Source organism: Cynocephalus volans, chromosome 9 (genome assembly GCF_027409185.1).
Source record: "Cynocephalus volans isolate mCynVol1 chromosome 9, mCynVol1.pri, whole genome shotgun sequence".
In the NCBI taxonomy this organism is placed as follows: Eukaryota; Metazoa; Chordata; class Mammalia; order Dermoptera; family Cynocephalidae; genus Cynocephalus; species Cynocephalus volans.
This window is the reverse complement of record NC_084468.1, coordinates 45487643-45559731: the sequence shown is the minus strand read 5'-3', so window position 1 is coordinate 45559731 and position 72089 is coordinate 45487643. Positions and strand designations below refer to the sequence as shown.

The window sequence follows — 72089 nt, the reverse complement described above, 5'->3', positions numbered from 1 at the left end:
CCTGCAATTTTCAAAAGCAGCAGAATCATAAAAGTCTAACAAAAGACTGAGGAAATGTTTCATAATGGAGTAGATTAAGTGGCATGACAACTAAATGCAATGCTTGATTCTGAATTGAATCCTTTTTACATAAGTGGCAAAACTTGAATGAGGTTCGAAGATGAGATAGTAGCATTATCAATTTTAACGTTGTGATGATGGTATTGTGGTTGTATAGGAAAATATTCTAGTTTATAGATAAATATAAACTGAAGTATTTGAGGCTGCTGGGGCATCAGGTCATCAACCACTTACTCTTAAATGTTTTAAGTAAAACATGTTTTGTAATTACAGTTTTTCCCACAACTTCCTGATTGTTTCAAAATACTAAAAATTAATTGCAGATCTCTTTCCTTTTCCATTCCCTTTGTCTCCCCCTACCCCTACCTCCCCGAGATAGCAACTACCTCTAACTTCGTATTTTTGTTCACGTGTATGTTTTTATCCTCTTATAATCTGGGTTTATATTTATAAACAATTCATAGTATTATTTTGCAGGTCTTAAAACTTTAAACCATAGTATGGTGTTTGCTTTTGTTTCCAGCCTTGTTTTTTTTTTTTTTTTTTTTTCTTATAATTGTGTTTTTGAAATTTATTCATTTTGATACAGGCAGCTAAAAATCATCCATTTTAACTGCTGAATGGTATTCTATAACCTGGACATATCATAATATATTTATTTATCTAATTTCCTACTGGTGGTTACTTAAATTGTTCTCATTTCTTCATGATCACAAACTATACACACTAAGCACTGCAACAAACATTGCTTGTCCCCTTGAGAATACATGTAAGAATTTTGCTGGGGTGTATACCAAGAAATAGAATTATTGAGTGGTAGGGTAGGAATATTTTTAGCTTTAATATAAATTGTCAAATTTCTCTCAAAAGTAGTTATTTGGTTATATTCTCCCCAGCCTTTTGCAAGTTGTCCTACTAGTTCACAAGTTGGCTAACACATGATACTGCCATTTATGTAATTTTTGCTAATCTTCTATGCATTAAATGATATGACTGTGTAATTTGCATTTCCTTCATTTTAGATGATGCTGAATATCTCTTCCTGTTTATTGAATATTTGGTTTTTTGTTTGTGGGTTTTGTGTGTGTGTGTGTGGCTGCTGGATGGTTTGGGGATCTGAACCCTCGACAGATTTCTTTTTCTATAATGATTGCTTATTTTTCTATTGGATTGTCCATCTTTTTCTTACTGATTAAGGAATGTTTATATATTTTCCAGATACTAACCCTTCTTGCATATGTTTGTTGCAAATATCTTCTCCCAGTCTATGGTCTGTGTTTTCATTTTGTTGGTGTTACACCAGACTATAAGGTGCTTGGGATCAAGGATGGTATCTATTTTATCTTGTTTGTTCCCAATTCCTGGATCATTGCCTGGCATTTAATAATCAACAATTTTTGTTTAATTAATTAATTAATGGTTTGTGCATTTGTGTCTTGTTTTTTTATAGTTTTTTTTAAATTGAAAATATAGTAATAGAAAGCAAACAGGAAGTGATTTTAAGTTAGATAAAATTCATGAGGTGACTTTTGGTTTCTTTTGTCACCACCACACAGCAAATGTCAGAGGCAACATTAAAATGTTATTGAGGGGCTGCCAGTTACCTCAATTGGTGAGAGTGTGGTGTTATAACACCAAGGTCAAGGGTTTGGATCCCCATACTCGCCAGAGTTTCTGAGGCTGGGAAGCTCAAAGTCCAGGGAACACATCTGGTAAGAGCCTTGGTGGTGGCGACAGTGACAGCAGAGTATCACACTGAGAAAATAGTGGAGCAGAGAGAGCCGAGCTGCATTTTGTGTGTCAATAAATCCTTCCCAACCTTGGACCCATATATTTTCTTCTAAACATGTTAGAGTTTTGCTTTTGTCTTTAATTTACCCAGAACTGATATTTGAATGTGATGTGATATAGGAATCTACTCTCTACCCTCCACTGTTTGGATAACCAATTGTCCCAGTATTAATTATTTAGAAGTTCTTAACTGTAAGGAAAGTAAAACCAGTGTAAAACAAAGAACAGCTTAGTCAGGCTCATTGGCCCCCCATCTGTTACAAATCGGCGAGATTCAGCATGTTTGTTGTAGTTATGTTATGCATTTGGCTTGTGGCCATCATTGTGTATAGAGAATATAAAAGTAACTGCTCTGAACTGCTGGTCAGCAGAGCATAGAAGGCAGCAGAGCATGGAGGGTCAGTGGAGTAGAGTAGAGCTCATGTCTGAGAATAAAGCATGTCTGTGAGGCTCACATCTGGAGAATAAAGTATGTCTACCCTTCATAAAGCTGCCAGAATCTTCTTCCAATTACCTAACTCACAACCTGCACAGGAAGGGGCAGAAGAATCTGAGATTCCTGTTCAACATTGACCCTAATTTTCCAATGTGTATGCTTTACATACTGGGTATGGAAAGGAGAATTAAGCTGCCTTCTCCTTTGGACTCCATTGCCATCTTATTGTCCCCAGTGCTGGAATTTCAAAGAAAATGAGATCTGAGTGCTCTATCCTAGTGGAGCACAACTCCAGCAATATGGCACAAAATTTCCACATTTTCATCAAGCCAATGATATGTTATTTAGTCAAACAACCCCCTGCTCCACAACTAAAGTCATAAATTGTGAAGCAGCTCTGCCTGGCATAGAGAAGGTGTCTATTACACGATGATTTATTTTTCAGTTCTTGATATTAGGAGAAGTCTGTGGGGTGCCAGCTTGCACTAGATGTTAGGGCTATTCACACATGTTCCAGTTCTTCTAAGCACCAGGTAAGATTGCACTTTCCTCCCATCCTTGAAGTTAGGAGTGGCTATGTGACTTTGTCCAATAAAATGTGAGCAAAGGTGACATGTTACACTTCCAAACAGATGAATTTAAGACCATAGTTCCTTTCCTACCTCTGAGCTGTTGAAGCATGTGTCAAGATGCTTCAGCCTGAGATGACAAACACACACTGGACATTTTGTTTAAGTGCAAAGTAGTTGTGCTTGGTTACATTAAGCCCCTGGGGCTGCTTGTTACCATAGCATAACATAGCCTGCCCTGACTGATAGCCCCGCTAAAACCAACTAGACCTTGCCAAAAACAAATAATGTCTTACTACCAAAAAAGAACAGACTTTAGAGACTAAAAGCAAATGGTTCAATACAAATTTAGTACATTCTCCTTATTTTTCATCCAGCTTGAGATCCTAAGTAATTTAGAAAAACATCCACACCTGTGCTGTTCAATACAGTAGCCACTAGCCACACGTGGCTATTGAGGCACTTGAAACATGGCCAATGTAAATTGAGATGTGGTGTAAATACATGAGCATTATAGAATTAGTTTGAAAAAAGGAATGTAAAATAACTCAGTACTTTTTTATGTTCATTAAATACAGAAATAATAGTATTTTTGATATACTGGGTTAAATAAAATTTATTTTTAAAATTAACTTAGACAATTTTTTACATTTTTAGCGTAGCGACCAGAAATTTTTAAGTTAAATATGTGGCTCCCATTTGTGGCTTACATTACATATTTCTGTTGGGCAATGCTGATCTAGACCAGGGATCAGCTAATTATGGCTGTGGACCAAATCCAGCCTGCCAGTTGTTTTTGTAAATAAAGTTTTATTGGAACACAGCCATGCTTATTCATTTATGTATTGTCTATGGCTGTTTTCGTGCTATAATGGCAGAGTTGAGCAGTTGCAACAGAGACTGTATGAACCACAAGGCTCAAATATTTACTACCTGACCCTTCACAGCAAAAGTTTGTTGACATTTGTTCTAGACTATGCAGCATGGAAATGTATTCTAAGAGTAACACTGTAGTCTCAACATTCCTCTCAGGGTATCTCTATGAAGTCTTTCCTCCCCAATTTAATCAACTATACACATACTAAGGGTTTTATGTGGCACTGTCATAATACTTATGGATTTTAGTATCTACAATATTCTTCCCAGTATCCTGGCCTGTCATTTTCTTAATCTCCTCACCTCTAATGATTTTGTCCCTACCCTTCCTCAGCCTACTCCCATGGCCGTCTCTAGATTTGTCATGTCTCCCTTCCATAGTCTCAGTCAAGCATCTCAGTCTCTAGCCACCATTTATGTCTATCCAGCTCGTTCCTTCAGACCGCCATTCTTCTCATTGCTCAGGCCAAAGATCTTGGACTCAGCCTTGACTCCATTCCTTGTGGGAGAGGAGGAGAGGAAGTTGTAAAAGAGGGCAAGGCCCTAGAACCAAGAGGTAAGATAACACGAATACACAGAAAAGTGACCATGGGATTTGGTAGTGTGGATTCATAGGTGACCTTGAGAAGAGCAATGTTTTTGGAAGGTGGGGACAAAATTCTTAATTACAGTATGTTAAGGAAACAGTGGCAGTATTTCTCAGAGGCTTTGCATGAATCTTAATAATCAAAAATTATTAATTAAGCAATCAAATGATACAGGCTAATCAGTTTTTGAAGCCATTTTGGAAAGGCTTGAAACTTTAGCCTTGAAAGTCGGACTAATGAGTTTGTACCTTATTTGATTCTGAAGGTCTTTTAGAATTTCGCATTAGGAAATTAATCAGACAAGAGGAGGCACAAAAGATCTGATGGGTTGAGGATTCGGTTGACAGGAGACTGAAATAGTCCAGGTATGAACTTATGAGATACTAAGATGGGAGGTAGGGGACCCAGCAGAGACACTAGGAATCAAAAGGAGAGGAGGGACACTTGAGAAATGTGCTACTTCTGGTAGAATTAATCACATTTGGAACTGATTAGATGTGGACGGGGAGAGAGGAAGAGAAGTCAATGCCAGCCAGGAGTGATGGAACCTGGGTCCCCGGGAATCCTGGTAACAGAAAGAGACACTGTTTCTTAAACTTGGTTTGAAGGGAAGATAATGGCTTTGGTCTTCAATATTTTTAACTGATAGAACTGGAAGACAGCCTGATAAACGTAGCAATAGGAAATATCGTCACGAAATTATAAAGAGTGCTTGAAGCTGCAGTTTATTCAATGCATAGAAATGAAAGTTGAAACTCTAAAAGATGATGAAGAAATAACAATAACTTCCTTTTATTGGGGGTTTACTTTCCGCCAACAACTACCTTAAGTGTTCTAAATATTTCTTTCCAAATTTATATGGTACACTGTAAGTAGGTGTTGTTAACTCTGTATTACAGACCAGAAAGCTAAGATTCAGGGGGATTAAATAACTTGTCATCTTAGCTCACTTGTTGTGAGAGTGCACTGTTATAACACCAAGGTCAAGGGTTCAGATCCTGGTCCAGGCCAGCCACCCCCCCCGCAAAATTGTCATGTTCACAGAGCTCACAAATAAAGGACTAAAACCTGAACCCAGATTTTCCTGACCTCATGTGGTCTGACATCACAATTTGGTAGCAGAAGGAACCAGTGAAGAATACGGAGAAGGAACTGTTAGGAAAAAGATCATAAACTTGTGGGGCTACTGAAGGTAAAGAAGAAAAAAAAAGGCAGATTCCTAAGGTTAAATCTGAACAGAAATGCACAGTGAGGAGAGGAGGAGGAGGATGCTATGGTCACTAACTGTCCTGGTGTGCCTAGAACTGTCCTTGTTTTAACATTGAAAGTCCCACCTCCCAGGAAACCCTTCTGTCCAGTGTAAACCAAGGTAATTGTTCACCAGTGGCAGCTGGTGTAGACCATTCTTAAGAGGTTGAGCAATGAAGAGCCAAAAAATAAGGTGGTTTCCTCAAAGTGTAGCTTCAAAGTGTAGCAAAAAAAAAAAAAAAAGGCTTTTGATTGTTTTTTTTCCAAGATGAAGAAAACTTAAGCTTGTTAAGTGGAAAGAAGAAATCGGAAGATGCAAATAATTGTAATTGTTGGACTGAGTCCCAGAGGAAATGCGACTTTATTCTCCCAAAAGGCAGAAGGCAATGCCCCGTGCTTGTCACAACTCTCACAGTGCTGGCTTGGAGCTGCCTAACCCTGGGACTGACAGCAGGCAGCGAGTCCTAGATTGTGGCCTCTGTACATGCCTTCACCCAACAGCACTGCAGTAGAAAGGGTGTTGGGCGAAAGCCACACGCGTTAGGGTTCTGCAATACTGTGACTGTGGATGTCACAAACTCTCTGAATCTCACTTTCTTCCTCTGTAAAATGCAATAATAATAACTTGCTTGAGCTGGTAGCTGTAAAAGTAGGTTGTAAATTTCTAAGCACTCAATTCTTCTATCTGCTGCTTAAGAATTTTCTCTCTGGGCCTCTGTAGCCTGTGAATACCTCTTCCCTCCCTCACCCCGTCCACTTCTGTCCTGAGGCATTATTCGAGATGACAGCAGGCCTGGGTCAAGGGGTGGATGTTGGGGTAGAGTAGTGTAGACCCATTTAGTGGCCCTGCTATTCAGTCAGGCTTAGGACTGGCCTGTCTACTTCTCTCTTCACTGCCAATAGGAGCCCAGTGATGTGCCTTTGGGTACAGGCAGGAAAACAAGTGAGATTCACGTGCATTTCTGTGCAATCCCAGACTCCAACCAGCACAGGAGCCTTGAGAGAAAGGGGGCAGCAAGAAGATGGAAAACCAGGTAAAACAAGGGGGCATAGTGCCCAACACACGAGAGGTACTTATGAACTGTTGCAGTGAGTTAAACTCTAGGTTTCCCGGTCCTCTGCTTAAGCTGCATTCATTCATTTATTTATTTTCTGGGAAATTTCCTCATACTTTGAGTGTCTTCCTCAGGGCAGATCCTTGCTGGGTTCTTCCCGTCACACTGATATCTAGCCTTCCAGGATATCCTACCTTATCCTGATAGGGAGATGGGCAGGGCTTATCCACACAAGTAGAATTTAAATTATTTTAAAACAAGTATTTGGAAATCACATTCATACTGATAGCCACCAATTGTTCTGAGATAAGAGAAGGAAGAAAGAAATGTTTTTTTGATTGCTCAAATTCTTTCTTTGTGAGAAAAAATATTTCTTATGGGAAATTAGAAAAATTAAATATGGTATCAAATTAAGCTTTTTATTGCATACTTAGAAATTGATATTATCATTTTCATACCTTACCAGGACAGGAACATTTACGTTCATAATCTGACAAGTGGTAATACATCATTTTGGCTAAATCTACTGGCTTCGGAAAACATGGCGACTCTGGACAAGTTACTTAACCTCTCTGAGCCTCGGTTGCCTCCACTGTATAAAGAGAATAGAGAACAATAGTACCTATCACAAAGGACTGTCACGAGGATTAAAAGAGATAGTTTATGCAGGGCATTTTAGCATAATGCTATGAATAGTATCAATTATTATCATTAAGATTACAAAATACCTAAAATTATATTTCATGTATTTTTGGTATTAAAGGCAGCTTTGTGCACATTTTTCAAAAACTAATTGTCTGTATTTGACATATGTCCTAAAGCTCTCATAACTGATTGAGTAAGTGTTTACTGAGTAAGTGGGAGAATGAAATCCGTTCAGGTTCTGGGCCCTCCCATCATCTCCATCAGCACTGCTTTTGAACTTTAGCTTTTCAACAATGCTCATGTGGCTAGAAAGAGTTAATAAAGATTTTCAAGAATCTTTGTTTACCGCTTGAGAGAAGCTTAGGTGCTAGAAAGTTCTGACTCATTTATCCCAAATACGAAGACTAAACTAACAATCAGCCCAATTTTCTTTTGATAAATGGCATACATTTTATTTTTAAGGGCATTAAACTAAAATTTAGACTACATTTAAAAGGAGCTTATCAAAAGAAACCACATGTAATATAAATTAATTCAACATTTATAATTTAAATTTTTAACTTGTAACATTGTAGTTTGCGTCTGCCTCTATTTATATCACCTATCTTTTTTTGTTAGCAATTCCCTCTGCTGTAACAAATAGGTACAAAAATAGAAATATGTTTGAGAAGGTTTGAGAGTTTTTACTTCATAGCTTTCCCAAATTTACTGCCTTGTAAGAAACTTATTTAAATAATGGGTTTTAAATAATCTTTTAAAAAGAACATCTATAAACACTTCTTCATTTTACGAGCTAGAAATATATTTTAAGAAATTTGTTTTGTGCAAAACATTTACCTTCCATTTAAACTTATTTCCAATTCTTTGTGTTTATGTAAACATGACATTTTACAAAAGAGAAAGAAATGACTTGTGTTTATTTTATTCATTTATTTATTATTTTAATTTTTGGCAGCTGGCTGGTATGGGAATCTAAATCCTGACCTGTATTTTTAAACACCCCCAAAAAGGTGTTTTTTGATTTTATTTTCTTTCTCCAAAGTATTGTTTTCAATGGGGAAATGAAGTTTAGAAGCAAAGGTTACAAAACAGGCAGCATCCCCACCCTCACGGAGCTTAAGGTCCAAGAGTAGATCAATATGGAACAAATTGGCACAATTGTGATGGACATTAGAAAAGGGGAAGTACAGTGCGGCTCAGGTCGGGGGAGGTCTGCTGACCACCTCGTGGTAGATAACTTGAGCTGGGGCCCTTGGGTTTGGGCAGCAGGAAGGAGGTAGAGAATATCATCATTGGTACAGAAAACAGCCTGAGTGTAGCCTGGTGAGCAGAGTAAGGGAGAATGGTCCCAAGATTGTGGGGTGGTGTCAGGGTCTCACAGGTAAGATTTTGGACTTGATTCTAAGGGAATCAGGAAGTCATCGAGAGGTTGTATGCAGGAGAGTGACATGATCAGATTTTGTATTTTTAAAAGATAATACTCAGGTGGAGAGAGGAAAGAAAGAAGGCCAGAGTGGAAGCTGGAAAACCAGTAAGGAGACTATTGAAGAGCCCAAGGGACAGAGATTTTGGCTTTCTAGAAGGTGACAGTAGGGAATAGAGAGAAGTGACCAAGTCAAGAGATGTTTAACAAGGAGACTAGACAGTATTTGGTGTTTGATTAGAAACCAAACCCAGAGGATTAGGAAGATGAAGAGCTAAGCAGAACTTCCAAAGTTTTGTCTTGAGCACGCATGTAGATGGTGGAAACTATGAGGACAGGGAAACCTGGAGTAAGGGCTGGTTTGCAGGTAAGGAGACATGTCTGAGATGAAGATGTCCAGCGGGCAAGTGGGTGTTGTGGTCTGAAACTTAGAGGAGAAATCTCAGCTGGAGGCATTCAGAAGGAACGTACATCATGGGAGTAGATGAGCAGCCCAACAAATGTGTGTGACCTGAGAAGAGCAACAACCCTAGATTACAGCCCTGAAAAGCCTCAACATTTAATAATCGGGCAGAGGAGAAGGATCTGTGTGTCGTACCACAGAAACCAATGAAGAGAATGCCTTAGGAGAGTGCAGTCAACAAGGTGAAACATAACTGAGCTGTCAAATAAGAAAAGGAGTGAAAAATACCTTCTGTACTCACCAACATGGGATGGAAGTCATGGAAAATCTTAAGGAGAATGACTAGAACACACTGAGGTGGGCCTGGAATGTCAGAAACAGATTTTGTTTTTAATGCAGTCAGCACTGGAGAACCACTGAAGGTTTTTGAGCAAAAGGGTATTATTACAGCTGTGCTTAAGACATGTTAACCAGTAACAAAGTACAGATCAGGGGGTACTTACTTGAAGCATGACATGTAGTTAAGAGAATGCAATAGTCCAGGCAAGAGGAAACAGGGCCTGAACTAGAGTGCTTAAAGCAAAGCAAGGAAATAAGAGGTAAAGGTTGCATCAGTTAATGATCTTTCAGTTGTAAGTGAAGAAAACAACTCAATTTGACTTAAATAATAACAGGGATTTCTTAAATAACAGTAATTCACATCAGTGAAAACTCCAGAGGCAATGTTAACTTCAGGCAAGGTTGTATCCAGCATCTCAAACGATGTTTCCAAGGACCTATTCTTTTCTCTATATAAGAGGTCTTCAAGAAGTTCATGAAAATGCATATTATGAAAAAATTATGCATGGATTGCAAATTTTTTTTTGCACCCAAATAAACTTGTACTAACTTGTTATGACATGTCTGAACAGAATCTAGTTTGAGGCACTAAGGAGAATAAAACAGTTTGAAAAGAGCTGCTGGGCTGGCTGGTTAGCTCACTTGGTTAGATTGCGGTGTTGGTAACACCAAGGTCAAGGATTTGGATCCCCTTACTATTGAGCTGAGAAAAAGAAAAAAAGCAACATGAATTCTGCTAAAATTGAAGCAAGAACAAACATCAAATTTATGGTGAGGCTTGGGTGGAAGAATGGTGAAATTGATACTTTACAGAAAGTTTATGGAGACAATGCCTCAAATACGATGTTGAGGATGAAGGCTGCAGCAGCAGACATCAATTTGCAAGGAAAAAAATTAATCTTGTTTGTGCCCTAATTGAAAAGAACCAATGATTAACAGCAGAAGCAATAACCAGCACCACAGACATGTCAGTTGGTTCAGCTTACACGATTCTGACTGATGTATTAAAGTTGAGCAAGCTTTCTACTCGACAGGTGCCAAAACTGTTGCTTGCAGATCAGCTGCAGACAAGAGCAGAGCTTTCAATGAAAATTTTTGAACAAATGGGATCAAGATCTTGAAGCATTTCTTCAAAGAATTGTAACAGGAGATGAAACATGGCTTTACTGGTACAATCCTGAAGACAAAGCACGATCAAAGCCATGGCTACCAACAGGTGGAAGTGGTCCAGTCAAAGCAAAAGCTGACCAGTCAAGAGCAAAGTCATGGCAACCGTTTTTTGAGATGCTCAAGGCTTTTTGCTTGTTGGCTTTCTAGAGGACCAAAGAACAATAACATCTGCTTATTATGAGAGTGTTTGGAGAAAGTTAGCCAAAGCTCTAGCAGAAAAGCATCTGGGAAAGTTTCACCACAGAGTCCTTCACCACAACAATGTTCCTGCTCATTCCTTTCATCAAACAAGGATGATTTTGTGAGAGTTTCAAAGAGAAATTAGGCATCCACTTTACAGTCCTGATTTGTCTTCTTCTGACTTTTTCTTTCCTAGTTTAAAAAAATCTTTAAAAAGCACCCATTTTTCTTCAATTAATAGTATAAAAAAACTGCATTGATATGGTTAAATTTCTGGGATCCTGAGTTCTTTAAGGGTGGACTAAATTGCTGCTGTCATCAATTATAAAAGTGCCTTGAACAGAATGGAGCTTATGTTGAGATATAAAGTTTATATATTTTATTTTTATCTTTTAATTCTATCTTTCCATGAACTTTTTGAAGTCCCCTGGTATATCTTTTTTCTGTTTTCTCTGGTCTGGCTTTACCCTTAGGCTTTATGTTGTGGCCCTCCAGCAACTCTAGAATCTTCCCTCCTTATAGAAAAATGACTTTTGTAAACCCAGATCTCACACCATGCAGGAAAACGGCCAAGCTTCTGCACATGAGAAGCCCAACAAACATCTACTTGCATCTTGTTAGCTCTGAGTATGTTGTACATAACCCCAGAACCAACACAAGTGGCCATGGGACATAAGCCAATCAGAATCCACCCCTACAATTTGGAGTAAGGTTTTTCCCACTCAAATCACATGACCAGGAATGAGGGAAAGAAATTTTGGAGTAAGGTTAGAGGGAAAAGTGGAAGATGGATGCCAGGGAGATAACAAATAAATTATCATCACAAATATAAAAAGTAGACTTTCATTGCTTTATTCTTTGAAATTCAGCTTCAGTTACAGTAAAACTACCCTAATTAAGATTAATTAGACAAGGGCTGACCGGTTAGCCCAGTTGGTTAAAGCATGGTGTTGTAACACCAAGGTCAAGAGTTCAGATCCCCATACTGGCCAGTCACACATGCAAAAAGATTAATCACTCAAGAAACAAGTGGAATTAACTTGCAAATGAATTAGTTAAATATTTTAAAAGAACATATAGTATATGGAACTAACTATTGAACAAGAAGAATTCACTTGCAGAAAGGACAGATTTCAACAAAGAGATTAGCTTCATTTGTAATTATATTTAAAAATATGCTGAAATTATTAAAAATAGATTACCGTCTTCAGTAAGTTAACCATTCCTACACCCACTCCATGTGATTTTCCTCTTTTGTTTATTTAGAGCCTCTGATCTGCATATCAAGATCTACCTGTGTATTCCAGCATTTTGAACTATATCTCTGCAACTGTGCCTCACTCCCTAGAGTTCAAGGACAGCAGGCAGAAGTTCCCAAAATCCTTTAGCAACTTTAGCATCACCCCCTGTCAATCATAAAATAAAGAGAAATCACCTCCTGCTAGAGGCAGCTCTGCTGATCTTGGCTGGCTTTCTCACATGTTGGGGAGTGGGTTGGCTGCAAGCTGCTCCAGGATGGCCTTTGCAGAGATAACTGACTCCCTTCCATGTGGTCTCTCCTCTTCCAGCAGGCTAGCCCCAGTGGCAAGTCTCCATGAGGGAGAATGGAAGTGTACAAAGCTTCTTGAGATCCAGGCTTGGAGTAGAACTCACATACTGTCTCATCTCCTGCATTCTCTTGGCCAAAGCAAGCCACAGGTTCAGGCCAGATTTGAAGGATAGGGACAAAGACTCCACCTCTTTGCATGAGTCACTGTAATGCCATATTGCAAAGAGCATGGATACAGGGAGGCCATTAACTGGAGCCACTAACGCAATCAATCTACCAAGGCTACAAGTATTATATGGGTTCAATTCAGGTCATGGAACACCTAAAATGTGGTAGTGGGCAAATAGATACATTGGGTGATGGTGGTGGCAGCAGCAGTTGTAGTGTCCATTCAGGTTTTGTGCATGTTTTTGAAATTGTAGAACATGCATAACTTTGAAGAGTTTTATCATTAAAAAATTAAAGAAAAGAAATCTGACAACAGACTAAGCCTTTTAGAAGCACACTTTTCTAAACCATCTACATCTTTATCAATATTTTTCTAAACACTGTGGCAAATTGAATCTTACGTTTTATGGAAACTGCCACACTGTTTATAATTTGGTACAGAGATTACATCTTTTTAAAGAAAGGAACAGGTGCATGCTTACCTACTTCTCATTGTAAATGGTTCCAGATGGTGACTATTCATTTCAGAAGTTTCTTAAGAAACATCTGTTCACAATATTTATATTTGACTTTATTATATTTTCCAAAAATTGGGTTTTAAATACAGTTTCCTTTAAATTAAAAAAACATTCATTTTCCCTATTCATAAGAAAACTCTTCCTGTTAGTTTTGTCTCATTCTGTGCACAAGCTCTCCATTATTATATCACAAACAAAGCTAGATTTAAATGGTAACTTTGTGAAAGGAGAAAAGAGAGGAATACATCCAGTCTTTTTTTATAATACTCTAATATTGTCATGCACAAATTAATTACTTCTTGATTAAGAGAATCAAATTGGTTTCAGTTTTCTTTTTCAATTGCTATACATATGAGTTTTGTAACTTATTTTAAATATTCTCAGGGGTGGGGCGGACTAGGTTGTGCTGGGATATTGATAGTGAAGCTGATAATTCTTCTAGTTGTGTGAAGAGCTTTTATGACAAAATGCATTATCCCAAAACAAAGTGCATAATGATTATAAATGCAACAAAATTGCACACTATGAAAAGCCAAAATGCAATGAGGGCTGAAAAAAGAAACCCTTTTCAACATTTAAACAATAATACACTAAAACCCTGTAAGGAGCAGATTTCCCAAGAATTTATAAAAATTCTAACTTGTGATATGATGAAGCAGAGAAGCACAGTAGATTTAGATTTGGTCCAGTTAATCCTAAGAATAAGACAGTCTTGGGTTGGTCAAGTATCCAGCCTAAATCTGGTTGATCTCATGGTCGCTTCTGCTCATCCAGTCCCCCTTATTATTTTGAGTGAAGAGATTCATGTTGTGGGATAATGTGGATATTAGTTTGGTTAGCCTGGCCAGCATTCATTCACCCTTGTTGGATAATGGTGTCCCTCGTTTCTCTTGGGAAATATTAACCCCTCCCTACTCTCAGTCCCTGCAGCTGAGATGAGTGAAGTTGACCACATTCTCTGCTCCTTGCGTTGACCTTTAATTAAGACCTGGCCAATCAGAGAATTCCTTTCCCCAGCCACAGTGACTGGTTCAGGGATGGCGCCCCACCCAACCAGACCCACTATAGTCAATCTCAAAACTTTTATGAAGGGATCAGAAGATAGATACTCTTTGCTGCTGAATATATGCTCTGAAGATTAGGCTGGCTGCTCTGCTGGTCATGTTTCCAACAAGGGTCTGCCAGAGAGCAAAGTCTACATGGGAGAAAGTCTAGCCAAGAGATGGACCTGACTCCATGATATCATTTGAGACTGAAATCCATCTGTGCCTGAATTGTTCAGTATTAAAAACCAGTGGAGTTCTCCATTTTGCTAAGGGCAGTTTTTGTAAGAGTATTCTGGCCTTTGCAACTAAAAGGATCAAAATAAAGGGAAGGAAAGGGGAGGCCAAGTTGCATGCTCTGAAGAGAAAGACACTTATCTCCGTGTCCATCCAAATCTAACAAGGGTAGGGACAGTGCCTTTGATTTCACTCTATTCCCCGCACTGTATATACACCTTTTCCCCTAGAGATTTGATAAGATTTAACAGCAAAGCAAGTGAAAGGAGCCATTCACAGTCCATGTGGTATACAGTAAAGGTCTAGGTAGTTGGTTAATATAGGCAAAGTGCAAAAATGAGGTAAGAGAATAAGATATCCAGGTTCAGAAGCCTGCAGCTTCTTCACCCATCAGCTGGCAACTCTGCCCCTGCACAACAGAAGTTTCCTTCCTGTGGGCAGGTGTGGGCAGGAGGTGCTCTCTCATGACCCAGACTGCTTAACTGCTCCTGTGTTAGGAAGGAAACAAAGCAGGGAATTTTTTTTTTTTTTTTTTTTTTAGAACAAAGGAATCACTGGATGTCCTACCAAAACCAGAAGGGAGAAAGCCACATGTATCAACTGTGACTTCACGTTTTCTCTTGTGAGGTGGCTCTTGTGAGCCTGTTGTAAAGAACAAAAATGAAAAGGAGATAGAATCATGGTGTTGACTCTTACAACTGAAATAATGCTTCAAGATCATTTTGTTTCATATCCTCTCTCTCTCTCTCTTTCTCTTTCTTTCCTTCCTTCCTTCTTTCCTTTCCTTTCTTTTACCTACCTTCCTTCCTCCCCTACTTCCTTCTTTCCTTCCTTCTTCCACCTTTTCTTCCTGACGATCAAGAAGCTTAGGCTACAGCACTGAATGACGTGCCCACAGGCACACAGCTAAGTAATTGGCAGACCCAGGACTCAGCTGACTGCTGTTTCTACTACTGTTTTTTCCATATTTTGACAGACACAAAGTACCAGAAAGCTGCTCTAAATGTATAAACCAACCAATCTGTTGGTTGATACCCTCATGATATAAAAAAGTAGGAAATAGTCCAGTCTTACATGTGAGTTAGAAGATTAATAAACTTTTCAACATAGGACAAGCCATGGTTTCACCCTCCCTTTCACTCCTCAGGGCTAATGATCCCCAGAAGGGAAATCTGGGCTTAACTCACAATCTCCATAGCTCCCTTTGTTTCTCTAGGAAATGCTGTCAGGCCACTTGACCTCTTAGTGTCCCTTTCTTCCCTTGCAAAATAGAAAGTCTCTTGGTCTCAGCATACACTGCCCTCCCTGCCTCATGGGGCTGAGGATGAGCTTGGCTAGAGCTCTCAAAAGAAATACCACCTACAATACAAAATATTATGAAATGTTTTTGTCCGCAGAAAAATAAGACCATTTGTATTTGCTGGTAATTGGAGGGCCTCAGATGACAAGCCGTTTAGGAATTTAAAATAATTATTGTAAAAAAGTACATTATAAAGAGGTCTAGACTAATGGGCTGTTGCCATGTCCAGTTCTGACAAGAATTTTCTAACTTAATTTTTGTCTCAGCAGATTATATAAGCTTAATAACCAAAACAAATTTGAAATGTGAAAATATTTCACAGGCTGTTTCCAAAGGAAAGAATAATTGTCAACTGTTGAGAGACTTAGAATGTCAAAACATTTGAAAAATATCACCCACTATCATTTTTACAGTGCAAAGTTTGTTTATTGCATTTTTTTTTGTGGCTGGCCCGTACGGGGATCTGAACCTTGACCTTCGTGTTATTACACCACGATCCAACAAACTGAGCTAAGCAGCCCTCAGTATAAAGTTTAGTTCTTCTCTTTTGCTCTAATTATTATTTTTTCAATGTAATTATGTTTGAAAGTACTATATGTCTACCGTGTGGTTCCATTTTCTGAAGCTGCCGTGTGTGTGTGCGCGCGCGCACGTACACACATGTATATTTTGGAACAGCATTATATGACCAAACATTTGGAAATGAGAATGAAAATTTGGTGGGTAGAGGAGAATAGCAGCCCTTTGCTTTAAAATACATTAACTTGAAAAGGGGAAATATCTCTTATCAGATAAAGAGATTAAGAATTTGAGGGAGACAAGAAAGAAGAGGACCTAGGAAATAATGGAAAAGGGAGAGACAAAAGTGAAGAGCAGAGGAATGGTAAATAGAAAAAACATCTCAGTGTCTTTCCAGTTATTAAACAAAGATATGCTGAGCACCTTCTATGTGCCTGGCACTGTGTTAGATTCTGCACTATAGCGCTGTGCAAAATCAGTTTTGGACCCTGCCTTTGCAGAACTTATGGATAGCAAGGAAGGAAGACTTTGATCCAAATAACCACGTAAGCAAATGTAAAGGAATTGTTACTCATGCCCAGATGGTCTGCTGGAGATAGTGGGCACAAGGTAGAAAAGCCAATGAAGTGGGCCCATCCCAAGCCCTGAGTTCCAGGTTGGAAGAGAGACTGGACCACAGAGCTGCCTGGGCAGGCACGATGTCCAAGAAGCACAACAGATTTGGCTCCATTGTGGAGAAAAAGGAACTCTCATACATTGTTGGTTAAACTGCAAAATGGTGCAGCCTCTATGGAAAATGGTATGGAGATTCCTCAAACAATTGCAGATAGATCTACCATATGACCCAGCTATCCCACTGCTGGGAATATACCCAGAGGAATGGAAATCATCAAGTCGAATGTATACCTGTTCTCCAATGTTCATTGCAGCACTATCTAACAGTTGGAACCAGCCCAAATGTCCATCATCAGATGAGTGGATATGGAAAAAGTGGTATATCTACACAATGGAATACTACTCTGCTATAAAAAAGAATGAAATACTGCCATTCGCAGCAAAATGGATGGACCTAGAGAGAATTATATTAAGTGAAATGAGTCAGGCACAGAAAGAGAAATATCACACGTTCTCACTTATTTGTGGGAGCTAAAAATAAATAAATAAATACACAAATAAACTGGGGGAAGGGAAGAAAACACAACAATTACAATTCCTTGAAGTTGATAAAATAAGCAAACAGATATGAGGTTGTTGGGGGGGGGAGTGGGGAGAGGAGGAGGGAGGGAGGTTTTGGTAATGGGCCACAATAATCAACCACATTGTATATTGACAAAATAAAGTAAAATTAAAAAAAAAAAAAAAAAAAAAAAAACAATAGCCCCAGTAGTTTCCAATCCACATAGGCCAAAAAATGGAGGGGAGTCCAGACACAGACAATACTCAAAGGGCAGGTGAGCAGGCCAGGCCATCTGGAAGGGCTTCCTAGGACCCAATCCCCTGAACTGTAGGACAAAACTCCAGCCCCCTTTTGCAGGACTGGCAGGAGGAAAGCAAAGCAACAAGAGTCTAACCCTGGGAAGGAAGTTAGAGCAGAGGCCAGGGATCCCAGGCTCAGACAGGGACCAGAGATGGAGGACAGACAGACTGGGAATGTTGGGACTGGGGAGCATGAGGCCAGCCATCCTTCAGGCCACTGGGTCAGGTTTTTAGGGGCTTAGAAGTAATTTCAGACTTGAAAAAAAATTTTTTTAAATAGCAAAATCAAAATTTATGAACAGTTAATTAAATGTCTACAAAACATTACATTATGTCACCGTTACTCACTGATAATTTAGTATTCACCAACATTTCACCACTTTCGAAAATTAGTTGTAGATTAGATTTTCTCAAGTGTAAGATTTTCCTAATAAGCATGGTAACTGTTGAAAACTCATAGTCTATCATAAATTTAGTGGGATTCAGAGATAAATATTTTCAAAGGCAAAATTACAGCAATTTCCATCATTTTTTCCACATCAAACTATGTGTAATTTATAGTTGATGTGGGAGGTTGTAGCAGCAAAGAATCGAGATAAAAAGCAAATACTAATCAGACTCCAGAGCCAGACTATTGGAATAAAAATTCTTTCTGTCTGGCTGGTTAGCTTTCTTGGTTAGAGCTTGGTGGCGGTAACACCAAGGTCAGGGGTTTAGATCCCCATAATGGCCAGACACACAAAAAAATAAAAATAAAAAAATCTGAACCCCTCCCCTCCACAAAAACAGAACAAAAAAAGAGGTAGGGCTTTGGGGAGGTGATTAGGTTAAGAGGTGATTTGGAGCTTTCATGAGTGGAATTAGTGCCCTTAAGAAAGAAGCTCTAGGGTTAGCAGGTTAGCTCATTGCTTACAGCACTGTGTTGATAACACCAAGGTCAAGGGTTTGGATTCCCATACCTGCCAACCACCAGAAAAAAAAAAAAAAGAAGCTCCAGCAAGCCCCAGAGCCCTTTTGTGCCCTTCCACTACGCGAGGCCACAGTGTTCCCCTCTTCCAGAGGACACAGCCTTCAAGGTGCCATCTTGAAGCAGAGAGCAGCCCTCACCAGACACCAGCCCTGCTGATGCCTTGGTCTTGGACTTTGGCTTCCAGAACTATGAGAAATAAATTTCTGTTGTTTATAAATTACCTCGGTCTTGGGTATATTTTTGTAACAGCACAAACGAACTTAGACATTAATTTACCTTAGACCTTGACAGACAGCAGGCCTTCAACGAGTACTTGTTAAATGAAGGAATGAAGGAATGAAGGAATGAAGGAATGAATGACCTCACATTTAATTGAACTTACAAGTGGAAAACATCACAGATGCAGCATTAAAGAAGGAAAGTGAATTGAAGATAGCTATTTAGCAGGTTCCCACTCTGCTATGGTTTCAATGTATGTGTCCTTCTGAAATTCATATGCTACAACCTAATGTCCAATATGATAGCATAAGAGGTGGGGCCTTTGGGAAGTGATGAGCACTCCACCCTCATGCATGGGATTACTGTTCTGATAAAAGAACTGGAGGGAGCACCCCAGTCCTTTTTGCCCTTCCATCTCTTCTGCCATGTGAGGACTCAGCATTTGCCCCTTCCATTCCTTCTACCATATGAGGACACAATGTTCATCCCCTCTGGATGGTGCAGCTATGCCATCTTGAAAGCAGAGAGTGAGATTTTATCAGACAATGAATATGCCTGTGCCTTGATCTTGAATTTCCCAGCCTCCAGAACTATGGCAAGTGAATTTCTATTACTTATAAATGACCTGGTCTAAGGTATTTTGTTATAGCAGCCCAACAGACTAAAAGAGCAAGGGATAGATGAAGAGGGTCTTCGATATTTAGCTATGAAGTTTGGGCATTATTTAACAAGCATAGAGGGTATTTGAAAAGGGAAGTGATAAGAGATATTTTAAGAAGTTTAATCTGGTAGCACTGAGCAAGGTGAATTGGAGATAGAGGTAGAAATATTGAGAACCTAAATTCAGGTCATGACACTGAAATGCATGAAAAGTAAGAGATACCTTGTATTTCTGAAGCCTGAGCTGCTGGGGAAATGGGAATATCATTCAGGGTTGATCAGCCATCGCACAGCTCAGTGAAAGTATTCAGTAATAGTTGGAAATGCAAAGATGGAGCTCAGGACAGGAGTCGCTATAAGATGTTAGAACAGATACTTGTATACCCCTGTTTATAGCAGCACTATTCACAACAGCCAAAAGGTGGAAACTCAAACGTTCATTAACAGATAAATGAATAACAAAATGTGGTATGTGCACACATACAATGGAATATTATTCAGCCTTAAAAAGGAAGGAAATTCTGACACATACTGCGACATGGATGAACCTTGAAGACATTATGCTAAGTGAAATGCCTGACACAAAAGGATAAACATTGTATAATTCCACTTGTATGAGATTCATAGAGTAGTCAAATTCATAGGATAGAAAGGAAAATGGTGGTTGCAGTGGCTGGAGGAGAGGGATGGGGAGTTATTATTTAACAGTTGTGGAGTTTCAGTTTGGAAGGATGTAAAGGTCCTGGAGATGCACAGTCGTTGACAGAGTTTGGATATGTTGTACCCACCAAAGCTCATGTCAAAATGTGATCTCCAACTTGGCAATGTTGGGAGCAGTTTGGCTCATGGGAGGAGGATCCCTCATGAATAGATTAATACCTTCCTTGGGTGGGGGGAGGCGGTGTGGGTAATGAGTTCTTGCTCTTTTAATTCCCACGAGAGCTGGTTGTTTAAAGAAACCTGGCATCTCCCCTCCCTCTCTCTCTCTTGCTTCCTTTTGCCATGGGATCTTGCACCCACTGGCTGCCTGCCATTTTCCATCATGAGTAGAAGCAGCCTGAGGCCCATGCCAGATTAACCAAATAAACCTCTGTTCTTTATAAATTACACTGTTTCAGGTATTCTGTTATAAGCAACAGAAACAGACTAATACAGAAAATTGGTACTGAGAGTGGGGTGTTGCTCTACAGACACCTGAAAATATGGAAGTAACTTTGGAACTGGGTAATGGGCAAAGGTTGAAGGAGTTTGGAGGACTCAGAAGAAAACAAAAAGATGGGGAAAGTTTGGAACATCTTAAAGATTGGTTAAGTGGTTGTGACCAGAATGCTGATAGAAATGTGGATAGTAAGGGCCATTCTGAGAAATCTCAGATGCAAATGTACTTGTCAGAAACTGGGGTGAAGATCACCCTTTGTATGAACTGGCAAGGAACTTGGATGCATTGTACCCATATTCTAGGACTTTGTGGAAGGTGGGACTTAAGAGTTTGGAACCAGAATGTTTGGCAAAAGAAATTTCTAAGCAGCAAATCATTCAGACAGCTGCATGGCTACTTGTAAATGCCTATGCCCAGTTATGGTGGCAAAGGCATTATGTAAAGCCAGAATATATCATTAAAAGGTAAGCAGAGCATAAAGATTTGGAAAATGTGCAGCCTGGGCATGTGGTAGAAAGTGAGAGAGCCCTTTCAGGAGAAAAATGCAAGGGTGAAGCAGATAGACTGATTGCTAAAGACATTAGCATGGCTATGAGGCAGCCAGATGCTAATAGCCAAGACAATGAGATAAAGGCCCTGAAGGCATTTCAAAAGTCTGGAAGGGCTCTCCTCCCATCACAGACCCTGATGCCTAGGAGGACTGTGTTGTTCCAGAGGGCAGACCTGGGGTGCCACTGCCCTGTGTTGCCTGGGGGTGCTGCTCCCTGTATCCCAGCCACTTCAGCTGGAGCAGCCTTGCCTCAAGCAGCCCCAAGTGTGGTTTGTGCTGCAGCTCTGGAGAGCACAAGACAGAAACCTTGGTGACGTCTGCATTGTGTTAAGTCTGTTGGCCAGCAGAATATGAGAGCAGTAGAGGTATGTCAGCCTCCACCCAGATGTCAGAGGATGTATGGAAAAGCCTGGGAGCCCAGTCACAGACCTGCCACAGGGGTGGAGCTGCCACAGAGGCCATCTACTAGAGCAATGTAGGGCAGAAATATGGGGTCAGAGCCCCCACACAGAGCCCCCACCATTACAATGTCTAGTAGAGCCAAGGGAGTGGGGCCACCACCAGGACCCCAGAACCATAGGGCCATTGGCAACCTGCAACACCTATCTGGAAAAGCGACAGGCACCAGTGCAGCCCAGGGAGCTGCTCCTGACAGACCATGGAGGTGAGGCTACCTGAGGCTTTGGGGGCCCAAACCCCCCATTGTGCCCAGGATGCAGGATTTGGAGTCAGAGGAGATTATTTTGGAACTTTAAGATTTATTTATGTTTTAAATTTTATTTATTTATTATTATTATTTGACATTCAATGATGTTGTTGCAGAGCAGTGGGAGGAGGAGGGGGGAAAGGGGAGGGAGACAGAGGTGGAGCTGGGGGATGGGGCTGGCCCACAGCCAGCTCCTTCACTGGCCTGGTTGTGGGGTGGGGGGATGTGGCTGAGGTCCTTGGTACCCCCTACCTCAGCTTGGGAGCCCAGGGAGCTTCTGTGAAGGCTCAGGCCTTGCCAGGCTGGATGCAGTCATCAGGGGGGTATGGTTGAGGCCCTCAGCTCCACCCCCAGCTCAACAGCCCAGGGGGCTTCTGCAGTGGCTTGGTTGTCACTGGGCTGGGTGGGGGGGGTCGTGGCTGAGGCCCTTCTATACCCCCCACCCTGGATCTAGAGCCCAGGGGCATCTGGTGGTGGCTTGGTCATCACTGGGCTAGATGTGGACATGGGGGGATGTGGCTGAGGTCCTCAGGCTCCCCTCATTCCAGCTCAGGAGCCTGGGGGCTTCTGGCTCTTTTAGGTTTTATAGGTGTTCTTTGTTGATGTTAGACCTTTACTGGTTAATATCAGAATTTTGTCTCTGATCTGTGTGTTTTTTGTTTTTTCTTTCAGTTCTGTTTTGGATTATTAGCTACCCCCACTACTTAACCTCTGCACTGGAACTTATCTGTTGTCTTTTGCTTACTCCTAAAATGGGGGAATTTCCCGTGGGGACCAGCACTTGAGCCCTGTGGTTGAGCTTAATTGCTGCTTTGCTGCTGATTCTCTGGGGAAGGATTTTTGTGCAGCTCAGGTTTTATTTATTGACCTTGTAAGCACTTCCAGGTATTGTGAGGTCCTATATACCTGGGTTGTGTGGAAACTGGTCTGGGCCTGAGTCTTTTCAGCAAACTGCACCCCCTGAAGTTCTATACTCCTGACCAGTCTCCACTGAGTCGTTCTGTGCTGATTGGGGGGCAGATCAGCTGTCCTTGCTGTGCCCCAGTGTTCCCCTGGTGGGCCCATCTCCACCACTACCCACACTCTAAACACTTCCCATGGAGCAGGCCATGCACTGGTCCCTTGTGATGACTCACCAGTCTCTGAGTGGGTCCTTTTTTCAGTTGTCTGTGGCCCCTCGCTTCTATATGGGTCCACAGGAACCCTGTCAGTGATCTTGCTGGCCTGGGGGCCACCAAGGCCCTCCTGTCTCCTACAGTCTCCAAGCAACTTCATAGGAAGGGCACAGCTGCGGTTTTTGCCAGCTCTTGCTCGGTGTGCTCAGCAGGGCCAGCCTTGAAGTGGCCGGGGCTTGAAACGGTCGAAGCAGGCCCCTCTTTCTCTCATCGTGGCTTCTCCCACCTTCATGAACTTCATAGGTCTCTCCTCCTCTCCCCCTGAGCTCTAGTGGCCCCCCCTTTGCTTTTTTAATACTTGTAGTTTGGTCAATTGTGGGAGAGAGTGACCCTGGGGACCATCTATTCTGTTATCTCGATTCCTCATGTGCACTCAATGTCTGTTCCACCATTGTAACTTGGAAGTAGATCAATTTGTTTTTGATTTTTACAGGTTCACAGCTGGAAAGAGTTTTGCGTTTAGTCTCAGATGAGACTTTGGTCTTTGGACTTTCAAGTCAGTGCTGCAACTAGCTAAGACTTTTGGGACTATAGGGATAGAATAATTGTGTTTTGTATGTGAGAGGGACATGAGTTTGTGGGGCCAGGGGAGGAATGATAGAGTTTGGATATGTTGTCCCCCACAAAGCTCATGTCAAAATCTGATCCCCATCTTAGCAATACTGGGAGCAGTTTGAGTCATGGGGGGAGGATCCCTCATGAGTAGATTAATACCCTCCCTGGGGTGGGGTGGGTAGTAAGTGAATTCTTACTCTATTAGTTCCTGTGAGAGCTGACTGTTTAAAGGAACCTGGCACCTCCCCTCCCTTTCTCTCTCTTGCTTCCTCTCGCCATGTGATCTTGCACCCACCTGCTGCCTTGTCATTTTCTGCCATGAGTAGAAGCAGCCTGAGGCCTGCACCAGATGCAGCTGTCCCAGAATCATGAGCCAAACAAACCTCCTTTATAAATTACCTCGTTTCAAAAACTAACTAACTAAATAAATAAATAACCCCATTTCAGGTATTCTGTTATAAGCAACAGAAACAGACTGATACAGTTGTGGTGATGGTTGCAGAATAATGTGAATGCATTTAGTGCCACTGAGCAGTATACTTAAAATATTTAAAATGGTAAATTTTATGTTATGTATGTTTTACCACAAACAAAAAGATGTAGGATCTACTAATCTTCCCTATAAAAAGAATCATTGATCCCATGGGAGAGGTGAGATCTCCAAGGAGGAGAATGAGGAGCAAGAAAAGGACAGAATCAGAGGGATGCTCACATTTAGAGGCAGGAGAAGGAAAAGAAGTTTAGTTTAAAATCTTTTGAGACTTTACAACCCTATCACTCAAACTTCTAGCCTAAAAGTTAGGAAAATAATCTGAGTCCTGTTGATTATTCCTGCAATGTTCAATGAGGCATTGAGATGTAAAATTGCTGGAGAATGAAAAAGCATGGTAGTGATTTTAAACTCCTTCACAAGTTGTTAAAGAGGCAACTCTATGAATATGTTTTGAACAAATAACAGAAGCTGCTTGGCAAGATATGAGTTCTTAATGGTCCTTGGCTTCTAGCCAGTATTTTTTTTCCCCTCAGAGCTTGTAGAGAGAAATAAATACATCATAAAATATGTTCATTTTAGTCAGCAGAATTATGCTTCTGTGCATGTGGGAGGTAGGAAAGAGTGAGTATATGTATAGATGTGAAGAGGAATATAAGACAAGAGATGGTTTTTAGGCTTTAATTACAAAATACAGAACCACAGAACCCACAACCACACTTACTTAGGGAAACTGTTGTCTAGAAGAAGCAGAAATATTAAAATGATTTAATTCAGTTTTCTGGAAGAAATACCGATTGTCCTTTCTTTGTCATTCCAACCAGGTAGGCAGCTGAAACAAGTAGGTCGGTATAAACAGCAAATAGGACTTTGGTATGAAGAGATGAAAAAAATAGTCAATTTCAAATACAACAAAAATTTTCCTGGAAATAGCCATATTTTCTGGCAGATCCTACTGCCACAGAAATAAGTTGTAGGAAGAAAATAGTTGTGTTTTTCCATGAATACAGGGAAAAATTGGTATATAACCATAGGATAAAAACATTAGAACTGGTGTACTTGAATTGTTTTGTCTACTTCTTTGACTATCTGAAACTACTATTAATATATGAAGGTACTTCAAAAAGTTCATAGAAAGATTTGTATTATCTTTTAATTCTATTTTTCCATAAACTTTAAAAAGTAATCATATATATACCTGTCTTCACAGTGGAAAATCTAGTTAGACATAACTCCCTTGTAAAACTAATTCACCATGCCACATCTTAATGGATGAACCATTTTTACAACAAAATTACCTAGTGATTCCCATTCTTAAGAGACACATGACTGTACCTGCTTGACTGCCATGGCACAAGAAACTGATGACTGGTTTGAAAACCATGAAGATCTCATAGTTTCATGATGCTAAGATTTCAAAGCCCTGCTGGAGTGAAAGACATGATCATGCTCCAGACATTCAACACCAGTGGTGAATTGAACTGAAATCAACTTAACCAGCAACCACACATTCTGATTAGACTGACGAGATTAGATCACCCCTGACCAAACCTAGTTTTCTGATAGAAGAAAAGGAATTATCTTTTTTGGAGGTAAATATTATTTATAAACACACACATGCACACACACACAAATATCTAAAATAAGAAATGATGTGCTATGTGAAAAAGTGGGAAAATATGACCCATAATCAAGAGAAAAAATACTCAATAAAAGCAGACTCACAGATAAGCCAGTTGTTGGAGTAAGCAGACAAAATTCTTAAAATAACTATTACAAATATGTTAAAGAATTTAGGTGAAAAGATGAGAAAAATGAATAAAATGATGGAAAACTTCAGCCAAAAAAATGGAAATACTAAAGAGAGAACTAAAAAATAACAGTATCTAAAATGGAGAATTCATTTGGATAAGTTTAATAACAGATCGATATTGCAGAAAAATAATATATGAATTCCAAGGTAGGTCAATAGACATTACTCAAACCAGGGAGAATAAAATACTAAAACCAACAACAAAAAAACAAAAACGGAACAAAGAATCAGAGACATAAGGGATGATATCAAGCAATTCAGCATATAGATAATTGGAATACAGGAACAGAAGAAAGGCTGGGGTAAAAAAACATTTGAAGAGATAATGGCCAAGAATTTTCCAAAGTTTATGAAAGATATCAACCTGTATTTCCAAGAACCCATATATCCAAGCTATATAAATAAAAAGAAAACTATACTTACAGACATCTTAAAAGCAACCAGAGTGGGAGATACAGCCCATTATGTTTAGAAATACAAAAATAAGAAGTTCAGTTAACTTCTCATGAGAGAAATATGAAAGCTAGAAAATAATGGAATGACATCTGGGGGAAAAAAAAACCTGTCAACCTAGAAATCTATACCTTGTGAAAATATCCTTTAAAAATGAAGGCAAAATAAAAACAAAAACAGAGAAAAATCATCTCTTGAAGACCAGAACTATGAGAGATACTCAAGGAAGTTTTTCTGGCTGAAGGGAAATTAGTCCACATGGAAGCCTGCATCTGAAGGAATCCATGAAGGTCATTGGAAAAGGCAAAGATGTGAACAAATATAAAGTATTCATTTTAAAATTTCTTTTAGAAGACTATTGACTGTTTAAAGCAAATATAATGGCAATATAATATATGATGTAAAGATATATGACAATTGCACAATGGCAGAAGGGTAATAAATGGAACTATGCTGTGGTAAGTTTCTTATATTGTTTATGAAACGGTAAAATAAGGGTGAGTTAAGGATGCAAATTGCAATCTTTAGACTAGTAACCACTAAAAAAATTCCAAGAGGTATTACTAGAAAGCCAGTAGGGAAAATAAAATAGAATATTAAATAATACTTAATTTATAAAAAAGAAGGAAAGGAAGAACAAAGAACAGATAGGACAGAGTAATTGGCAACCATTAAACCAACCATGTAAATAGCTAATTTAATGTAAATGAAATAATAGTCTAATAGAAATCATCAGACTAGAATTTAACAAAAATGAGACTCAACTATATGCTATTTATAAGAAACACTTAAAATATAAGGACATAAACTTAAAGAAAAAAGAAAAAAATATACTATGAAAACACTAATAATAAGTGATCATTAAATCCAAAAAATTATAGTCTACACTAGGTAATTGGAACTGTCCTCAGACAAGTGTGATATAATGATACATAGGTTAATTACAGAAACATTCTTATAGGTGATGAGATTTGAGTGCAGTTTTAAAAGAGATGAGATATAAGTGTAATTATTAGGATAATTTTGGTTATAATAACAGAAAACCTAATTCAAACTGGCTTAAGTGATAAAGAGCATTTATTGGTTCATGTAACTGACAAAGCCCAGGGAATATTTCAGGCATATTTCGATCAGGGCCCCAACTCTGTAGTTCCTGATTTTCACAGCTCTGCTCTCGAGGCTCCTCAAGTCAGCTTCTTCCTCAGGCTCACTTCGCTCATGCAAGCAAAGTGATTACAAGTCTTCCCTCCAAACACCCCTTTCCAGTATCAGACACTTGCACTTCAGTCTGACTGGTGCAGTATGGACCAGTCTCTGAGGCTAAGGAATCTCTATGGGCTGACTGGCTTAGGCCTGGGTTACTACCTATCTCTGAACCAATCACTATGGCAAGAAGGATGAGATGACACTTGTTATGGGAAATGCTTCTTTTTCACTCCTGACGTTGCCATAGTTAGTGTAACTCCAGCATATCTCTGCCCCTGGGAAGATGGAACAGCCCATCTGATTGGTAATTTTGTAAAGAATAACTGTGAATGCTCTACTCAGTTCTGCCCTTCCTATGAGAGTAGGCTTCCCCTCAGAGAAGAGGCATTCTCTTCTGTGAATCCATGTAGCAGAACCTGTCAATGTCCATCATGGCCTGTGACTGGGTGCCTAAGTCTGCATAATTTGGGGTTGAGTCCACTTAGCTAACAGACCTGATCCATGTGCTCTAATTTGTCCTCTGTGGCAATAAAAGTGCTATTGGGGACCTTCATATTTACTCTGATTTATCTCTCAACTGATTGTCCAGAACCTAGGCAGGGGAGAGATGACATTACAAATGAACTCCTTGAAGCCTCCAAAAAACATTGATTGACTTATGACAATCAAAGCATGTGCTTAGAGCTGGAGGTAGGATCCACCCTACTCAAAGTACTTGATGACTATAAATTCCCTAGGTAGGGAAGAATGGGCTCCCCAAAGAAAGATCTATATGCTGTCAGGATAAGGAAAGAGCCTGAATGGAGAGTGAGAAGACACTAACATGATCTGACTGATAATCTCTCTGTTTGCTTGTCAGTTGGTCAGTTTATTAGTCAGGGTTCTCCAGAGAAACAGAACCAATAGGGTGGAGGATCAAGAGAGATGGAGACAGAGACAGAGATAGAGATATTTATTCATTATAAGGGATAGACTCACATGATTATGGAGGCTGAGAAGTCCAGACCCAGGACAGCCAATGGTATAGTTTCAGTCCTACCTGAGTCCAAAGGCTGGAAAAAACCAATGTCCAAGATTGAAGACAATCGGGCAGAGAGAGAGAATTCTTTCTTACTTAGCCTCTTATTCTATTCAGGCCTTCAATGGATTGGATGAGGCCCACCCACATTGAGAAGGGTAATCTGTTTTACTAAACTTACCAGTTCAAATGCTATTCTCATCCAGCAACACCCTCACAGACAAACCCAGAAATAGTGTTTGACCAAATATCCAGGCACCCCATGGCCCTGACAAGTTGATATAAAAAATTTACCATCGCAGTCAGAAAACATCCTCACATTTAATGTTTGGATATTTAATGCCAAATCCTAATAGAAAAATTGTTTATGTGATGTGTCTTCCCATGTTAACTCTTATCCCCTTTCCCATCCTGGAGCTTCAACCCCACACTGGTCTCCCTTCGTTTAATGAAATATGCCTCACTTCCCTCTGACTTTGCTCACGCTGCTCTATCTGCACAAACATACCGCCCTGCTCCCATTCATACCTACCTAACTCCTACTCAAATCTTGTTTCTAAAGCAGCTCCTCAAGGAGACTCTGTTTTGTTAACCCAGTCTCTTTCTCCATCATATACTGTCAAACATCATGTACTTTTTTGGGGGGGGAGGTGCTTAATACCATAGAAATTTATTCTCTCACAGTTCTGTGGGCCAGAAGTATGAAATCAAAATGTGAGCAAGGCCACACTCTCTCCAAGGCTTAGGGAAGAACCCTTCCTTACCTCTTCCAGCTTCTGGTGGTTGCCGGCAATCCTTGGCATTCCTGGCTTGCAGTCATGTACTTTTATTTGCTAGCACTTTTCAAAGCTTAGAGTTATATGTTTATTTGGCTGACCAGTAGGTTAATCGGTAGTGCCATCTTCATTTGCTTTCCAAGTAACACATTATTCGAGGCATAGTTACTAGAAGTAGAACCGAAGCAGGGTCTAACTGAAACATTTTCTCTGGGTACAATGACATGAACAAAAGCAAAACAAAAACAAAAAAATAGGGGGAGGCAAGACTGGAAATAGACATCAAAGCTGGACCATCTGTTCTCTACTCAAAACACTCTAGTCTCCCCATTTTGCTCAGAGTAAATGCTGAATTCCTTACAGTGGCTTCCAGGGCCTTATACAATGTCCTCATCATCACTGGGTACTGCTCTGGTCTCACCTTTACAGCTCTCCCCAGCACTTTCTACGCCGTTGCTGCCCTGACCTCCTTGCCCCTCCTCCAACACTCCAAGCATGCTCCTGCCTCAGGGTCTTTGCACTAGTTCTTCCCTCTGTCTGGAATGCTTTTCTCTTAGATATCCACGTGGTGACCCCGCACCTTCTTCAGCCTTACTCCAATGACACTTTCTCAGTGGGGGATTCCCTGACTACCTGACTTAAATTTGTAACTTACTCCTCAACACTTCTTATCTTCCTGCCCTGCTTTACCCAGGTGCTAAGGCAAGCAAGGAAGGGAGCAGGAACTGGGATGATAGAAAGTGAAGTATAATGAGACCAGACCCAGCTAGTCTAGAATGAAGCCAGAAAGCACTGCTCTTTGGAGATCGATTATGAGACCCTATAGAGCCTGGTCAAGAGGCTGGTTACCTGTGGGCAGACTTCCCTGACACCATGCTGGGTGAAAGGAGCCCAGCTCTAGCTAGAGAATGAAGCACTAAGTCAAGAGGCAGAGAAACAAACCAAGCAGACATCAAGAATAGAAAAGCTCTGCAGACAGAAGTCTGGAAAAATGAGCAAACAGAGTGAGTCAGAAGGGAGGAGGAGCAGAGATGGAGAGGTGCGTTAATACGCCGGGGGACAGATGGGGTGGGACAACACTGTCGAGCACAGGATTCACCCAACCCTTGATGTTGGTGCTCCTCAGTCATTCATCCCAAGCTCTCTGCCCATTTTGCTCCAATCTCCCTGGGGACCATACCCCTCTTCAGGGTCCTGATGACCTCCTACATATTGATGACTCAAATCTCAATGTGAAGACCAAATGCCATCTCCATCCACCCCAAACTCCAGCTTCTGACCTATTATGTCCTACAATCATCTCAAATTCAGCCTGTCACAAATCAATGTGCTCACCTGCCCCATCCAACCAATTTCTCTTCCAACCCTGGTTGATGATATTTCTTCCCCAAAGCCATCAAGCCAGAAATGAGGCACTGGCAGAACCTATGTCATCTCCCTAAGAAGCAAGGATGAGGCACCGAAGGGAAGAAGTGATTGCTTGATGGGCCAGACACTGTGCCTGGTGCTTTCTGCAAACTACCCCTTTTTGCCTTTACAGTATCCTTGCAGGATGGGGATTATTATGACCATCTTACAGATGAGAAAACTGGGGCTAGGAAACTTGACCAAGATCGTCTAGCTCCTAACTAGAGATGGGTGGGTGCTCTCTCCAGCCCACCATACTACCGTGGCAACAGACCAACAGCACCAGTTGAAGACTCACTGACTTTCCCTTATTTAATAAATTATTGAGGTGAAATTCATGTAACATATAATTAATGCTTTAAAGTGAACAACTTCTTGGCATTTAGTACATTCACAATATTGCATAACCACCACCTCTATCTAGTTCTTGAACATTTCCCTCCCTCTAAAGTGAAACCCCCCTGGGGCCGGCCCGTGGCTCACTCGGGAGAGTGCGGTGCTGATAACACCAAGGCCGTGGGTTCGGATCCCATATAGGGATGGCCGGTTAGCTCATTGGGTGAGCGTGGTGCTGACAACACCAAATCAAGGGTTAAGATCCCCTTACCGGTCATCTTTAAAAAATAAATAAATAAATAAATAAATAAAGTGAAACCCCTTACCCATGAAGCAGTTTCTCCCATTCCACTTCCTTCCAGCCCTTGGTAGGACTCATGACTTTGAAGCCAGCTTTTTCTTACTAGACGCCCTTCTTACCTTCCTCCTAGGTCAAAAACACAGATCCTGACAAAAAGGTGACAATGCCATTGATATAAAGGAATAATAATGTGTGGCAGGGCAATTGCTGAAGACACTTTTGTTTTAGTCTCTCTGGTTTAGGAGGTGTGTAATGAGCAACGTTTCTACTTCTCAGTACCACTGAGGTAGATCAGGTTCCCTGCTCCATTCTGGGTTACATTACCTGAGTGTGCCTATGGGGCTAGGATGGATGAATTGGTACTAAGTTTAGCTGCCAAACCCTAGAGGACAAAACCCCTCAATTTTTGTTGTTGTTGTTGTTTTCTTTGAAGAGGGAGGGGATGTAGAAGTCTATAAAGGTAGACTGCCTAAAGTATCAGTGAAAGTAGCCTGCCCAAACTATGGGTGTCTGACAGATAGGGAGCACGGGTCTGAGTAGCACAGGCCTGCAGCAGAAAAAGGGTGTGGCCGTGAGTGCAGTGGTTCCAACTGAAGGCTGGGACCCTCCCCATTTGCTGGATAGGACATAGACACCAACCAACCTGGATTTTCAGAAGACCCTAACAGGAGGGGAAATCCTCCCAAAATTAATTGAAGTTGACTTTCTCACTACTCTGGCTAGTGAACACTAGGAATCAGAGCTAATTTGATTTAGAACATAAAGATAAGGTAACAATTCATACGCCCAAGTATAATAGAAAAATTTTACTCCACTGCATTTGGAGGGAAAACCTTTCCCTGGTACATTTGTGAGTATAAATAGATGAAAAAAGGTGCACTCAGAACAACCAACTTGTGATTACATAAAGTGAATGTGATATTTTCTGGTTAACGAAGCCACCACATCCATGGAGACAGTGATGCTATTCTAATCACACACAAATCTGTCAATTAACACAATGAAATAGCTCAGATCTCTCACTTTGCTTCACTCTTTATTATGCCAAAAATTACAACGCAAGTTAAATCTTCATGTCTCTAATGAAATCTCAGCTATTTTATGTTTCCTTTTTTAAGGATGCCATTTTAACCAAAGAAATGTTTTATAAAAATTCCTGTATTCACAAGTAGCTTAATACTTGCAACCATTTGTTTACATTGTAAATAGACAGCAAACTGAAATTTTTTGACAGCTGAATTGCAGGTTGACAGCCTATGAAGGCTGCCTTACCAGAACCGTAAAACTGACTCACATACATTGTATGAGCTGCTTGATCTTTGAGTAATCACAAAAGACAAATCAGCAAAGGGAGGAATTCATATAAAGAGAATAAAGCTTTGCAAAAAAGAACCTGTCTCTGGATCTTCAGAAGTGACTAAAATATTTTAATAGAGCTCTTTCAGTGCCTCTTTTTGCTTGCCTATGAAATATTGACAGGTCTTCCCAACCGGGAGAAATCAAAACTCATTAAACTCGCCGTGTCTTACTTGATTGAATAAAAAGAGGTAGAAAGACATACTATTATGAGAAAAGAGAAAAAATGGAAAGTATGGAAATTGGAGTTCTCAACATCAATCTTAATTTGATTGAACAATAGAAAGTATATAAACAATAGAGAGTATGGAAATTGATGTTCCAAACTTCAATCTGCATTTCTGAGCAATTTTCTAACTTGGCATCAACTCCCCACTCCTCCTGTCGCGAGCTATCCTCTTCTGAGAATCCTCAGAGGCATCCAGACCTTCCACTTGGCACTTTTCTCCACATGTGCCACAAAGGTCAAATTTTGTCTTCATTGTCCTTCTGTTCCATTCCATTTCCTTCAGATTTCCCCCAAAATATGCATTGAACTTTGTTTTGGGACTATATCCAAATGCCACCTACCCGCTACCTCCCTTCTGGCCTTTTTTTTTTTTTTTTTTTTGGCAGCTGGTCAGTATGGGGATCTGAACCCTTGACCTTGGTGTTATAACACTGTGCTCTAACCAACAAACCACTAGCCAGCCCTCTTCTGGCTTTGAAAGAATTCTATAAGCACAGACAGATTAGCCTGGGACATCTGAAGACACAGGCCTTTACCCTTCTGGTTTTTAGATTAAGGGAATGTTAAAATGAGAGGAAAATGTGTAAGGGGAGGTGGTAACTTATGTCTAAATGAAACAGAAATATTTTTAAAAATCTGACACGGCCAAAAGCCAAATTATACAGCAGGACTTCCATGAGGCCAGGCCATAAACACTGTTTCTTCTCCCTGCACCTCTAGTGTTCAGGTCTTCAGATTAACAACTTTAGTTCCTTCAACCATACCTCTACGACAAGGCCTCTACACCCTTCACCATCCTGGCAATCCTCTTATTCATTGCATATAACTGATAATATAAAAATTTTATTTTATTTTTTTCTTTTTTCTTGGGTTGAGGTCATATGGCAAAAAAATTTATCTTTTATTTCAGTCCTCCTATAGCTGTTGAGATTTGGAAAAACCTGCATCATAATCCACTATTTGCACAGTGTTTTCTAGTTTGCAAAGCACTGTCCATATATTATCTCATTTAATCTTCACAACTCTCAACGGTACAGATAAAGAAAAGTGCAGACCAGAGACATCGAACAATCGCCCAAGGACATACAGCTGTAAGAAAAGAAGTCAGAGCTAAAACCCAATTGGGCCCTTTATCTTCTAGTTCAGTACTTATTTCGTGCCACCCATTCCACTTTAAAGAACTGGGAAAATGTTGAAGTTCTTGATAAAACTGAAACTGAAGCTTATTTTTAAATAGAGCCTGTGAAGTTTTGTAACTTGTGGGAGCTCTGAGGAAGGTAAAATTTCATGTATTGCTTCAAAAGCAATGCAAAGAAAAAAGTATTATCCTATTTCTTCATTTTAGATTTGAGGCCTGTTAGAGAATAAGATACTCAGTAAATTCAAAACCTACTTAAGAAAAATTGTATTCTGAATTTCAGCTCTATAGATATGTTCCATTTGAAGGTCCTCTGATCAAAAAGTTCTAGAATTTATAAAATATACCTTAAAAACTATGTCCTCTTACATTCTTTTCCTTAGAATTTGGCAGATTAGGGCTGGCCAGTAGTAACCAACTGAGTAAGTTGGTTAGATCATGGTGGGTGTTATAACACCAAGGTCAAAGGTTTAGATCCCTGTATAGGCCAGCCGCCTAAAAAAAAAAAGAGAGAGAGAATTTCGCAAATTAAAGCAAACATTCACACACTATTGAGAGTAAACTATTGCCTAACAAACGATTAAAATAAGACGTATAATCTCTTTAGCTTCACATTTTACACATTATGACCATGTCCTTCATATAGTTTACATTTTCTTTGCATAATTTATTACAGGTTTGAGAATTTCTCAATAGACTGAAAGAAAAGCACATGTCCCCTGCCCATTGAATAAGTTTTTAAAGAAATGCCACTGGGCTGTTGGACTTGATGAATTCAAAAGTTTAAAAACTTTTCCCATGTGTCTGAGCAACAGTTTAGCTCTTTGTAAGAGAGAGAGAGAGAGAGAGAGAGAGAGTGTGTGTGTGTGTGTGTGTGTGTGTGAGAGAGAGAGAGAGAGAGAGAGAGACCTTTGGATGTAGCATCCAGAGAATAGCTTCCAGGAGATAATTGTAGGTAAGATCTAAAGGATGTGTACTCAGGAATCCTAACTAAACCAGAAGAAACCATTAATGGCATGTGATGCCTGAGTTCTATGCTATTCTTTAAAAAAAAAAAAAAAAATAGTGTTGCCCATACTATTTGCAGGTGATAATAAACCAAGAATGCATTAACTGTAATCTATTAGAAAGATTTCACCAGCAATAAATTGATTTTTTGTAGATGCCTTTCAGATGTAAAATAGAGCCACATTTAATTTTTAATAAAAATGTTTCATAGAGTAATATTGCATGAGAGTGACTAGCAAAGGACTGACATAATTTTTTTTGAGCCAAAACCACAATCTAGTGTTAAGAAAATGTTAGAAAATAGACTATTATTATTGCAGGTTATACAATTGTACTGCCTCTGAGCTGAAGATGAGCAGCTGTAAGGAGACTAATTTGAGAGGAGAAAGAGCCAAGAGAGAGCTTCTGTTGCCTCCCACCACACTTCTGCACTTGCTAAACTCTAATACCTGGAGGAATGGGAAGAGTTGCAGAGTGCTGCAGAGACTGAGCTCTGTTCCTCAGCAGAGTTTGATACATTTAAGGAAATTCTACCTATGGAGTGATCATTCATTCATTAAAGATAAATGAGAATGCTGTGCACAGTGCAGGCACTTAAGAAACACCAGATGACTGAGGTTTAAATATTTTATTTTGGAGGAATGGAGACTTTTTGTAATCAACATCCACTTCCATCCTCTTCACATGCTCCTGCCCTTGGCATCAGCTGTCATAAAAATGACAGTTCCCAGGATCCCTTGCAGCTAGTGGTCTAGATGTAGGTTCTGCCCTTGAGACATTCACATAATATTTAAAAGTAGAGGTAAGGTGAGGTCATTGTGCTCCTGTGGCGGTGCAAGAGGACACATGGGCTTCAGCAGCTGGCCAATACTGTCTACTCAACAACCACAGTGGCTTCCTGACTGCTGCACCCCAGATGTGATGGTGTATAACTTTGAAGCCAAAAGCCTACTTGCAGCCACCAACTTTAGCTCCTTTCAAAACTACCATTCAATGGTTTTATAAGCATCTAATTCTCTGTATTAAGTTCCTTTCTTATTGAAATATCTTTTTCCTGCACTAAATTCTAACTGGTACTAATTGGCATAAGGTGGGTTTGTTTCCCCTTTGTCTTTCTGCATACTGCAATAGGCCATGTGGCCAATGAATCAGTTTTACCAACACAAATTCAACTAACCTTAACCGTACTGCAGCATATCCTAATGAGCTCAAATGCATCATACCACACTGTCTTAGTCCATTCAGTCTGCAATAAGAAAATACCATAAACCAGGTATGCAGACAACAGAAATTTCTTTCTGAAAGTTCTGGAGGCCAGAAAACCAAATATGAAGGCACAGGCAGATTCAGAGTCTTTTTGAGAACCCCCTTCCTCATGGAGGGAAACTTCTAGCTGTGTCCTCACACGGTGGAAGGTGAAAAGGTTCTCTCTCAGGCTGCTTTTATAAGGACACAAATCCTATTCAAGAGGGCTCCACCCTCACCATCTCCAAAGTCTAACTTATTTGTAGACTGTGGTTACTCAGTTTTCTCTAGGATTAAAGCCAGTTTTTAAAAATTTTTTAAAATTTTTTTAATTTTTAATTTTTATTTTTTATTGAATCACAATTGATTATACCTATTTTGGGGATTCAATGTTGATGTATGTTAATCAAATCAATATTACTAGTATATATATTGTTACAAATTGTACTTATTCTTTATGCCCCTTGTCCAATCTCTCCCTATCCCCCTCTCCCTCCCCTCAAACCAGTTTTATTTTTAAAAACAAAAATATTACTGATACAAGAACATGTAAGAATGCATCAAAAGTCAATTTGAAAAAGAGGAAATAGAAACAGCCAATAAACATAGGCAAAGACACTCAGCTTTGTTAAAAATGGCAAAATACAAATCATATTAGAAAAAAGAAAAGAGCAAGTTTAATAATATCAAATATTGGCAAGACCATGGGAGAAATAGGTATTTTCATGTTGTGCTGGTGGGAGCAAAAATTGGTACAGTAATCTTTAAGGGAAATTTGATGGATTCTACTGAAATTTTTAAAATTCACACTCAATGACATTGTATTTTCCCCTCTACCCACAGAAGGAAAAATGTATATGCATATTCATTGCACCATTGCTTAAAATTTTTTAAAAATGTTTAAAAATGCCCATTAATAGATGAACAGCTAAGTGAACTGTAGTGCAATCCTTCTGTGAAAAACTAGGTAGCGGTTAATAAGGATGAGATGAATGGATCCATGTGTACTAACCTGGAAAGATCTCCAAAATCTATTGGTGAGTGTAAAAAGCAAGTAGCAGAATGCTTTATCAGGTATACCATTTCCTTAAAAGCATGTTCTCTACTATGTATTTTTAATAAGTACATATTTATCTATTTAAGTGTGTCAGAAATGGCCTGAAAGAAAACATGCTAAACAATGATTACCACTAGGAAGAAAGATTACCATAGAAAGAGGAACACACTTGGGAGAGGGGGTAGCAGAAGGGGAGTTTAACCATATCTGTAACATATTAATTTTTATAATGTACTTATGTTAGTATTATAGTTGCTGTTGTTACTATAACAGAATACCACAGACTGTGTAGCTTATAAAGAAAAGAAGTTTATTTCATATAGGTTTGGGGGCTGGAAAGTCCAAGAACATGGTGCCAGCATCTGGTGAGGGTCTTCTTGCTGTGTCATAGCACAGTGGAGGGCATCAATGGTGAGAGAGCAAGAGCATGTTGCTCACGTCTCTTCCACTCTTCTTAGAAAGCCAACAGTCCCATTATGACCTTATCTAACCCTAATTACTTCCCAAAGACCCCACCTCCAATCAACATATGAATCGGGGGATTATGTTTCCAATATATGAGATTTGGGGACACGTTCAAACCATAGCAAGTACGTATTTGTTACTTGTGTACTTAAAAATTTGTTAACAAAATTACATTACTTCAGTGATCAATAACTTAAATGGAATAACAAAAGAAGCTACATTATTCAGACTGCAACTGGAAGGTGGGCATTAATGGAAAATGCAAGAGCAGGGAATCAAGAAAAATGATTCGTTTACTTTATTTCACTTTAATGTACCAAATCAACTGATTCTGTCTTTATTTAAAATTTTGTTATTTTGTTCATTATGAATTTTTTGCATTAATTTGTATTTTTAAAAAATATCAAATTAAAATGCTGATTATCTCAATTACTGAATTTTTTGGTTGCACCCCCCCCCCCCTTAAATTTGGCACCTGAAGTGAGTGCCTTTGTGTTTATTTGCCAATCCTTAATATAGATCCAAAGTCCTTTCTTTGATTATGGGTCTGCTGTTTGGAGTTCACCATAAGTTTATCCTTATTAAATACATTATCTATGTCCATTCAATGGAATGCAATGCGCCATATAAAAAATTAGGAAGGTGTTTATGCTCTGATTTAGAACAGTCAGAAGCAAGGTGCAGAAGAGTATTACAGTGTGCTATTACTTGTGTAATAAGAGGGAAAGTGGACTTAGATATACAGATAGACACCCATTTTTTCTTGAAAGAAAGACAAGACACGGGTGACTTGAAATTTAATCATGTGACACTATTTACATCATGTGACATTAAAACATTATCTATTACTTCAAGTTCAGTGTCTTTGAAGGGGAGTGAAAACAAAGGTGTTTAATAAATGAGCTAAATGCAGATTTCTTCTGTATTTTTGTATTTTTCCTCAGTGTTTCACAGGGTCTTTTACACACCTAATTCAAAAGCAAGATTTTTCTAGTGACTTTATAATAAACTTTTCAAAATATTCACTTTCATTTCCTTATAACAAACAAATCTTCTTGCACTCACATTTCACTGCTCTTTGTAATGCTTAATGAATTAAATAATAATTACAAGAAGCAAAACTAGCATAAACAGGTTTGGGAGCAAACATAATTTTCTCCCACTGAGTAAACTACTGAGAACTAAAGTGCACTGTACACCAAAGTTGTCCACTATTTGGGAGAATTTAGCATGCTATGAGCCCCATTTTTTACACTTTACAAATCTGAGAAGCCAGTTAAGAACAGGTTAGTTAAGAGATTTTCTGCTAGAAAATCAACTACTATTTATAATTTAAACAGTCAATTATTTTTAAAAGAGGTTTTTTAAAAAAACGTCTTTTATATTTACCCCATATATTTACCATTTGCAGTACTCTTCATTCCTTTGGGTAGATTCAGATTTTCCTTCTACCTTCAGGTTAGACTTCCCTTAACATTTCTTGTAGTGATAATGGGTTGACTAATTCTTTCAGCATTTGCATATCTGAAGAAGTCTTTATTTCATATTTGTTTTTGCTGAGTTTAGAATTCTAGATCGACTGTTTTATTATTTCAGTAGCTTAAAGACAGAAGCTGCTGTCTTCTGGCTAGCACACTTTTTGATAAGAAATCTGTTGTCATCCTTTTCTTTGTTCCTCTACACATAATGTATCCTACCTGCTCTCCAGCTGTTTTTAAGATTTTTCACTTTATCATTATTTTTAGACAATTTGATTGTGATGTGCCTTGGTACAAGTTTTCTTCATGTTTCCTCTGCTTCAGGTTTGTTGAGCTTCCTGGATTTGTGGGTTTATAGTTTTTTATCGAATTTGGAAAAAATTTGGCTATGATTTCTCCAAATATTGTTTTCTGTCCCTTCTCTCTTTCTTCTCCTTCTGGAACTCCAATAACATGTATAGGCCATTTGATGTTATATTACATCTCACTGATGTTTTCTTCTTTTCAGCCTTTTATCTCACAGTATTTTGTTTCAGATAGTTTCTATGGCTATGTCTTTAATGCCAGTAATCTTTTTTTGCAATGTCTCAGTGTTGAAATCACATCTGCTGTGTTTTTCATCTCTCACACTGGATTTCTCACTTCTACAATTTTGAAGTGGATCTTTATGTTTGTGTGTGTGTACGTGTGTGTGTGTATGTAACTTCCAGATCTCTTATCGTGTTCATGTTTTTCTCTTTCTTCTTGAATATATGGAGGACATTTTAAAATACAGTAGTCATTTTAATGTCCTTGTCTGCTAATTCAACCACATGTGTCATTTCTGGGTTTGTTTCTATTGATAGGTTTCTCTTCTCATTGAGTCACGTTTTGCTGCTTTTCATGCCTGATATGTTTTTATTAGATATCTGGTAAATTTTTATTATGAATTATACCTTCTTAGATGCTAGGGCTTTTGTTTTTGTCTTTGTTTCTTTAAATATTTTTGAGATTTGCTCTGGGATGCAGTTAGGTTACTTGGAAACAGTTTGATCCTTTTGAGGCTTGCTTTTAAGACTTGTTAGGTGGGGCCTGAGTTGGCATTAGTCTTGGGCTCATTTTCCCTAGTACTCAGGCAATATTCTTATGGGGGCTCTATTTGAATACAAAGACTTCTGTATGCTAGGAGGTCTTTTATTTCTGGTCAGTGGGAACACAAACCATTCTCAGGCTTGTGTGAATTCCATGGATTGTTCAGCCTGTCTCTCCAGTGTTCTTTTTCTGGCCTCAGGTAGGATTTTCATAGGCAAGTATTTATGAATACTCAGCTGAAAACTTGATGGGAGCCCTCTGCAGATTTTTAGAGCTTTCTTTCTGAGCAGTTTGCTACTGCATAGGTCCTGTTCCCTATGAATCCAGGCCTTGGTCTCCCCTAATTCTTAATTCTGTCTCCTCAACTCAAGAAGATTGCAGACCTTTGTTTAGGTTACTCTCTCTATGCTGTGTTCTGGAAATTCTCTCCAGGTGGTAAGCTGAGGCAATCATAGGGCTCACCTCATTATTTCCCTTCTCTCCTCTGCTAGTTCTTCCCCATCTCCATAACTTTTTTCTATGACTTTTAAATGTTAGAGTTCTCTAGTACTCAGTCTTTGAGCTTCTTTACTTTTTACTCTACTCTCACTCCTTAGCTCACTTAGTCACATGGCTTTAATACCATCATCATATTCATGACACCTTAACTCATTTCTCTAGTCTGGATCTCACCTGAGAACTTCAGACTTATTTTTGCAATTGCCTTCATCATATCTTCACTTTGATATGTAATTGTCATCTCATACTTAACATATCCTAAAATTTGCTCTTTTTATATTCTTCTTAATGGTAACTTTGGTCATTTTTTTCCTTCTGACCCCTTTATTTCTCTTACTCCTCAGATTCAGTTTGTCTGAAAATCCTGGCCACTCTACCAATATAGATCCAAGAATTCAGCGCTTCTCACCATTTCTATTACAACCACTCTGATCCAAGCCATCATCTCTTACCTGACTGAATTTAATAACACCTAAACATCTAAACCTCCCTGTTTCTGCTCTTGCCTATTGAAAGTCTACTTTCAACACAGTAGTCAAATTCATCCTGATTAGTCATAAATTATAGTATATCACTCTTCCATTCAAAATTCTCCAAAGGCTTCTCAATTAACCCAAAATAAAAGCCAAAGTCCTTACTATGATCTACACAACCCACCCTATTACCACTCTACCCCTCCCCTCCCAACCCACACACGCACTCTAGTCACTCCAGCCCCCTCATTGTTCCTCAACTATTTCAAGCATGTTCCTACTTTCACTTTTGCACTTGTTGCTACCTCTGCCTGGAATTCTCTTGCCCCGAAAGCTGCATGGTCATTTCCCCACAGTCCCTTCAGGTCTTTATTCAAAAGTCACTTTTTCAGTGAGAACTTCTCCAACTTTACCTAAATTTCTATAATTGTTCACATATATCTCCTTATTTAATTCTCAACAACCTCATTTAATTTTCAACTATTGATTACCCACATTTTACAAATGAGGCAAATGGCAGTTAGAGAGATTAAGTGACTTGCCCATGGCCACTTTGTTAGTAAATGGTAGAATACGTAGACTGAGTCCAGAACCTTCTCTATATCTTATCTACATTTATTCTATTTATATTACATTTATCCTATATATCTATTCATGTATTTATCATATCTATCTATACAGATAGATATGATATATCCTACTTATAAATATATCCTATCTGCCAGATGTATTTCATCATAGTTGTTTCTACAATTGGTTAAGACTACAACTGATTGAAGCAACTGGTGGAGACTTGGAAGCAGAATGAAGCATTGACCCAGCTAGTATTCATTGGGCATCTACTATGTACTAGGCACTGTGACAAATGCTGAGAATGTAGAGATAGAAGGTGCAACCGTAGTCATCAAAGACTCCACAGTTAGAAATAAGGGATGAGACAGACACTTAGAATCCCCATGGGGAAAGAACTGGATAGAACCAATGGATAGAAAATGAGGAACAAAGATCTTGATTCAACACAAGAAACGGTGTTCCTAATGGTCAAAGCTGTCTGAAAATGGGATGGGCTAGAAGGCGGAGATCCTCTCACAGGAGTTGTCCCAGAAAAAGTGTGGTGACAACCTGACTGTTATAGAAGGGATTGACTTAAGCAAAGCATGGTTGGTCAGCAACCAAGCAATCACTTCGAGCTGGGATTTTTGAAGAAACTTTTCAGTAAAATACTATTTGCAGAGGTATGTGTAGGGCTAAGGGAACGAAAGAATTCCGATGCACCCAGGGACTATTAGGAGATGGAAGACATTTCCACTCGTATGCCTGAAGGTCAGGGGAAACCGGATTAAAAACTGAAGCTTTGGGAAAGAGGCTGTCACAGAAGAAGTGAATTTCTAGAGAGAAGCAGCAACTGCCAGAACTGGGACAATACATCCTTCCCAGGAAGGATAACACACCTCCACTTCTCTCTCCCGAGGTCGTTCGGTTATTTGCAGTGCACGTATTCACCAAACCCGAATGGAGGACAGAGGCAAGGGCCTGCAGGTGGTGCGGTTGACAGAGGAAATCACACAGTCCGCAGAGGTCAGTGTCCGAGGGCACCAAGCAGGACAGAGAAGGGTGGAAACGGATCAAGAGGAGCAAACCGAGAATAACCAGCACAGTTGGTTAAGAACCCTTATTTATTTAGAAGCAAAAATTCTCACTGGGGAGTGTAAATAATGGACGATTAGAGAGTGAACCTCAACTATGGGGTCGGTGAGACGCGGAGAAAATCGGAGCTGAACGGAAAAATCTGGCTCGGCCCTCCGCGCGCCTCTTTCTCGCCGCAGCATCACCCTCGTGCGCTGCGCTCCGGTGCGCGCCACCAGCCATCCCTGCGCGGGCCGGGGAGCCCCCTTCCCGCGCCCGAGATCAAGGCCAGCCAGGCGCCAGGCCTCAGCCGAGCTCCCTGAGGGCGAGGAGGCGAGGCCGGGGCACGCGTCTTGCCCCGCTTGGGCTCTGGTGCCCGCAGGGTCCTCCCGGTCCTGCTTGGCGAGCGGGGTCGTCGCCACCTTCAGAACACCCTGGCTGCCAGGCAAGCGGGGCTTTCCACGTGGGCAGAGGCGAAGTCGTTCAGGTGGCAAGGAGCCAAGGCGGAGACTTCTTCCTCTCCGGGTACACCCGCCGCCCCTCCCCACCCCGACCCAGAAAAGGACACGAACACAAAAAACTTTTGCCAGTCTATTAATATATTCGCGTTTCCTCCCACTTTCCCAATGGGCTACCAGCTGCAGAACTCCTGAATAGAAAGCTTAATTGTGCTTTGTCATGCAGAGTACCTCGATTTTCTATAGAAGGTTACAAAGGGCCATTTGAAGTATTTCTTTCTTGCCTAATAGTGTACCATTTGCATAGGGCACCTCTGCGCTTGCCAGACCCAGGTAGCTGCGCCGAAGCTCCAGGGGCCCCCGGGTAACAAAACTCAGCGCTGTTTCCAAAGAGCACCCTGCCCCGCCTCGTGCCCGGTATTCGGACTTTCTCTCCATTTCCTCGGGTCACGGCCAGCCCGGGCAGCTGATTTGGAGGAGGCGAAGCCCGAGACCTATAGCCAGGCCCCTCCGCTGACCTCTCAGTGGCCTCTGACCATCCAGGCCCCGCTAGTCTCTGCCCGGGTGTGTTCTAGGCCGGGCCTCCCGAGCCCAAGTGTATGTTTTCCATCTACTACCTGCGCGTCCGGAGACCAGGCGGTTACCCACGCGGGACCCTTCGCCCTCTTGCCTCCCATGTAAGGCCCAAGTGAGATGCTGAGGGAACTAGAAGCTGATTATGATTTGGATACGACGCTGTTCGTTTTTCCTGGTTGATTGGCAGGGCTGCCTTCAGAATATCTTTCCTTGTTGCTTGTTTTGACAGTTCAAATCCAGGTCTATGTGACATATAAAGCTAATAAAATTCTAATTTCATTGTTAATCTTATTTTATTGCAGTATAGGTTTTTACCCTCACACCTGCATGGCAGGGTGTAATTCCATTAATAAAAAAATCAACATATTCATTGCATGTCTTTTCCCTGATGATATATTGTGAGCAGTGTGAGTTGAAAAAGAGCCATTTATTCCCACCGTGAATGAGCCTGCATGGGGCGGGAGCTTCACCTGCCCCTCAGTCAATTAGGAATGTATCGAAAAGTCTAGCAGAAAACGAGTTAAATTAACCGTTCGCTAATTTCCTTGTGTCCCTCCTACATAATCCCCCCTTTTCAGCTTGCCCCAGAAATTACCACATGTTGCAAGGTTCAAATAGTGCCTAATGAAACAGTGACTAAACCCTTCTCTCTCCAGCGCCACAGACTGGGGAGCCCTTTCGCCGGCCTTCAAAGCCTACGCGGTCTCCTGGTCCCGGTTCCCTTATCCTTAAAAAAGAAAAAAAAAAAAAATTCTTTGAAAGAAAAAAAAAACTACGTGGGTGAAAATATATTGCTGCCTACCTACTTCCTGCCACCGACGACGCGTTGGGATTCCGAGATGCATGTGACGCTTGTGCGCCAGCCTAAAGCTGGGGGTCCTGGCGATAGGAGGGCTGGCTGAAACAGGGCTAGGGTAGATGGGATGGGGAGATCTGCTTGGAGAACAAAGGGGGAGGGGAGAGAGAGAGAGAGAGAGACACCAAGGCAGAAAGAGATGGAGACAGACAACAAACACGCCAAGTCTCAACGAGCTTCTCCCAAGTTAAAACCACGTGTCTGCTTTAAGCAACTCATCAGCCCGTTGGGGAAGGCGTTTTGAAGACTTGAGATACAAGACCCTAATAATTAATTGAGGTCATTAATTGGGGAGCAAAGGGGGAAGGTGGCTTGCTGCTGCTTGACCCCAAACAATTTAAATTAGGTTTTGTGAAGGTGGTCTCCAAAAGCATGCCCTCCCCCTCCTTCCTATTCTTCTTATTTCACTCTCTCAAAAATGTCCATCATAATCCTTCGCGGTCTGGGACCGGCAGAGCTGTGCTCCCGTTCGAGCCCTTCCCGGCCAACTGAGGCCAAGCTGGCTTCAGCTCCTCCGAGCCGGCTGCCGCCCACGGGCAGGGAGCTCTTTCCCATCCGAGCAACTCCCACCTGCCTTTTATTCCTCTGCACCTGCTGTGGGTTGTTTCTTCCTGAACTTCAGAAATCAAATAGTTGCCTAAGAATTAGTCTCGCTACAGTGCTCACAGGCTAACATTTTCTCTCTCTCTCTCTCTCTCTCTCTCTCTCTCTCTCTCTCTCTCTCTCTCTCTCTCTCTCTCTCTCCCCCCTCCTCCTCCTCCCACACCTCATCTCTCCATCCTTCCTCCCTCTCCCTAGAGACTTGAGTCCCTTATTTGAAATGGTGCAGCTAATACAAAGTCATCAAAGCACTATGGTTCTTGTCTTAAAGTGACAGCCTGCTTTATGGGACTGTTTGAAATACTCCCCCTGCTTTTCAATGTCTCTCTATCCATCTTTGTCTGCTCTTCAGAAAAGGGGACAATATAAAGCCCAGCCTGGCGAGCTCCCCACGCTCAGGCCTGGGCAGTGCCAACCTCTGCCTTTAAGCAGATTGAAATTGTCACTGCTTCATTAATCTGAAACTAGTTACTTTCCTAAGCACACAGCACACACTTCCGATCTGTCAGGATTCACTCAGAGGAGCCCCTAGGGTCTTCCTGGGTTTGGGATTTGGAAGGCTCAATAAAGGTACAAAAAGGGTTTAGGAAAACATAGGGCTCAACTTGAAGAACAGTAATGCCCAGTGCAGAAGGGCAGACATTGACATCAGTACATTAAGTGAGCACAAAACACTATTTTCAGAGACAATGGGATGCCCAGAACTTTGGAGGGTACACTCAAGAATAAGCAGTCTGGCTATCATTAGGGACTGTGAACTCTTACAGACTTCGGATTTTCTATTCCCAAACAGAAGAAACTTGCATCCAAATTTCTTTGAAAGTTGGATTTTTGTTGTTTTTCATATTTATTTATTATTATTATTATTTTACCTGAGCTCTGATTGAACTCTATTCCTAAGAAATCTCTTTAGTTCCTGTTCTTATTTGACCCCTCCTTAGTTCCAGCCTGTGTTACCAACTCCAAAAGCCAGAGCATTGGGTGTAGAGCTTTGGGTCGCAGTGAATCCATCTTCTGTGGATATCTTATCTTCTGTGAGAAAAGCTACCTCTTTTCTTCACACCTCCTCCATTAATAAAAGACAATACAAGATTCTTCTACTTTTAACATTTCCAGCTGGCTTAGAATAACAAGTTTTTGGATTACATTCTATCTAATTTAGGGAAGAGACGTCGGCATTTTTTTAAAAAGAGAAGCTTAATTTTCAGTAATGTGAGCCTAAAGATTTATAAAATAGATTTATATTAAGTTATGTTAATAGAAACTTAGTAAATGCACCATTTAATTGCAAGGAGAAAAATGTTCTCTTTCAAAAAGGTCTGTCACCTTAACAGGTACATTCAAAGATTCCCGGTGAATAATGAAAATAGGAACAATTGCTTTGAGGCACTGAGCTGCATTCATTTTACCATCTAGGACAGCTTTAGGCTGTGTTTGGAGAAGATGGGAGAAACTCCTTTTAAAGAAGTGATTGCCCCTTTAAACCCAATTTCCTCTAGCAAATAGGTTCTGCTGGAAGTGACATTCTCCTTTCCTCTCTCACACCCTTAAGGGTGGGTTTGAGATCCCAACTCAGAGCTCTCCTGTTCAGCTTGCTTCTCCTGCCTCTTACCCAACTCTGAGTACCTTCCCACCTCCCTCAAAGAAATCTCTCAAGGAGTGCCACAATAAGTGAGCAGAACCTGCAGGAAAAGTACAAGTGGAAAGCAAGAAGGAAAAAAACCTGGTGAAAATCCCTCTTCTCTTTTCACCTACATAACCACAATGATCTCTCTCTTTCTTCTCATACACAGAGACACACACACACACTCACACACATATGCACTACACACGTCATGCATGCACTACACAAATTCTGTTGCCTCTGTGACCACTTTCAGTTAGAATAACCACCTTTCTGGCAATTGCCTGACCACAGTCAGAGTGGATCAAGCAAACTTCATTTCTAATCCTGATCAGATATAGTTAGAATTGGTGAGGAGTGGGAGTGAGAGGAGGGAAGAGGAGGTCAGAAATCAAAGACCTCACATCCCCAAGTTTTTGTTTCTCCTAAAAATCCTTGGATATCCTTGGGGGATCTGAGCTATGATGACCACTTCAAACTACTTCAAAATAAGGACCCCTGAGGGGATGTCTACCAGCAGAGTTTCTCCATCATCTGGGCCAACTGATACCCCAAGAATAGGCTGCTGGGTGCCTTCTGCCTTTGGCATGGTTTACAATTGAGACGGCTTGCCCGGTGCCACTCTCATTGTCAAGCCCTTGGCCTTGGGCATGCGTTGGACACTGAGTGGGAGGGTGAAGGGGAAAGGTCTCTGCTCTTCATCTCCACTCTGAGTATCTGGGCTGGGCCAGGACACAGGAGTGAGACGTCATCCTCCTACTCTCCACCCCTCCCCCTGCTCTTTCTCTGTTCAAAGCTACCAGGGGACTTGTCCACAAAGAGGTGGACTCAACCATACTAAAGGCTCCTGCTGCTCACCTCTTTTCTCTCAGTGGAACAATTTCCTGGTTTCTAATTCTCATTTTCATTCTCTTTCTCTCTTTTCATTATGTATTTATAGGTCTTTAAGAGGTTATATTTTGGGAGAGTAGAGTTCTGCTTCTGTTTTCAAATGGGAGCACATTGAAAGCAGGTATCCAGTGCTTCCCAGGTAAAGAAATTGTGAAGGGAGGCCTCTTTAATAAATCCAGGGAAACGTCATTTACAGTGTTTGATCTCAAGATTACTCAGCAGAATTTCTGTGTGTCTGAGTGTTGGCTTAGTTGTTCTTAACATAAAGTGAAACTGTAGGCTTTTAAAATCAGACAGATTTAAGATTCCCAAAGCCTTGTTCTGATTTGAAAACTTCAAAATTATCAACTGATGGGGGAGGGGCGTTAGGGAAGATGTAAAATATGTTCTAGTAGAATAAGAGGCCTCACGTTCCACTCCTAAAGTGACAAAGAGGTTCACGACATATCGAATGTCCTAGAAGGAGAACCTCCCTGGAACCCTGGAGAACCTTTCTTTCTTCGGAGAACGTCCAAGGTCTTTGCTCAAATCTTTTCGCCTCTGCTGGGGGATACATTGTTTACTCTGCCTCCCCTAGGGAATTTCCCCCAAGATCGGAGAGATGGTGGCTGATACCATTCAAGCAGTCCAAAACCAACCAGCCAAGGGGGGCTGGTGCGGTGTCTCTCCTTCGCCGGGAAGCAGAGCTTGGCACGCCACGCCGCACCCCTGGGGTCAGGGAGTGGGGCGAGGTGCAGAGGCTGGGGCTCAGACTGGTCATGGACATGAGGGAGTGCCAGACCCTAGCGCGGGCCAACAGAGGGGCCGGGCGGGAGTGGATGAGAGGGGCGTAGGGGGTCTGCCCACACCCCAGAGGAGGCTTCGCTTTGGGCAGGAGAGCGGAGAGCTGCAGCAGGGGCTCTTTGTCCTTGTAATTTTCCTGGAAGGAATTATTCTACTTCAACGCCTGTTCTTTCAGTCTGCAAACTCCTTTCCTCCCATCCCTGTTCTCGGAGAGGCTTGTTTCTTGGGAAGAAGGGAAACAGGATCTTTAGGAAAGACAGGGAGCCTGCGCCTCCTCCCCTCCGCGGTGGACAAGGCGAGAGGGCCCGGGCTTTGCGTGTGAGAGGCGGGAGGAAAGAGATCGGGTTAGGAGTGAGCTTCCCAGGCCGGGGCAGGAGTGAGCGGGCTGCCTGGGAGCGCTGCGCAGGACCAGGCCCCGCCGCTGCACAAAGCGGCGGCAGCGCCCGACTCAGCGCGCTCCCATCCCTCTCCTGCCTGCCCTTGCTGGTGACAGAATGGGAGTTGGCGGGCCTTGGGAGTGTGAAAGGGGATTTTCCATCTCTGAGCCTATCGTGTGTGTGTGTGTGTGTGTGTGTGTGTGTGTGTGTGTGTGTGTGTGTGTGTGTGTGTGTGTGTGTGTGTGTGTGTGTGAGAGAGAGAGAGAGAGAAAGAGAGAGAGAGAGAGAGAGAGAGAGAGAGAGAGAGAGAGAGAGAGAGAGAGAGAGAGAGAGAACAAATTAAGAGAAAACTACGGTCACATTCTTCCCTCTAAATCCACCTTCCCAAACTAGCTTCCAGATAATTTTAGAGCCCCTACCGCACCTAGTGAGGTTTCAGTTCCCATGAGTCTAAAGTTAAATCAGACCTTTAAAAGTTGTGTATGTGGGCTGTAAACAATTTATGTGGCTTAAGCCTATTGAGTGGCATCTTTATAGAAAATAAACAAATCACACCAGTGGGTGTTAGTGGGACTCAGCTTGCAGGGAATGAAACCTCCTAGTTGCCATGTTTCCAACTTCTTCACTTCTCTCCGGTAGATAACAGGCCCAGGCTACCCTGACCAGAGAGTCAGGTTGCCCTGCTGAGGGAAGAGCTAGAAGTAGATCTTTTCCAGGACCAGGCTTGTAGGAATTAACTCCACTAGGCAATGGGAAGGGAAAGACTAGCAGAAGCCAAAATAGGTTAAAGTTAGGGAGACCAGGAAAAAAAAAAAGTCCAAAGGCATCTCTGAGCTGTTTTGGGAAAGAGAGATTATTAATTTTTGGACAGAATACTTCCCTGTCCCTGACTTTTTGTTTTCTCGGCTTTGAGAGAAACCAGCTAATTTCCCAGCTAGAGAAACAACCAGGAACCTTAATGTTTCTAGTCACTTGCAGCATCATTTGCAAGTTTTTGTGTGCTTGATTCTGACCCATTTGATGGATTGTTGCTTTCTCTAAGACTATTGTGACTATGCAAATTCCTTCACATAATTCAGGTTTCAGTACTGAGAGAGATGAGAAAGAAGAAAGAACAGGACAAAACTGCCGCAGAAAATAAATACTAGGTAAGGGATTTTCACCCTTCCTTGCTAAATAAGAAATTTACCTGTCATTAATTGTCAGTGTCACTCTAAATGGAGTGATTTGTCCTGTCAACTGTGAGGAGGTTATCTATTTTGAGGATGAGGATACTACCTGGTAGGTGGCATCATGACTAAAGGTGTCTTTTTGACAGAATTTTCTGTTACATAGAATGCCTATAGAAAGGGCATGGTGCTGACAACACCAGGGTCAAGGGTTTGGATCCCCACACCTGCGAGCTGCCAAATTCTCTCAGCCAAGACACCCATATTACCCAGTTTTAGTCAACATTTTCGTCTTAGTCCTCAGATAGGTCTGTTTTGTTTTTCCTGTCCATGTCTTTCTCTAGACATTGGGGGGTGGGCGGGGGCAGAAGGAGGCGAGAGGGAGATGGGCAGGAGAAGATGAGGAGAGCAAACACCACAAATTTAAAATCCTGATTTTGTTTCATTTATTTAAATAAATAAAATATAAATCTTATATAAAACTATTCACATAAAAAGGGACTTCCAGCGACTTGGATTTTAACCTCTCCCCAGGCAAATTTCCAGAAAGCAAGACCTACAGGGTTTAATTTTCTAAATTATTTGCAACTTGAATGTTTTCATTTTAAAACAACAACAACAACAGAAAATAATCAAGAAGCCCCGTGTTCTTATCAGGTTCTAAAGACTGAGGGATGGGGAAATGACATGCGTTTCAAAACCCCCCACACAGTGTGAGACTTAAAACAACCCTGTTTCTCCTCTGTGATGAGACTGAATTGAAGTCTAGATTATCTACATTTTAAAAAAACGATCTATAACTTCGAGTGGAGTACCAAACACACAGGTCAAGAAGGAGACGGGAAGGGTCAGGCCCGGCTAGTAAGAGTGTGTCCCAGGAATCCTCAGCTCCGCTCCTTCCTTCGATGGAAGGCCGGCGGAAGACGAGGATTTGGGGATTTGGGCTCCTGGGTGCCCCCCGCGTGGAAGTTTGTGGGGGCGCCGCAAGGAGCGGATGGTGTGAGGTGGGCGACTCTCCCTCATAAGGGGGAAATTTCCTTGTCGTCGTTGGCAGAGGCCGGCGACAAGGAGTCCTCATCTTCAGAGCGCGCATAGTGCGCCTGGCCACCGACGCACTTGCAGCCCGCGTGACTGTTCCTCTGCGTGCCTTTCCCCTCCTTCTTGTGCTTCACCCGGCGGTTCTGAAACCAGATTTTCACCTGCTTCTCCGACAAGTTCAGGTACGTGGCGATTTCGATCCTTCGGAGTCGAGACAGGTACATGTTGGAAGAGAATTCCCGTTCCAGCTCCAGGAGCTGCGTGCTGGTGAACGCCGTCCTCATTCTCTTGCCATTGGGTACCTGGCTGGCGTCGGAGCCTCCTGCGGACGGACCAAGAAAGAGAAAAGAAGTAAGGCTTGGGCAAGGCGCCCCCACCCCACGTGCCATCCCTTGGAAAGGACATCTCTCAAGGACCCCCCCCCCGCGGAAGCCCAACCAAACACCTGTATCCATCCCTTACCCTTTCCCATTTCATGGCATGTCGCTGCTTAGCGGGAGAGTAAAGAGATGACCAAAGCAAGGGGGGACGTAAAGTCAGATGATTAAGTGGGGCTGGGGGTGGAGAATTGCACTGTCTCTCTTCGAGCCCAGCGTAGAGACGCGCACGCTTAGCCAAAAGCATCGAAACGCTTTAGCTAGTAGTCCCGACGCGGGGATGTCACACTCAGGTTCAAACACCCATCCCAAACTTGAGTTATCCTTGATTTCTCCGTTGTCACCTTCGAGGTCCCAAAGGCCCCGAAATTATACAATATTGGAGCGCCTGGTGCCTCGAGTGAAGCGCGCCAGGCTGTGTGGAGGGGTTGGCAAGCTAACTTCCACCTGCGTGGAACTTCTGGGGAGGACGCTACAGTTACACCAAAAGCCCCTCCTCTCCCCACCCCGCCCCTGGGCTCCCACTTCCTCCACTGGAGGCGGAAAGTTTGCTCCCAGGATCTCCAAAGGCGCGGCGCGCAGGTTCCCAGAGACCCCGCCCTACCCATGGTGAGGCAGTGGAATCTCCGAGGGTCCGCCACGTTGTAGGTGGTGGCGGCGCAAACAGGTGCGTGGTGTTGCGGGTGCCCCAAAGCAGCCGCGGCCGCCGCCGCTGCTGCCGCTGCCGCTGCCGCAGCGGCCGAACCGGGCTGCTGGGGCTGGTGGTGGTGATGGTGGTGCTGCGGCGGGTGGTGGTGATGGTGCGCGTGGCTCACTCGCGGACAAAACTGCGCGTCCCCAGGACCCGAGGAGAACTGGCTCTTGAGCACAGGCAGGGCCCCCGCGGGCCCTGCAGCCCCGCCGCCCCCGGCCCCCGTACCCCCAGCCCCGGCGCCCCCGCCGCCGGCGCCCGCTGACCCCCGAGAGGAGTGCAGGTGCGAAGTGACGCAGAGCGGGCACACGCAGAACGCGCCGCTCTTGAGGGACGGACAGCCGGTCCCGGACACGGACATCACCAACGGGGACGGCATGCCCAGCGGGATGAAGAAATCCGGCCCGGGGTGCGGCTCCGGCAGCGAGGGCGCGGGCCGAGAGGAGTCCTTGATGATGAGCGAGTCGACATAGAAGGAGCGCGACATGTCGGTAGGGGTGGGTGGCTGTACAGCCTGGCCGGCCGCGGAGACCCCTCCCCTCTCGTGTTCTGAGATCTGTGCCGGGAGCTGCACGGACGCGGGCGGTCAAGCCCTAGGGGACTCGGAGGTGTCGGCGTCTGGGCCGCGAACAAAGGGGTCCCTGGAGAGGGCTGGTTCTCAAGTCCCCCGCCCGGAGCCCCGGTACCGGGATTTTATAGCCCCCACCCCGGCACGTGATGCTGCAGAGTACCGTTCGGCTCAAGCTCCTCGGTAGCTCCCCACCCTCGGGATAGGCTGCCTGAGTCACAACAGAAGCGGCGAGGAGGGGCGGGCGCACTGCAGGGAAGAATGCGGGGGAGGGGCATGGGGGAGACTTTGCAAAGTGTAGGTTTTGTTAATTTCCCGGGGAGGCAGGTCTCCTCCCCCTCTTTCTTCACGCTTTCCCGAGAAATCACAGCGCTGCATCCTCCATCCTACCCGCCTCCCTAGCCTGGGCCCCAGCCCAGCTCGTCCCCGCGCCCCACAACAGAGCGAACCAGGTGGGGACTTCTATCCGGTTTTAATAGGGATGCCCAGTGCTGCCGGCTCTTCTGTGCCACCGGTGGCTGCGGCGCGGTGAAGTGCGAGGCCTGCGGCCTTCAGCAGAATTGTGCGGGCCGCAAACTGGTCCAGTTCCTGACCGTGGCTCCGGCCACGGTCATACCCACCCCTGTCCCCCAGCTTTTGGACTTGGCCAAGGTCATTCAGGTAGTTAGTTTACGACGGATCCGGCGCGTAATACTGAAGGCTTCCAGCTAAGAAGCCAACAAGCTTTTAATTCTGGTGGTTGAGAGTCTAATACGTCTTTGTACTTGGGGACCTCCTGGCGCCACTCAGACCAACGACCCTTCCTTGTGCCCCTTTCTAATCGGCAGCTCACCCTTCGGCAAAGAGGGACATTGAAGAGTCCCTCCAAGTAGTTATACCGTTGATTTTCCAGGCCAGCCCTGCAAACACCATCCCAAAGATTTTGGAGAGAGGACCCTAAATACTAGCTCTCCTAGGGACTAGGCAAGGGTTGGGAAAGGCGTTTGCTCAAGGTCTGGTGATCTCCCACCCCTCTCATTTTTACCCATCTTGGGCAACTGGCAAGGATAACCGGGACGCACTCCCCGCCTCCCCCCTGCTTCCCCAAAGCCTTAAGAAGATGAGGAGGATTGAGCCACCTGAGGAATCCTGATTCTGTTGGGAGAAGTGGCTTGGTAAATGAAATTTCTATGGGGGATGTGGGTCTGTGGAAGACTTGTGTACCCCTAGCCATGTGAAAGAGAGTGCTGCCAAGGTTGGGGCTGCTGATCTTTGAGGAAGGCGCACAGGTGACAGCTCTCCCTCCTCCTTTCCTGCAGAAAAGCAGGCTAGAGAAGGGAGGCTGAGCAACAGCTTACAAGTCCAGTCTTTCTCCCAGAACAGCTAACTTCAGGCCTGAGTTCATGTCAGTGCTAAGAAACTTGGAAACAGGACTCCCTCCACCTGAGAAGATGAAGTGCCCAAGTCAGGAGAGGACCAGCAGGAAGCATGGCTCTGTCACTTGATCTTCAGTCTCTCTTTCTTCCCCTTTTCCAGCTCTGTGACCATCTCTCTTGCCTGCTAGAGAAGTGTAATTGGGTTGTAGGGATGCCCCGCTCTGGGGAGCCCAGGATTTATGGATGGCAATTAAAGTTTTATGAATTGCAGCTGAGTCTGGTTATTGAGCTATTTGAATGTGATTAGAATTCAATTAGAAAGCGGTTAGTGGACGGTGGGTCTCCAGAGTGTAAACAGACAGCTATTCCAGAAATGTGCTAATCCAATATCTTGTGACAACTATTAAGGAGTCTCAGGGCTTAACATGGGGCAGCTCAGCTGTAACTACTTTTGTACCACAAGGTTTGCCCATGCAGCCTTTGCAGACACTCAGCCTCACCCCAGCCCCCCTGGCCCATCCCACCCCCGCTCATGACAGGAGAATTCAGGCAGTCCCGAAATTATTCCAGCCCCAGGAAAAAAACATGGAGCTCAATGATCGAGAAAGGCTTAATGGCACGGTATTTTTTACAGGCCTACATTGTCCAAATAGGTGATTCGATTTCCCTCAGTCACTTTCTCTGTGTGTGTGTGTGTGTGTGTGTGTGTGTGTGTGTGTGTGTGTGTGTGTGTGTGTGTGTGTGTATTTTAAAAAGTTCATGGAAAGATTCATATTATCTTTTAATTCTATTTTTCTATGATTTTTTTGAAGTACCCTCATGTTATGTATATACCCTCTTTGAGAGTAATAGTTTTCTCTCTTTTCCCTCCTCTAGATTAGGTAGAAGTTTATCCACAATCTGTTTTGGGCTGATGGTTTGGGTTACAATGTTCCCAGAAGTTTTGGGTGTGCTTACAGAAAGAACTCCTATACTAATGTGCTAGAAATCATGTTTATGTGCAGACCATTTTATTTTAGAGAATCTTAATCATGCGGGAGGCTTGAGCGTCTTGTTCAATTTATGTCTGACTATGGAAACATTCGGTTTCTAGTGCCAAGGAATTTTCAGAAAGGCGAGGGGCCCATGGGGTTGCTTAAGGCTGCAAGGGGAGCAGCGGCTTTGAGCCAGGCTGAGGCCTAAAAGCAGCACTATTTCTGTGAAACTTGCCCATTAGGGTGCTTGATTAATTGCTTGAGTCCAGGAACAGCAAGTATTTTAGGGTCATGTCCCACAAGTAGCATTTGTCCTTTTTCTCTAGTTCTCCATGTCTCCCTTTCTCCCTCCTCCTTCCTTGAATCCAGCCCCCATTTTTAGAAGCTAGCCCCACCTGCCTACCCACCCCCCCACCAAGGAAGCCTACTCTCTATGGCCCTGCACACCATCGCCACTGGCTCTGCCCAGTTTGACTGTTCCCTAGCGCAGCAACACCCCAAACATGCTCAGTACAGAAGGGGACCCCAAGCTCAGCCGCCTTCTCCCGTGAGGGAGCAGACAGACTATTGGCGTGCGCCCACAATGCCTGCCCTGCCGCACAATTTTATTTCTCAGTGATTCTGTCCGATAAAATTTCATCGTCCATTAAGTAATCCCCGAAATGAGAGCTCTTATGAGCCTATAATGAGCTCTAATTGCCACGACTCGGGGAGCCACGTGGAAGGATTTATTTGGTATTAAGCAGTCGGGTACAGAGTACAGGCTGTTACCTAAGCCGTTACTTTCATAATTCAAGGAGAAAATTAGTTCTTTTAAGGGGTGGGGGAAATCCTTTGATTCCCTCCCTCTTACTCAGGATGATAGAGGATGGCTTTGTCTTCCTTGAGTGCAAACAGTGTCACAAATGTGAGGGTAACAAAATGGTTCTCTCCACCTTCTTCTGGCCAGGGCACCCCACCCTTACCTTCAACTTATAAAACAACCAAAGCACTTCTAAAAAGAACAGCAGAAGCACTGCCTTCTTGCCTCTGGACTCTCCAACTTGAGCCTGGGTGAGCAGTTTTCTTCTAGCTCAGCCTTGAGATTTGAATTCTTAGTTCTAGCTTTCAGAAGGTCTTCCAGTACTTCCTCCCCACTCTGGGATGGCACCTACCTGAACCCCACATTCCCCTCTCACTTCTCTCTCTTGTTTCCTTTCATGGACAAAGTCAGGGAAAGTAAAGGGTGGGGACTTAGTGTTTCTTATTCTACAGGCACCAGAGTTCTGACCCGTTGATGTTCTTAGTTGTTTTGGGTTTTTTTTTTTTTTCAAGCTGTAACTCCTACTTTGTCCCTCCCTCTGCGTCCCCCAAAGTATCTTCCCCTCTTCCATCCCTAGTCCTTTTCCCCCTCAGTTTCGGTGTTTGCCCACACGGTTCTCCAGCTCCAAACGGAGGCCGCAAGCAGGGCAGGACAGCCAGGAGTTGGCAGGGCCGCCTCGGATTTATTTGCTCCTCTTACATTGATTTCATATTAGTTTCCAAAGCGATGAATGATCTCAAAGCTCGGTTTTGTTAGCCGAACACAAACAGGAGACAGGACTTACTTGCCCCCAGCTCCCTTTAATGAGGTCATTATCAAAGCGTGAACAAGTCTATGAATGTTTTATTGAAAGCGCATCGTTAACTTGTATCCATCCTTTTCTCCGAGTGGCATTGTGATATTGCTGTCTGTGGCACATCTTACCCGATATAGCCTGAGATTTCCCCATTCTCTGTAACCAGGCAACCCTTTCTGAATACCCCAAAATTGAAAAGAACCGCTTAGTCTTCAAGAAAGTCCTCAATAATAGTGGAAAAGAACAAAGATCCAGGAGACAACAAAATGCCACAGGGGTGACTTTTCATGAGCAATTATCTCTCATTAATCAGAAGAACAGCTGCAATATTAATTTTCTCTCTTTCTTCCTCTCTTTTCACAGTCCCCAACATTTGAATAATCATAAATTTTGATTTTATGAAGAAGGAGTCACATTTTCAGGGGCTGGAGGAAAGCAGCTACCTAGGTGAAGACAAGGAGAAAAGAGTCTCATTTTATTTTTTGTTTGGGTAAAGCTGCCAACAAAGCAAAATGGAAAAAAGTAAAATAGAAATAAAGAAATGCCAGAGAAAATGGTCCCCCTCCCTTTCTTCTAGATGGCTGCTGAGAATCAGGACTCTCTTCTCCCCCACCCCTCCACACAACCACCCCTCCCTTCTTTCCTCCCCCTGCCCAGACCCATTCCCCAGTTCTGCTCTGAGCAGGGCGGAGGGAAATGTCCCCGGCGTCTGGCGTGGGAGTTTCGGCCGGGTTTCTGCCCGTTTAACTTGCAAACGTGAAGCCAAGCGTTGTCAATCTGACCAAAGAGACACTCTTTGGGCGTAACTTGCATTGTGGCCATCAAAAGCCCGCCAGCCTTGGATGAACTGAGAACTGCATTCAGCAGAAATGGGGCGCTCACTCTCTTTTCAGACTCTGGAGAGGGGATTGTTCACAGGATGTGTAGCCAGGGTGGAAAACGTGGGTCCCCAGATAAGGCCGTAGCGTGCAAACGAGATTCGGGGAGTTAAAAGAATCTCATTAAAGCTGAGGCCGCAATTAACAAATGTGAGTACACACTCATAGAGAGCCCAAGCTAGTTTTGAAAAGCTGTGCGTCGGGATGAAAGAGTGAGGTTGGGAGTTGTCACCACATTCCTGTGCTGGCTGAGTGATGGGGAGGCTCAGGTGCCTGGCTGTCCCTTCAGCTGCCGCAGCATTGTTCTTTTTAATGCAAAGCTAGATGAAACCATTCCAGAGAGAGGGCAGGCTTCTCGCCCAGTGCTCACGCACCACCAAAAATGATCTTGCTTCTCCTTGGTGTTTATTCAGAACGGATGGGCCTTTGAGAAACCTGAATTCGCCTTTGTGCTCACCACAGTCGCAAGAGTTCAATTGAGCCTTCTGAGAAGAAAGGGGGGGGGGGTCTTCTGAGAAAGGAGTGAGGGGTTTAGCTCAGAATTTCGGGAACAGCACAGTCTCCAGGGCCCTGAGAACAGAATTTTGATGACACCGAATGCCCACCACAGAGCCCTTCTGCTCCCCACTTCACCTTAATTAACATCTATCCACCCCCAAATCCTCAAGCCTAACAAGCATCTCTCTCCCACCCTCAAAGCTCTCCTCTGTCATCAGAATAAAATTTATTGAGTGCCTACTCTGTGCCCAGCATGTGCTACGCACTGCGGGGAGCACGCCTGAAAAGGCCAAGACAGTATCCAATAGAATATTGTTTCATTTCAGTAACAATGGCCTGAGGTGGGGAACAATTATCTGGATAATTGAAGCAAATGCTCCACCTCCCTCTCTCCCTCTCCAGTCCCCCCACCTCCCTCACCATTTTTTACTGCCCTTTTCAGAGAGGGTGTTTTTTGTATGGGGACAGGAGGACAGGGAGTGTAAGGAGAGGACTGAATTATTCACAACCAATTCCCCACTTCCCTTGGCCTAAATTTGCTGGAAACATCGGGCTGAAATAGCTGTTTAGTTATGGGGGCCAATGCTGGGTGTAGGATTACAACACTGCACTCTAACCAACTGAGCTAACTCGCCAGCCCTGGTAGTTGTTCGTCTTTTTTAATGTTACCGAAATGAGAGTGAGTCTTTATAATTTTTAGCAATTGAAACTTCCTGGTTTTCAACTTTGGTGATCTATAATAAATCACCTGGAGACCTTTATAAAAAGTACCAATGCCCTAGAGATTTTGATTTAATGATGAGGTCAGAACATCCAGGGGGAGGGAGGGGACAAAACAAAACAAAAAACCAAAGCCCTCAAAACTCCTCATGTGGTTCTGATGCAGGTGAAGGTTGAGAAAGAATTGATAAATCCCACCTCCTACCCTCTCCTATCCTGGAACCTGAAGGGAGTTACTTAACCTCTTTGAGCCAGTTCTGTCATTTCATAGTTGGAAAGTGTGTACTGAGCGCCTACTATAGTAAGGCTCCGTGCCAGGGAATACCATTGCAAAAGACCCGCCCTCTGGGAGTTTCTAGTTTGTTCAACGAATCAACAAATCAAGTCAGAGCTGGTGAGTTACAAAAGGTTGTGTGAATATGCAAGAAAAGCCCAAGGGGCTCTAGGAGTTCATAAAACTGAAGCCTGAGGTGACATTTAAACGGAGACCTGAAGGATGAGTGGGGTGTTGGCCTGAGAAAAGGGCATGGGAATATGTTCTGGGCCTCCAAGGGGCGCGCACAAGAACCCCAAAGAATTTCTTTTGGTTAATTGTAAGAACTGAAGGGAGGCTAAAGAGTGGAAGAAAATTTTTAGTTTCTGCATCTGTGAGATGGAAAAAATGCCGCTGTCTTCGAGTCTTTTTGAGGAATTAAGGACTGCTTAGTACAGGGCTTGAGGTCTAAGGCCAGGGACCTGGTAAGAGCTACTGGCGTCTCTTATTGTTTTTATTATTATTTGGGATCTGCAGCTATATTGGCTCTTGAGGCTTGGTGATGAGGTATCAGAGCCCCTGGGCTTGGCAGTGAGGAACCAGGAAGCCGTAGCCGCTGCCCAATCCTCTCTCAGTCCCCGAATGCCTTTTCCAGGCTGAGTTTTGCTAAATCTTCTCTGCAGCCTTGTTCCTGGCACCTTGAGGACGCCCAGTGCGAGGATTCTCTAAACTTCCATCAACTCTGGCCTGCCAGGAGAACCTGGCCACTTCCTACTCCCCAGCCCCATCAGAGGCCCTCGAATCCTGGCGTTCCACTTGAGACTGTGCCTTAAATTTCAAAACGTTCCTGTGGCTTTGAGAAACCTCCCAGCTTTGCTTCACACCAATTTGCTTTGCAGAGGAGGAAACAGGTGCCATTTGAGTATATGACAATCTAAATAGCCATCATTTCCAGAATTCTCGCTGTGAGAGCACCCGGACCAGGTGCCTCGCCTTACTGGCCTCATTTAATCCGCCCAACAGCCCTCCTAGATAAAGAGCCATTTATTACGGCGCCGTTTTGTGGAGGATAACCCTGAGTCTTACTAAAGTTCAAGGACGTACCCAAGTTAACACAGCTAGTGGTGGCAGAGTGGAGAATCAGACACCGTCAGCCTGATGGAGGGGCCTGGAGTCTTAGGCATTGGGCAATACTACCTCCTCATAACACCTAGCATTTATTGATCACCTACTACATGCCCGGCAATGGGTTAGGACTTTAATGCATCATTTATTTCTCACAACGATTCTGTGAGGTAAGTACGTTTATTATTTACTCACTTGTTTATTGTCCACTCCTTGGTCAGTGTGGTTTCCCTGTAGTAAAGGATTCGAGGGCCAGTCTAATCTGGCCCATAGGACAGAGAGGGTATAGGGTGGAATTAGGATGAGGATAGGGAACATGATTGCCTGTATTCACCTGTGCCCAGAACCTAGAAAGCGCTGAGGATGAAAACAATGTCTTATTCTTTTACTTCAAAAGCCCTCATCATAACCAATACATATGTCTGTTGTTTATTTAATTGCTGGTTGAGTACTTCCCCCAGTTGACGACAAACTGCACCTGAGCAGAAACTGATCTGTTTATTCACCAGTGTATGTCAAACGTCCATCCCACAGTTGGCATATATTCGGAGGGCAATTAATATTTGTTGAATGATTCCTCATTTTACAGATAGGGAAACTGAGGCTCTGGGACACTATGCAACTTGTGCCACATGGCTTGGAAGTGGCAGAGGGAAGATTCAAATCAAGGTTTCTGAGGCTGGGACCACGCTCTTCGGCACTGCGTCCCCGGGCCACAGCGACAGAGCGCGGGAACCTGGGGCTGCGGACGGCCGGGGGCCGGTGCGAAATCCGTCTTCACTCACTCCCCCACCCCCATCCCAAGCGTAGGCGAAGCTGAGGGAAGCAGCAGCCCTGAGACGCCCTAGAGGCCGCTCCATGGATGCGGGTAAATAAGCCCCGGAACTGTGCGAGGCGCTCCCGGCTCGTCCGCTCCTCCGCTGCGCTCTCGCTCCCATGGCGTGAGAACCGCAACCTACTCCCTTCCTCGCGTCTCTCTCTGGGTCTCAGTCTCCTCTTCTGGCTACTTCTCACTGCAAAACCAAGCGAATCTAAGAGATGGTATTAGCCCCATGGCCCGAAAACACCGCCGTCACCGACGGCGCCCAAACACCAAACCCACCCGCGCCCGCGCTGGGCACGGCGTCCTCTCCGTGGCAGGTGCGCATGCGCGAGTGTGAGGCGGGAGAATTGGGTGAGCCTCTGCGCATGCGTGAATGTGAGACGGAAAAACGAGTGTGTCAGTAAGAGCAAGCACGTGTGAAGTGTGTGTGAGAGGGTGAGTGGCGATGAGTGTGCCTGAGCGTGAGAATGAGTTTGTACGTAAGAGTGAGACAAGTTGTGTGTGCGTGAGGGTGTGTGAAGGGAACGTATGTGTCTGCAAGCATGTGAGGAACTGAAGAGCGAATTGGGATGAGGCTGAGCGCATGTGATGTCTTTATAAGGAGAAGCCTGTGAGCACAGGTGTTCGAGAGTTCGAGCATGTGCGAATATATGAGTGTGTGAATATATGAATGTGAGAATAAGAAAAAGTGGGTGTGTGAGGGCGTATATGTGGGCGAGGGTGTGCATGAAGAGTGAGCTGGGTGTGCAAGCGTGAGAATACTCAAGTGAGCATGTGGAGGGTGTGTGAAGGCATTACACATCGGAGTGGGCGCGAGGACGTGGGAGAGCATGCGTGTGTCTGCGCGTGTGTGGTGGCCCCGCCTCCTCACGCCCCGCCTCCACGCTGCAAGCGTCTTCCTCGTGGTGGGCAACTTGCTGCATCGCTGATGTCCCTCCCTACTTTGCTGGGCTCGCAGCCGGTTTAGGTTGGTTGGGGTTGGTAACTGCGACGTCACTCAGGAGGAGAAAGGAGAGGCCCAGAGTGTCTCCTGCCTGGAAGACTGGTCACATTAGGCGGGAGGGGCTCTGGGAGTTTTGCCTGTGGTTCCCTCTTTCACCTGGCCAAGTTTTGCTCACGCGCCCTGTGGACTCTTCTCCAACAAGCCCACATGTCTCACTTTCTCACCTCCAGGTATTCCCTCCAAAGTGTCTTTTTCTTTCTGAAATATCAAAGCCTCTTCTGCACTGCTCCCACCCCCACACTCCTGACCCCCTTCCCATGCTCTATTTTTTTCTCTTGTAGCACTCACCGTTTTCCAATATACTATATAATGTACTGAATTTATATATTTATTGTCTGAATCTCCCTGACAGAAGGAAAGCTCCTGGAGGATATTTATGTCTGTTGGGGGTCACTGAGAACAGTGCTGGGCATAGTAGGCACTCAATCAGTACTTGATGAGGAGTTGAAAGAAGACTGTCAATGTTCTAGGTAGATACCTAAACACAATTCTATCTTACCTGTGTATAGCACTTTGGAGTTTATAAAGGATCTTAAATAAGTGATGTCATTGGATCTGCATAATTATATAAGCTAGATAGTACTTTTTTAAAATTTTTTATAACTCTTATTTCCACAATGAGGTATTGAGAGGTTAAAGGACTTGCCCAATTCAGATCCAGGACTAGAACCTGAATCAGAGTATCATTTTTGGTGGGAGACAGTTTTCTCTTTCTAACATCTTGGCTAAATGAGAAAACCAATATGAAGGTACTTCAAAAAGTTTAAAGGAAGATTCATATTTTCTTTCTTTCTCTTTCTGTCTTTTTATTTTATTTTTCTATGAACTTTTTGAAGTACTGTCATAGGTTACTGCATTCACCGTGGATCCTTCTAAATCATGGCCCTGGGATTAGGGTTAGGGTCCTCCCTCCACTGTCTGCCTATGGTGTTATGTAGTTGCTCAAGCCTCAGCTAAATGAGTGGTGCTTAGGGAACACACCACAGTGGCAACATCCTCTTGTTTTTATAATTTACATGGGGTAGAAAACAAGAGATATTGTCTTGTTGTTAGCTAGAGCTCATTTAGAGTCTGGCCTGAATCTCTGGACTTGGCCGGATGCCCTTCTCATCTGACTGCTCTGGGCACACCAACATACTGTCTTAGTCAGTCAGTGTATTACTATTCCTTCCTCATGCTTGGATTCTCTATCAGTCCATTAGATTTAGCTGATGAGCTCATTGGCTGAAAATTGATTGAGCAAGACAATGTTGCTAATTCTCTAGGCATACACAGCACCACTGTCTTCCACAAATACTTTGTAATAATTGGCATCTCCTTAGAAGATCATTTGTATCTTTACAATCATTAATCAATAACTGTTGTTAGAGCAAGAATTTATCATAGTAAACTACAAAAGTAGTAAAAAAAAAAAAAAGGGTAATATAATTCAAAAGATAGATGTATATATAAAATTACTATTCCTGAACAAGTTTTTAAAGATAATACTTTTTCCTCAAGGATGTTCACATGTAGTAAAATAAATTACAGATACTTTTTTGCTATCACCTGAATGACATAAAGTGTTAGTTTTTTAGTAAATGGGGAAAACATAGCATTTAAACATTTCAAGACAAGAAAAGGATAAAGAACAATTTAGTTATTTATGAAATGTTAATTCAATGTTTGGTTATTTACAGATTATCTCCATGCCATTCCTTAGAATTTAATACATGTCTCAGATATACACTGTTTTTCTGCTCTAGGTGCTCTAAAGCAACAGACATAGTAATTATGAATGCAGAAGAAATAGTCCAGAAAGGAGCAATGGTAGCTAAAGCTAACTGCATCATTGCTGTTCTTAAGAGAATTTTTTACCTGTGCTTTTCCTTGAGATCAGACAAGTTAATGGAGTTCCAAACAATGGCTACTTTTAAATACAGTTGTCTCTCAGTATCCACAGGGAATTTGTTCCAGGAACCCCCTTGTATACCAAAATCCACGGATGCTCAAGTCTTGCAGTTGGCTCTGAAGAAGTTGAACATGCAGAACCCACGGATATGAAAAGTGGACCCTCAGTATGTGGGTTCTGCATCCTGCATATTTCAAACTGCAGTTGGTTGAGTCATGGGTGTGGAACTCATGGACATGGAGGGCTGGAGGGCTTGCTGTATTTATTGAAAAAAAAAATCTGCATATAAATAGACACGTGCAGTTCAAACCCATGTTGTTCAAGGGTCAACTGTATAAGGCCTGGGTTATATTGTTAGAGGAATTTCTGCAAATAGATGACAGTTGCTATTGAAATTCAATTCAATAAAATTCACCAGTATTTACTGAGTGCCTACACATGCTAGGTTCTGGGGCTAGATGATTAGAACCTAGCTATAGCCCTCCATGAATTCTAATACAGGTGTGATAGTGGAGTGCAATAAACTATGGAACTGTGGAGGAGAGAGCTGTTCTTTCTGCTGGCATCGGGTACTCTTGAGACTGGGCCTTGAACTATTTACAGGAGATGCTTAGATTAACAACAACAACAGAAGTGACTTCTAGGCCAAAGGTCCATTAGTGAGCATGGGCCTAGAGGATGGATGTGTATTAGGTAGGTGGAAGTGGAATAGCCACGTGCAGAAGAAAAGCAGTGAGGGCTGCTTAGTGCAGAAAGCAAAGGGTCTGAGAGGCAGATGAAGGACTACGAAGTTCCTCTGTATTAGATTGGCAGTCTTTGAAGGATGCTAAGCAGAAAATTGAAATGATTTTATTGCAATTGTTGTAAAGTATGAATTGGAAGAGAGAGAAACCAGAAACAGTGTCCAGTACAAAAGTCTAGACTTGAGATGATGGTCACATTAACCAGTGGTGGTGGAGATGGAGAGGAAATAATAAATTTAAGAGTCATTTGGAAAGTAGCACAGACAGGCCTTGACTACTAATTAGATGGGATAGGAGTACAGAAGGAGAAACAAGACAGTGGGGACTTGGGTTTCTAGCTCAGGTGTCTTTGTTGATGATGATGGTGTTAACAAATACAGTGGTTACAGATGAAAGAGAAGCAGTTTTTTGTTGTTTCAGATGGAATGTGAATAGAGTGGTAGAAGAGGAAGAAGATAAAGTATTTGGTTTTGAGTTAAGTGCTGTCGGAACAGCCAAATGGAAATTTTTGATGTACAGTAGCAGTTGAAAATATGGATCTGAATTTAAGAGAAATTGGGGTTTGAAATTAAAATGGCATCAGCTTCTAGTACTTAAACTATATGTAATATTTGAAATCATAAGATAAGATGGAGTTACCTAGGATTGGGGTCATGGTTAGGAGGGGGTCAGGAAAGGCCTCAGAGTTGCTGTTTTGGTATAGTACCTATCAGATTAGTTGGCGCATAGTATGTAATATATTTGTTGAATGCTGAGTCTATTCCAGAGTCTTACTTTCCTGCTCTCAGGAGTTGTATAATCTTTTGGAGAGTCTGTATTGGGGTAATCTGGTATTTACCACTTGACAGCAGGACTGGTATATACCTGGGAGACCAAATCAACGTTGTAAGGCAGATGGCATGAATATGGGGTTAGAGTTACTAATAGCCGCTTCTAGTCAACCAGGTCCCTAGGAAAGTTGGCCTGAGCACTCTTTCCTCATCCCATTGAATAGAAATAAAATGAAATAGGAAAATCCTGATGTAGTGTTCAGACACCCTGCCTTCTTTTCTTTCCAAAAGACTTCCTTTTCCATGTAGACCTTAGATATTTTCTGACTGAATCAGAAAACACAGGGCCTGTTGACAATTTAACATGCCAAGAATACATGGAGTGGAGGAACCAGATGTTTAGGGCCTGGTCCTGGCTTATTACCATGAGCATTGCTTAGAGTCACAGTCTGAGTCAGAATCCTAAGTGACTGCTCCAGGTCACAAGATGTTTGTTTATGCTGGCTGAAGTATTTAAGGTGCTTGCAAAATGGTCTGTCATATCCACCTCCAGAAAAAAGGTTGCTCCTCTTTGACATCCTGTGTAGATGGAAAAAGGAGGGAGAAATGGTGAATCAATGCACAAGGTCATATACAATATCACAATTTATCATCAGCAGTAACTGTTAATTTTCCATCAGTCACCTCACTCCCTAACTGCCCTCATATCATTACATTCCAGGTCAACCTCTCTACTTCAACCAGGCAGGCCTGTTTGTGGTCCATAGCACACATAGCTATCTTACCATTTATGGGGCTTCCCACTGACATCTTTCTCAACCTAAATTGCTTCTAGCCTTTTCTCAGTCATTCATTTTGAATCTTTAAAGTGCTGCTCAAAACCGTAGCTTCTCCACAAAGTTTTAAAAAATTTCTTAATGGTAAAGACCATATCATTCCAAATTCCCCAGTGTTTTATATATGGTAACTATAAGTTTTACCTCTCCATATTATGTCCTGTTGTATACTATAAACCATTTACTCATCAAGGTATAAAAGACTCGTTTATGCATGCCTAAGGCATACTTTTATTTTTTCTATAACAGATCTTACAGAATAGTCTTTAGCATCACCTAGAGAGATGGGTGAGTTGAATGGACCATTCAACCATGTTGATTTGAAGTTTCTTAGATGATGAGAATAATAATGATAATAACTCTCAATCATTGAGTGTCTGCTATGCCAGACACTGTACTAAGCATTTTGTTATGTTATTGCATTTGATCGTCACAATAAAGAGTGAGAAAGGTCTTATCCCCATTTTATAGATGAAACTGAGGTTCAAAAAGGTAATTTGCCTGAGGCTTAATTAGTCGTAATTAGTAAGCAGCAGAGCCTGGATTTAAACCTATGTCCTTTCCCCCCCAGCTTTCTTGAGGTATAATTGAAAAATAAAATTTGTATGTATTTAAGGTGTGCATGTGATGATTTGATATATGTATACATTGTGAAATGATTACCACAATCAGGCTTCTTAACACATCCATCACCTCACATGGTGAGAACACTTAAGGTCTACCCTCTTAGCAAATGTCAAGTATACAATGCAGTATTAACAATAATCACCAATCTGAACATTAGATCCCCAGAATGTATTCATCTTATAACTGGTAGTTTGTACCCTTGACCAACATCTCCACATCTACCACCCCCACCACTAGCACCATTCTACTTTCTGCTTCTGAGTTTGACTTTTTTAGATTCCACGTACAAGTGAGATCATACATTATTTGTCTTTCTGTGTCTGCCTTATTTCACTTAGCATATTGTCCCCCAGATTTATCCATGTTGTTGCAAATGGCAGGATTTCCTTTTTTTTAAATGACTGAATAAAATTCCATTATACATGAGGGTACTTCAAAAAGTTCCTAGAAAAATTCATATTATCTTTTACCTATTTTTGCAATGAACTTTTCGAAGTACTCTTGTGTGCGTGTCTCTCTCTATATATAGACAGATAAAGATATAGATATCACATTTTCTTTATTCGTTCATCTATCAATGGATACTCAGGTTGATTCCATGTCTTGGCATTTGTGAATAATGCTGCAAGGAACAGGGGAGTGCAGATATCTCTTCAAGATACTAATTTCATTTCCTTTGGATATCATATGCCCAGAAGTGGGTTACTGAATCATATGTTAGTTATATTTTTTAATTTTTGAGGAACCTCCATACTGTTTTCCGTAATAGCTGTAGCAATTTACATTCTCAGCAACAGCGTACAAGGGGTTCCCTTTTCTCTACACCCTTGCCAAAACTTATCTCTTGTCTTTTTGATAATAGCCATTCTAACAGATGTGGGGTGATATCTCATTGCGGTTTTGATGTGTACTTCCCTGATGATTAGTGCTGTCGAGCACTTTCTTGTATACCTCTTGGCCATTTCTATATCTTCATTATCTATTCAGGTATTTTGCCGATTTTAAAATCAGGCTATTTGGTTTCTTACTATTGAGTTGTATGAGTTCCATATATATTTTGGATATTAACCTCTTATCAGATATGTGGTTTCTAAATATTTTCTCCCATTCTGTAGGTTGCCTTTTCATTTAGTTGATTGTTTCTTTTTCTCTGCAGAAGCTTTTTAGTTTGACATAGTCCTGCTTGTTTATTTTTGCTTCTATTGCCTGTGCTTTTGGTGTCATATCCAAAAAATCTTTGCCAAAACCTGTGTCAATGAGTGTTCCCCCTATGTTTTCTTCTAGGAGTCTTATAGTTTCAGGTTTTATGTTTAACTCTTTAAGCCATTTTGAGTTTATTTTTCCATATGGTGTAATGTAAGGGTCCAATTCCATTCTTTTGCATGTGGATATCCAGTTTTTCCAACACCATTTATTGAGATTATCCTTTCCCCATTGGGTATTCTTGGTGCCCTTGTCAAAGACTAGTTGACTGTATATGTGTGTCAAACCCATATCATTGATCCTCTCTGCAGCTCATAGTCTTGACAGTGTACCATGTTTTGGTGCTCATATTTTTAAGGACAGAAATGGTTTCTAGTACTTTCCTGATGCCTTTCCATTCTTTCTTGTACAGGGCTGTGTATTGAAAGCTATAATTAAATGGGATCTCTTAGGTTGCAGGAACACATGGATGCTCAAATTCCTTCAGAAGATTTGAGTATTTTTGGTAATGATATGCAGGGAAGTAAAGGAAAGTAGGGTCTGACTAAGCAACTGCAAATCCAGGCCTTAAGGAGAATTGGAAAAAATCACTCTCCCTCATGCCCATTTTCTCAGAAGGGCATGTTTTCTGGATTCTCCCTCCTTGTGAGAACAAAGCTTGCTAATGTTCACGTAAAAGGCCCTTCATTAGAAAATAATTCTTTCATTAATTCATCAAATATTTATTGAGTGCTTGCTATGTGTCAAGCACTCTTCAAGACATTAGGGAAAAGTGGTGAACAAAAGAGATAAAGTTTTTTTCTAATGGACTAGTGATCTAACAGTTCCTCATATTAAGTTTTATTGATAATAATTGTCACTGGGCTGATGTCTTCTTAATGCTTGTTTTTCCAGGTTTGAAGTCTTTCCCATTTTCAAGGCTGTGCTTGGATTAAGAGGTGGTATAGGCCAATTTTCCCAAATTAATTTGTAGTGGACATCTGTTAATTGCTTCAATTGCATTCATAGTTCTTTACTTTAGCCTTGTAATTCTGGGGGAGCTGACATTATCTCTGGCTCCAAAGAGGAACATGTGATAGAGGCTAAGCCAATCAGTCAGTGCATGTTATCCCTTCCACAGTGACTGGCTTGTTAAAGGTTGTGTGACCTGAGAAGATCCAATGAAAGCAAAGCTCAGAACTTTTGGGGGGATTTCAAGAACACTGATCCTCTCTTGTGCTCTGAAGAGTGTGATGTGTAAATGTGAGGGCTGGGTCTTATACAGCCATTTTGCAGGGAAGAGGGAAGAATCTGATACACAGATATAAATAGAGCCCAGAGGATTACAAAGAAATGTGGCTGGAGGCCTGATTATACTGTACCTTTCTGGACTTCATCCATCAGTGAAGTCAATAAATGCCTTTATTTATTGAGACAGTTTGAATTGAATTTTGTTAATTATAACTTAAAATGTAGTGATTAACACTTTAAAAAAACTTACTCTCCCCCCTTGTTTTTTCTGGAAGCATTTCACAGTGCTAGATTTTCTAGATTTACATTGGGAAATGCTGATTTTGACAGTTGATGACTGTTAACCAGTGTCCCAGAAAGGATAAAATATGCATCACATTGACCAAGATCGTTCTTATTTTTAAGAAATATTTTTATAACTACTGTTATGTAGTCTAAGTGCAAAGACTTTTTTAAAACATTAATCTTCAAAAATGGCATGTGGTTTAAATTTTTAACAATTTTTCAGTGAATGATTAAAACACCTTTAACATATTAGTAAAGGAAAAGAAAAGAAAGAAAAAAGGTCACTGTGATTATGGTCAAAGAAAAGAAATATATCTCAGGAGGGAGAAAATATAGAAAAGATGGAAAATAATAAAAGGTAAGGACAAAAGTCAATTTTCTGGAAGGAAATTTTTTAACACTAACCTGGAAAAGAAAGTATACAGTAAAATTTCTAAGACTGTATAATTTAATGTCATGTAGGAAAATGTAAAGATAATACCTAATAAACCACAAGAGAACTGTTAAGGTTGGGCAGACAAAAAAGTGAAAGGCAGGCTGAATTGAGACAAATATAATCCATAGCATATTAATAAGGTTGTTCCTGTAATATATTAATTATGGTACAGAAAAGGATTGTAAGACTGTTCCCTAATAGCATGAACCTAATGTGACTGGATTAAATCTGACTGCACTGCTCTGCTCAACACAACCATCAGAATGTTTTTGATCATCCTTGCAATGAGAACAGAAAGTAGTATCTGACCCTCCACTATGGTATTTATCCAAATGACATCTCACACGCATATGATGGTAGGATCCTGAGCTACCTAAATTTGTAAACTCATTTCATTAATTTAAAAAAACCTCTATCAGTGAGCACTAATTATAGAATCAATATGTGAAAAACATTACATTCATGAGTTGATTGCTATCATTTTAGTTGGTGCAAGATTATCATCTAAAAAGATTTTGATTTAGGATTCATTTGCCAAGTTACATCATTCCTAAAGCATCTTAAATCAGGCAGGATAGGATAGAACTACATGCTGATGTTACAGGGTGTAGATGGTCCCTGAGTTATTCAACAGTCATACTCTAATCATGAATGATCAACTGCTCTAAGACATTAACAAGAATGATCACCTGCCCACATGACATGCCTCTGAACAAGAGGTCTTCATGGTTGGTAGTGGGGTGGCAGGAGGGCTGCTGTGGGGATAAAGTTACAGGAAACTAGCAAGCAGAATGGGATGTTTGGGCCAAAGCAGGATCACATATAAGGCAAGTGGCAGCCATAGCTGCCTTGCAAGTACGTTTGGAGGAAGCATTTCCTTGTGGACAAGCCTCTCACAGACTAATCACCATGTTAATCTACGGGAAAGTATTTTGTTCATTTCTTAGATGATCCATGCATTGCCCTTCAATGAACCTCTTATAGACAATGTGAGCTGTTTACTCGAGTCTCAGAAAATGATAAGGTCAAGTTGGCTGTTCTTTCCAGTCCAACCATTGAATTCTTAAATTGCTGGGCAACCATGTAGGTCTGAGTGGATGCCTGTTCATGTATCCTTTCCTGCCCCACAGTATGGCCTTACTGAGCATGGCAAGAAGAAATACTGGAAGATAGAAATGGTTGCAGGATCTTTCTGTATTTCTACAAGGCCTTGTAGGTGTTCAGAACATCATCATGGCATGTTGTTTCTGTAAAGGAGATAGCTAGAAAGGAATATTGTCTTTATTCTCTAGATAAGAGAATCAAAGGAAGATAATTTAGTAATTAATTAATTTAAACTGATTAAAACACAGCATGAAAACTCATGTCTACTACTCTGTATCTAGTATTCTATCCACCCTGATTAAAGTAACAACCTCATCAATAACAACTAACACCTGTTGAACACTTACATTTCTCTTTCTATATTATCTCATTTAATCCTCCCAATAGCTCTATGAATAAGTAGTATAATTAGCTCTATTACACAGAAGAGGATAACAAGTGTCAATCAACCCAGTGTCTCCAGTTTCTTAAATATCGTCCTGGGATTGTTTAATGTTTGGGGAGTCGTATAAACTTTTTTCCAACCACTCAAAATTGCTCATTATACTGAATAAAAGTGGTTAGCTTCATTTTCTCATTAAATTTGTATTTTTCCTTCTTATTTATCTTCCCTCCCTTGCAGTGGAAACTTTTAACCACAGAAACACTAGGAGTCTCAGACCTTAGCTGTATTTCAGCCTTTGAGGAGCCATTTGATCT

At 42.0% G+C, this 72089-nt stretch overlaps 1 protein-coding gene across 1 annotated transcript; it reads right to left on the bottom strand.

Moving 5' to 3' along the window:
- Window positions 1–51383: 51383 nt before the first annotated feature.
- Window positions 51384–52957, bottom strand: GSX2 (GS homeobox 2). The gene is made up of 2 exons (XM_063107310.1): window positions 52384–52957; window positions 51384–51724 (listed from the first exon to the last, which is right to left on the bottom strand). Exons 1-2 carry the CDS (start codon window positions 52955–52957, stop codon window positions 51384–51386), a joined length of 915 nt encoding a protein of 304 aa, XP_062963380.1.
- Between the last annotated feature and the right edge of the window lie 19132 nt (window positions 52958–72089).

Bases quoted from the DNA above. Each gene is read 5' to 3' on its own strand.
- GSX2 (XM_063107310.1), bottom strand. From the start codon at position 52,957: ATGTCGCGCTCCTTCTATGTCGACTCGCTCATCATCAAGGACTCCTCT. The intron at 51,725-52,383 runs GTAGGGCGGGGT...GTCCGTCCGCAG, and splicing joins ATTCCACTGCCTCACCATGG to GAGGCTCCGACGCCAGCCAG.